This window comes from Mytilus edulis, chromosome 7, assembly GCF_963676685.1.
Source record: "Mytilus edulis chromosome 7, xbMytEdul2.2, whole genome shotgun sequence".
In the NCBI taxonomy this organism is placed as follows: domain Eukaryota; kingdom Metazoa; phylum Mollusca; class Bivalvia; order Mytilida; family Mytilidae; genus Mytilus; species Mytilus edulis.
Genome location: NC_092350.1, coordinates 81079536 through 81151624, shown reverse-complemented (window position 1 = coordinate 81151624; position 72089 = coordinate 81079536). Strand labels below are relative to the sequence as shown.

General features: G+C 31.9%; 1 protein-coding gene and 1 long non-coding RNA gene across 2 annotated transcripts in view; both read right to left on the bottom strand.

The window, feature by feature from the left end:
* Positions 1 to 23955: 23955 nt before the first annotated feature.
* On the bottom strand, positions 23956 to 37168 carry LOC139482367 (uncharacterized). Its single transcript, XM_071266226.1, has 3 exons — positions 37073 to 37168; positions 31399 to 31868; positions 23956 to 26447 (listed from the first exon to the last, which is right to left on the bottom strand). The coding sequence occupies exons 2-3, from the start codon at positions 31850 to 31852 to the stop codon at positions 26248 to 26250; spliced, it is 654 nt and encodes a 217-aa protein (XP_071122327.1). The 5' UTR covers positions 31853 to 31868; positions 37073 to 37168; the 3' UTR covers positions 23956 to 26247.
* A 27911-nt stretch (positions 37169 to 65079) lies between these two features.
* Positions 65080 to 72089, bottom strand: part of LOC139482366 (uncharacterized) — a 7391-nt gene continuing 381 nt past the window's right edge. The window contains exons 2-4 of the long non-coding RNA XR_011654840.1: positions 71397 to 71868; positions 65859 to 66322; positions 65080 to 65314 (exon numbers count right to left, since the gene is read on the bottom strand). This is a non-coding gene — a long non-coding RNA (uncharacterized lncRNA). The remainder of the gene's footprint in view (positions 65315 to 65858; positions 66323 to 71396; positions 71869 to 72089) is intronic.

Below are 72089 nucleotides of genomic sequence, written 5' to 3'. Positions count from 1 at the left end.
TATAACTTATAAATATTAATAATTTTGCAAATGTTGATTATTTTTGGTTGTTTTTGTAAAAATTTAAATTAGCATTTTAAGGGGAGGTAACTCTAAAACAGTGCATTTTCTGAAGGTTTCTACATGGAATTTTACTATTTTGTATTTCAGCTGGGAAAAAACGTACGGTGACCCTATCTTTTCTTTTGATATTCTCAAAGCATTGGATAAAAGCTATCTTTTCCTTAAGTATTTAACAATTCTATCATTTTGTTTAGTTTCTAATTACAAAATGTTTTTTCCCTGTATAATCTTTACAAAATGTGTCATTTTGTTACGTCCTGTAGCTTGATAAAATGCGCGGTGACCTATCATTTTTATTATATATTTCAACATATATTAATAGATACTACGTTTTGGCAAAGTATGAGCAAATTCTATCATTTTTATTTTAGACTCCCATACCACCTTAAATATAATTTTAAACGATGTTTGCATGATCATTCCTGGTGATGGTTATTCCATTTAAAACACATGTTGGGTGCAAGAAAATCGATATGTCTCATTTTGTGGCAATCTAATTAAAATACTGATCTCTGATTACGTTATACTACAGAGATCAATATTTTAATTAGATTGCATTTTGTGATAGAAAAGGGGTGCACAAGCCTGCACCCATACATTTTAGTATTTATAGTTTTCTTCGTTATAGGGAAAAAATCAATATCTATGAATGCCTATATTTGTGATCTATTCTAAATTGAAATTCATTTATTTTCAATTTGTAATATATTTCTCGTTTACAAGTATAAAGTTTGATAGAAAATTAGTTTTTGAACTCTAAAATAGTCAAGACAGTAAATAGCGAAGTTATGATATTTGTGGTTTTGAAGTTTGATCATTACTGCTAAATACTAGCTAGCGTAAAATGTTCACTAAAAACTTACTTTTTCAAAAACTATTACCAGTTAGATAGATCGAGGGGACGAACAGTTTTTATTATATTTTAAATAAGTTAATACTTGTCACAAAGAAAATAATAATTACCTGTTTGTTTTGTTTTCTATACATTTGGAAGAAAATAAAAGACAGCGAGTTAATATGTTCTGTAGAACCTTATCTTGGTGGTTGTGATTATCTGGTATTTAACGAACATTCAACTAACTTAACCTCGTAGAAAAAAACTAAAAAAATGTATTGCTATATATGAAATCTAGTATATTTCTCGTTGAAAAGGTAATGTTTCAAAGTAAAATTAAAGTTTTTAAATTAGTTTGTGTTTTAATATAGCAAAGTGAATGTAAAAAACAGAAGATGTGACTTTATAATGTTTGTGGTTTTGAAGTTTGATCATTACCGCAAAATGAACTTCAATTGAAAACAACTGGCCAGAGTAAAATTAACTTCAAAATGGGTCAATTTAGCCCATTACCTGTAGATAGATCTAAGTGAGGGACAGTGATGAGCCTTTTTTTTTTTTAAACATTTTTACCTATTGTATCTGTTTGTTTAGTTCACGCATCGTTGCTAATATAAAAGGAATTTTGATACGACTTTCATACAAATCAGAGATTTAGCTAGCTATTAAACCAGGTTCAATCCACCATTTGCTACATAAGAAAATGTCTGTACCAAGTCAGGAATATGACAGTTGTTATCCGTTCGTTTGATGTGTTTGAGATCTTGATTTTGCCATTTGATTAGGGACTTTCCTTTTTTAATTTTCCTCGGAGTTGTTATTTTTGTGATTTTACTTTTTAAAATAGTTGAAACTTGTACAGAGTCACAGAGAAATAGTTAACTCATTGTGTCATTTTCTATACCTTTGGACAAAAAAAAGACCACCTGCATTTGATTTGATAATATAAACCATTATGCATGTACAGTACGATTAGAAGGAGCACAAGTTTATCAGTTCAGGCACCTTACGAACTTCAATATTTTTTCTTTTAACTTTTTTCGGCACCATCATTTCTGATGAAGATTATTCCATGTAGAAACAAAGACACCATTACATCTCTATTGACGGGGAGGCGTCTACTAGCTCTCTGGGGGTCTCTCTTCCATTCATTTCAATGTTTTGTTTTCTTCAGTATAGAGGTTGAGAGAGAAACTTGTAAATAAACTCATCATAGATACCAGGATTAAAATTCTGTCTTTTCGCCAGCACGTGTTTCGTTTACAAAAGACTCATCAGTGATGGTCGAATAAAAAAAACATTTTGCCAGAGAGGCATTGTAAGGTCGTTTCTTTTTTGTTAACTATGAGATGTTGAAAAAAAGGAAAACATATTTTAAACGTATTCTGCAGAATTGTGTTTAAGCTACAGTATAATTGAAATAATAGTTGGTGTGGCCTTGGTGAATTTCCCTTGCATCCTTTATTTGAAATCTATAGTAAATTGAAATTCCCTTTTTTTCAATTTGTTATAAAAATTATATATTTCTCTTATAAAAAATATTGCAGGCATATTGGAAAATTAAAGTTTTTGAAACGTTAATGGTGGAGTAAGCATATACATCGTGAATGGCAACTTTATAATGTATGCGATTTTGCAGTTTGTTCATTTCTATAAAATTAACTTCAAATCGAATAGCTGACAATGTGTAAAATTAACTTCAAAAAATCAATTTAGCTCTGTAATAGCCTTTCAATACATCGAAGTGACGAACAACCATTACCATATTTTTAAATAATTACTTCTTGTTAGCCACAGAGAAAATAATGTACTATGTGTGTCTCTGTACCTTTGATAAAAGAAAAGGACCACCTGCATTTGATTTGGTAATAGAAACCATTTTGCATGTACAGAGCGATTAAGGAGACACAGGTTGATAATTTTTGTAATTTTTTTTTGTCTTTTTACACGATTTGTGCATAACCTTTCCTGTTTCCCATTCAAAAACACATGTTGAGTGCAAAAAAATCTTTACGTCTCATTTTGTGGTAGAAAAAGGTAGCCTGCACCCATACATTTTAGTATTTATAGTTTTCGTCGGCACAGTGAAAAAATCAATGTCTATGACCGCCTATATCTAAGATCTAAACTAAATTTGAATTCATTTATTGTCAATTTGTCATATATTTATGTTTAAAAAGTAACGTTTTATTGCAAAATCAAAGTTTTTGAAATACGCTGTTGTAGCTATAGACTAAGCATAGGGAATAGAGAATTTATGATACTTGCGGTTCTAATGATTGTTCATTACTGCAAAATTTACATGAAAAGTAGAAAATTTAGATAAGATTATTACCAGATCGAGGTGACGAATATTCTAAAAGAGGGACGAAAGAAAAGAGGTTGGGATAAGTGCATGTAAGCGACATACATTTTATTTTTTTCAATTACACATAAAAAACAAAGCCATCAAAAAAGAAAAAAATGTACAAATGTAAACGGGATACATATATATATTTGCAATATAAAAATAAAAGAAATATTCAAAACATAATCCGCATAACTTTGTTCACGCTATAGTAACATTCAATGAAGTGTGGCCTTGCAAAACAAAATATCAATTTCTATTACCGCCTTTATTTGAAATACAGTAAATTGAAATTCATTTATTTCCAATTTGTAATATGTTTCTCGTTTGAAAAGTAATTTATGATAGCAAAACGAAAGATTTTAAAATCGTTAATGATAGACTAATCATTGTGAATGTGGATATTATTATACTTGTGCTTTTGAAGTTTGTTCATTACTGTAAAATTAACTTAAAATGCAAATGACTGGCCAGTGTGAAATTTACTTCAAAAAGGGTCAATTAAGCTTAGCTTTTTCAAAGATCATTACCAGCTATATATAATATACCAAAGGGACGAACAGTCAGTAGCATTATATTTCAAAAAATTTAATACTTGTAAGATACAGAGAAATGATTTACTATTTTCGTCTTTAATATACCTTTGGACAAAAGAAAAAGACCACCTGCATTTTTGTAATAGAAACCGCATGTATGCTCAGAACGATCAAAATGAGCACAACTTGATCCATTGGACCCCTTTCAGACTCTTTTGTGAAGATCATTCCTAGTTAGGATTATTGGTTGGGAGAGGTTCGTGTATTTATTGTATTTCACTTTAGCCTGGAATCAACGCTTTAACAGAAAAAAGAATTTAAAATTAAATGCAGGATCGTTATATGAAAATGGACATCTATATTTTGTCTGATGAATGAAGATAGGAGAAAAATATTCAAGATATTAATTTGCATAACTTTTTCCACGGTATATTATACTGAACATTCAATTTTGTGTGGTTTTACTGGGAAAAAGTCAATATATTTGGCCTTTTTAACTATTTTGGATTCGAGCGTCACTGATGAGTCTTTAGTAAACGAAACGCTCGTCTGGCGTAAATGCAAAAATGAATCCTGGTATCTATGATGAGTTTATCTATGACCGCCTATTTTAAATATAGTAAATTGAAAAAAAGTATTCTTTTTTTTATTTTCAATTAGTAATATATTTCTCGTTTCAAATGGAATGTTTGATAGCAAACTGAAAGTTTTTTGAAATCGTTAGTGGAAGAGTAAGCATAGTGAATGTTGACATTACCGTATTTGTGATTTTGAAGTTTGTGCATTACTGCAAAATTTACTTAAAATAAAAACAACAGGTCCGCGTAATATAAATTTTAAAGCTCTCATTTTTACAAAGATCATGACAAGTAAAATAGATCGAGGTGACGAACAGTCATTAGCATCTTTTGAAAAAAATTTGAATACTTGTCAGTCATTATGATATTTGTGTTATTAAACATAAGTCACATAGGGTTAAATATTATTTGTGTCTTTTTCTATATGTTTGGACAAACGAAAAAAGACCACCTGCATTTAATTTGGTAATATAAACCAATATGCATGTAAAAAGCAGTGTAAAAGAGGGACGAAAGATACCAAAGGGACAGTCAAACTCATAAATCTAAAACAAACTGACAACGCCATGGCTAAAAATAAAAAAGACAAACAGAAAAACAATAGTACACACGACACAACATAGAAAACTAAAGAATAAACAACACGAACCCCACCAAAAACTAGGGGTGATCTCAGGTGCTCCGGAAGGGTAAGCAGATCCTGCTCCACATGTGGCACCCGTCGTGTTGCTTAAGTGATTACAAATCCGGTAAATAGTCTTATTCGGTAGGTCATATTCATGAAAGGGAAGGGGATTGTAGTTACGACGTAAGGAACATATCCGATATCATTTGTGAAACGGTTATTCCATAACGGTCAACCAACTCGTGATGGCGTCCGTAAAATTTACGAAGGGATGATTTCAACTTCACCATTTGGAACTCTTGGTTTAATAGCTTCCTTGTGAGCAGCAAACCTCTATCAAGAAAATCATGATAGGAAATGCAAGCACGGGAATATCGTATCAATTGGGAGATATATACCCCGTATGCAGGTGCTGCTGGAATGTTGCTACTTAGAAATGGAAAGTTCACAATTGGAAAGCTGAAATCATCTCTTTTGTCGTAAAGTTTTGTTTTCAACCGACCCTCATTGTCAATTTCTAGATGTAAGTCCAGATATGAAGCCGATTAGGAACATGTCTTTATCAATGTGGATCCCTATCAAGCTCTTATATTTTCTTCTTTTCAAACTTTTCTTTCATGATCATCCTGATAAAGATTTTTCAATGGGAAAATGCATGTGGTGCTCAGTAGTCAGACATGATTTAACAAACTTAACTAAAATTGTCGTTTATAAATTTTGAAATTATTAAGAAACTAAGGTTTCAACTCCCTCCGGCAAAGTTGGCTGTTTAGATGAATTTGGCTATTTATTTTAAGTATTTTTGACATATAGCTCTTCAACGGTTTCGGTACTTATAGTTATACATCATCGGATTTCTAATGTTTGGCTTTGAGCGTTCCTGATGAAGGTAAATCCAGAAAAGCGCTTCGGACGCACGAAATTTTTAACGTGTTATTTTCAATATTTGTCTTTAAGGCAACCGTTACATATTCTTTATGGTGGTTTATATTTGTTTTGTTATATTTTAGTTTTTTTCGGGAGGATTATAGAGATATAAGGGCGTTCCACTAGCGTGTATCCATGCATTTCGTACTTAATTTGGCCTTTGTAACTTAATTTGATTCGAACGACATTAATGAGTCTTTTGTAAACGAGACGCGCGTATGGCGAAAATACAAAATTTAAATGTTGTTTCTATTATGAGTTTATATTCGATATTTATTTATTTGCAGTGTAGTTCTTTGGAGAGGCGTAAGCAAGAAAATAGATGCAAAGTTCTTTCAGTACATATACTAATTCGACATCTATATACGAGATTTATATTTGTAATTACACCTTATGTAAGAATCCTGGGTTGAAAGCCAGGGTATTTTACACCAATTTACTGTTATCAAATGAGTATCGTCCATTTTTTAACGCCGCCGGGGTATATGCAAAAAGGATATGCCTTTTTTACCCTCTCTGCCGTGGTATTTGCCAAAAAATACTCTATCCGACTGGACGCTTGTAACGTCATAATCATCAATGCATTTTTGAACGTTAACATTCGGTGTAATTAAACAGATATAGCATGTTCCTGAGGGATATTTGCGAAAAATAGCAGTCTTGAGTATGAATTTCCCTCGCCTTACGGCCCGCGAAATTTAACATTCTCTCGACTGGTATTTTTCGCAAATACCCCTCCTTTATATGATAAATCTGTTCATAATTCATTCAGGACAGAAATCAAGTCGACAGATAATTTTTGAACTTTTTCTAAAGAATGAAGAAAGAAAATTATTAAAATATTTTTTTGAACAGCTTTGTTCCAGCTTTAATATAACGTACTTTCAGGTTGGTATGACCTTAATTGGGAAAATATTATCTATCATAGCCTCTATTTAACATCTAGTAAATTGAAATGTATTTATTTTCAATTTGTAATATATATTCCTCTTTTAAAATAGTACTAATATATAGGAAAAAATCAAAGTTTTTGAAATCGTTGTTTGGGGACTAAGCATAGTTAATGAGGATATTATTATACTTGTGCTTTTGGAATTTGTTCATCACTGTAAAATTAATTTAAAATGCAAATGACTGTCCAACGTAAAATTAACTTAAAAAAGGGTCAATTTAGCTTTTAATTTGGTTATATAGAAATCTGTCTGCATGTACAGAGCGTTTAAAAAATATAGCCCCTTTATAGTTTTAATGCTTGAATCATACATTTTGCATGTTGTATAGTATTTCCGTCCAAACGTTTCTGTCACGGTCATTCCTGATCAAAATTCTTCCATGCAATAACACAATGTATGCACTAGGATATCATTTGGTTTCTGTTTGTTGTTTTTGCATTAGCCTTCATTCATGTACTCCAATACCTTTTTGTTGTATTAGAAGTGGGGATAGGTATAAGCGAGAAGTATGTTATCACTTTTTAGTAATAATATAGGAACACAGTTATAGCAATTAAGAGAAAGGATGGGAAATATACGAGATGTTGATATACCAGCATATGCTATTGGGTTTAACTTTTAAGTATAGAAATTAAGTGGAAATCTACATATTGATATAAAAAAAACAAGATGTGGTATGATTGCCAATGAGACAACTCTCCACAAGAGATCAAATGACACAGACATTAACAACTATAAATCGCGTTTTCTATAGACGGGACGCCCGTCTGGAGTTCAAATTGTTATCCTAGTATATCTATATAATCGCCGTACCGCATAGTCAGCTATAAAAGGCCCCGAAATGAAAAACAATTCAAACGAGAAAACGAACGGCCTTATTTATGTACAAATAATTAACGAAGAACAAATATGTAACACATCAACAAACAACAACCACTGAATTACAGGCTACTGACTTCGGGCATGCACATTCATACCGAATGTGGCGGAGTTAAACATGTTTGCGGGATCCCAATCCTCCCCTAACCTAGGACAGTGGTGTTACAGTACAACATAACTACAAACTATAAAAATCTGTTGGAAAAGGCTTAACTAATCAGAAGGATGCAAAAAGAAATACATCTAACAAAAATACAGAGTGGACGTGGCCGGGTATTTGTATATTCAAACAATTAAAAGACACTTAGTATTGATCATTGAGTACTCGCAGTTACTGACAGCTAGTTCAAAGCTACTAACAACTAAAACAAAAATCATGCATCTAAGACTTAATTATCAATCAGTACACACCTTACATCCAATACATTTAGTGTAAAGACGTCATCAACAGTCAGAGAAAAACATGACCTTGTGCAATACCAAGATACAGGTATCGACAGATTGTAGATCCATGAATGTGTATAGGCCTATTATAGCTGACTATGCGGTATGGGCTTTGCTCATTGTTGAAGGCCGTACGGTGACCTATAGTTGTTAATGTCTGTGTCATTTTGGTCTTTTGTGGATAGTTGTCTCATTGGCAATCATACCACATCTTCTTTTTTTATATAACAATAATATTTAGCTTGCTTTTAATTTACTGATAACATAATCAATATTAATACCCATAAAACAATATTCAATGATCTAATTACAGCGTTGAATTGGTAACCTTTTAGAAAAAGTTTATTTAAAGGATCGATAAGTTTACTAGGATCGTTTCTAAATTTCCGGGCACGGTTAACAAAATTTCCGTAATAATGATGATGTGCTATCCCGTTTGAAATAAGTTTTCTACAGGTACATCGAAACTTCAAAACCAAATCTATATATTGATGGAAGCATTAAGCAAAGTTTTTAATTATTTGTCGTAACGAAACCCTGGCTTAATAATTTACCATCTCTTTTGTCGTTAATTTTAGTGTGGAGTTTTCCGTGTAAATTGAACCGAAATATCTTAAGGAAAGGACAGTTATTACCTTTTAAATTTGATTTGGGTAAATTTCGGCAGCATAAAATTCTCGATTATTTAACGGAATAATATCATCAAGATAACAGTAAGTATTGTTGAATTTATCTTTACTCAGTTTGATCATGAACTGTGATTCGTAACAGTACAAACACAAGTCTGATATTAAAGGGGCGCAATTAGTGCCCATTGGAATACCAACCATGTTGTCAATACACTGTGTTGCCGAAAAGTACACGAATAAAGTATATCTAGCATATTTACCTTTCTCATTAGAGAAGAAATTTTAATTGAATTGCAGCAAATATATTTGCATTCAGATTTATCAAACGACCATTTAATTAAATAGGAAATCTTTTGATTAGTTTGTTTGGAAGTGTAGTACAGAGAGTAGAAAAGTCAAAACTGTCAACTGTATATTATCGTATAGTTTTTTCCTGATATTTTCGTTTAACTTGCAATTCAAAATAAAATCAATTCATCTTTATAACATATATTTCGTTTAAAAAGTTATGGTTTACAACAAAATAAAGTTTGAAATCGTTAATGCATGTAAAAGAGGGACGAAAGATACCAAAGGGACAGTCAAACTCATAAATCTAAAACAAACTGACAACGCCATGGCTAAAAATGAAAAAGACAAACAGAAAAACAATAGTACACATGACACAACATAGAAAACTAAAGAATAAACAACACGAACCCCACCAAAAACTAGGGGTGATCTCAGGTGCTCCGGAAGGGTAAGCAGATCCTGCTCCACATGTGGCACCCGTCGTGTTGCTTATGTGATTAATGGTAGACTTAGCATAGTGAATTATGACATTATCATGAGTATTTTGTGGTTTTGATGTTTGATCATTACTGCAACATTAACTTCAATTGAAAACAACTGGTGAGCGTAAAATTAATTTCAAAAAGGTCAATTAAGCTCTTCTTTTTCAAAGGGTATTACCAGTATAATAGTACGAGGTGACGGATAGGCGTTAGCATATTTTGAAAGTTTATGCTTATAAGTTTAATAATTTAATATTTTTCTCCTTTTCTATATCTTCGGACAATATAAAATGGCCTTTGGTAATAGAAACCTATATGCATGTACAGAGCGATTAAAATGCGCATCGTTTTATACGTTTTGACCCCCATTTGCAGACTTATTTGACACAAACATTCCTGACGAAGAATATTCCATGCAGAAACAAATAGTATTTGCTAGGAAATTGTTGCATCTCATTTTTTGGAGGATATCACTAACTAACCTATATTCATACATTTAGTTTTTTTCACCATTATAATGGTTGTGATTGATGGTTAGTTGATTAACGTTCATTGGCATATATTTAATGCATGTAAAGGACGAGAACCAATTATCAATAAGTACAAACAGTTGGTATACTTTTTTGTAGGTTCTGTAGAAGGAGCCGTCCGGGATGTATATAAGTGAAATTAGACTATTACTGAAAAATGAGGGTGTATTGGATAGGAACAGAAATTTTACCTTGGAACAGGACATATACGGACCACTTGAAGAGTTATAACAATGGTTCTAAACCTGTAAAGAGCGTGGAACTATCTGTACACGAGGCATCAGATTTTGACGTCTCCATTCTGATCGGACATGTCTGGGTACTGGTACAGCCTGCACAGTCAAACAGACGCCTCACTGTTACTGCCGGTCGGAAGAAGACATGTAGTGATTATATTCGTATTCTTTAATCATCATGGGGGAACGAGGTTTGGAGAGGTTTATGTGTAAACTTTTTTTGTATATTATTATACCTAGGAAACGAAGCTATAACAGGATACAAATGTAAAAATGATAACGTGATTATTCAAAACCTCATCAACATAACTATGATCACGCTATTATTAAAAAAGAACATTCAATATGGTGTGGACCTTACTGTAAAATATATCATTGTCTATAACTTCCTTTATTAAATATCTATAGTAAATTTACATTCAATTTGTAATATATTTCCTGTTGAAAACTAATCTTTCTTACCAAAATTAAAGTTTTAATGGAGCAGACATAAGAGAGTGAATGACAACGTTATGATATTTGTGGTCTTGAAGTTTGTTCAACACTGCAAATTTAACTTCAAATGCAAACAACTTGCCACCTTAAAATTAACTTCAAAAAGGGACAAGTCAGCCTTGCACTTTTCAAAGATCATTTCTAGTTAAATTGATCGATGTTACAAACAGTCATTAGCATATTTGAAAATGTTAATACTAGTAAGTCACTGAGAAAAAACATTCTATTTGTGTCTTCTTCTCAATCTAATCAAAATAAAGATATCTTAATTCGTTATACATGTACTATGATATTCTACTCATATGTAGTATATACCAGTATTGAAATTTCATATTTACGCCTGACGCGCGTTTCGTCTACAAAAGGCTCATCAGTACGCTCAAATGAAAAAATGTTAAAAAAAAAGCCAAATAAAGTCCGAAGTTGACATAACTTAGTATAACGAAATCAGAGATCTATATGATAGATGGATTGGTCTTCTTCTATATCGTCTTTTGACACGGAATTAGACCACCGACCTGCATTTGATTTGGAAACAAATGTAGAAGTCAATATGCATGCACAGAGCGATTTAAAGGACTGTTTACTGGTGTTGGTTCCTATCAAGTTTGAATATTTCTATTCTGCGTCCATGCATTTTATTTATTTAATTTCCAGCAATGTTGAGGTTGGGAGAGGTCTAAGCAAGAGGCGTTTTATTATTGTATTTGACTCCCCCCACCCCCACCCCCCAAAAAAAAAAAAAAATAAAAAAATAATAATATAAAGAATGAAAAAGAAAAAAAAATCACACATTATCTGCATAATGTTGTTTAAGCTGTTGTATAATGTACATTCAATTTGGTACAAATAAATGTCGTTGATCGCCTAATTTCATTTGAAAAATTCAATTTGTGATATATTTGAAATTCATTTATTTTCAATTTTCGTATATTCCTCTTTACAAATAGTACTGTTATAGCAAAATAAAAGTTTTCGAAATCGACTAAGGACATTAGGATATTTGTGCTTTTGAAGTTTGTTCATTACTGTACAAATTAATTTAAAATGCAAATGACTGGCCAGTGTGAAATTTACTTCAAAAAGGTTCAATTTAGCTTTGCTTTTTCAAAGATCATTAGAAGTTAAATAGATCTAATTGATGAACAATCATTAGCATATTTTGTAAAAGTTAACACTTGTAAGTCACAGAGAAAATAATTGACTATTTGTGTCTTTTATATACCTTTGGACCAAAGAAAAAGACCACCTGCCCTTTTGGTAATAGAATCACTTTAAAGACACCCTGGTATCTATGACGAGTTTATTTACATCTATCTGGTGACTTTTTTTTTGCACTTTGTGTCCGCGGAATTACTTAGAAAAACACCATAATAACATTATCTATAAAATTTTGTTACAGTTAATGAAACAAATCAAATTGTGTGGAAGCTAAATTGTAGTAAATAATTAATTAAATGGTATTTTTAATATATTTCTCTTTGAAGAAGTATAGGGAAATAACGTTTTGCAATAGTTGGTGGTAGACTGAGCACATTGAAATGTGAGATTTTAATATTTGTGGTTTGAAAACTACTGCTAAATTCAGATTAAATGCAAATGACTGGCCAGCGTAAAATTAACTTTCAAAGGGGTCAATTAACCTCAACCTTTTCAAAGGACAAGTTGAGCCATTAGCATTACCATTTAAGCATATCTCAAAGTGGTTAATATTTGTAAATCACCAGAAAAAATATCAACTTTTTTGCATTTTTATGCCTTTTAGCAAAGGAATGGAACAGCCTAAAGATAGTATCAAAACATACTAAATAAAGACAACAGTAGTATACCGCTGTTCGAAATTCATAATTCGATTGAAAAAAACAAATCCGGGCTACAACATAAAACTGAGGGAAACACATCAAATGTAATAGAACAACGACACCACAGACACACTAAAATGCAACACACAGAGAAACAAACTATAAGAATATATAACAATGGCTAAACGAGTAAAAGAAGCCATACACGTGTATATATATAAATATATGTTATTATTTCGTTTTTATGTCCTTAAAACGTTCATATCTTAGGTTTTCTGAACCATAAGTGTGAGGTAATGTTATATCCATCATTTGTAGTCACCTCGTCTGTTAAGTTTTACACAAATCTTCTGTTTCTGAAATTACTTAGCAAATTGAAATCAAACTTGAGAAAGCATTAACGGTAAAAAACGTGTTAGGCGCTAGATGCGAATTTTGACAATAAATGACTCTTCAGCGGTGCTTGAGGCTAATTTATTTGAAAATCCACATATTATAAGACTATTTTAAGTCATACCATCTTCATTCTTCATGTTTCAAGACGTTTTCAAAAGAAATCCTATGTTTGGGGTTGCAAACAAGAAAGACCAACAATCTATCTACATACCCGGTATGTCAAATGCTGATCTTTGTCAGATGAATAGAATAAAAGTATTCTTTATTCGAAACATATTCTTCATTACAAATGGCGCACGCGAATCGATTTCAACGTCCAATATAAGTTCAAATTAAAGTTTATATTAATTGTTACAATTACATATGAAAATGCATGTACCACGCCTGGTAAACCATCTAATCTCAACCAAATGGTTGAGACGGAAAAAAGTATTCTGGCACTTTCTGTTGAGCTTTTCTTGGTTCAAAATATTGAAAATAAACACAGGGTAGGTCGAATTTTCGTCGATTTACTGAAAATCAATGACTTTTTTGTAAAATCGGAGAATGTCATGCCATAGATAAATCATAATTGTAACTAATATGTCTCTTCTTGGTTTAAAATATTTTAAATTGAAGTCACAATCACTTTTCTCCTACGGATAATAATGTTTACATTCTTTAAATCCGATAGAACTGCTATGATATTAATTACTAGCAAGAAAATATGTCAATTATTTGTGTTTTTTTTAGGCTTTACGATAACCACGTCTGTAAATTGCCCAAATATTTTTTTGTCAAGCCTACTCTGAGCAGAAAAATAAAAAAAATATATAAATGGTTGAGATATAAAGGTATTGGTTGAGTCTTTCTGTCACAATGTTGAGACTTTCTGCTTGCCCTGTACTATTCGAGTTTACCTTTTTTTACGGTTAACCTGATTCATGTTTTCTGTCTGTGGTAAATCTAAATACACTCAGATACAATTTTAAGCATTGCCGATAGAAAAATGCATGCCTTACAAATATAGATAAGATTATTTTACAATGGTTATTTATTAATATGATTTGGATAAATTCGATTCCTAACAGACATCAAAATTTATTTAAAACCGAAAATGCGTTCATTTATAAAGAAATAAAATAGTTAAAAACTAAACAATCGAACAGGACCCCTTTTCTAGGTTTATTTTATCGTACACATTATTTCAGGTAAAAGGTGGTGATAACTTAAACTATGAGTAAAAGATGTCAATTTTGTCATTATAATACTTATCACAAAAAAAAAATATGATTTGATTTTAAAATTGCTTTGTAAGTACTATAAGGGAGCTACCATTTGATTTTTATGGGGGGGGGGGGGGGGGTAAAAAAAAGTCAGGATGAACTAATAAAAAAAAAAGGCAGGACCGTATAGAGTGAAAAATAAAAAGGCAGGACAGAGATTACAACTAAAATAAATGCAGGACAAAATTTTTCATCCTAGCCCCCCCCCCCCCCCCCCCCCTCGCTAAAAATCAAATGGAAGCTCCCTAAGTGACGTCCAACTTAGTGTAATCACAGGTGTTGTATTGAAATAATTAAAACTTAGATGTTTCTTCACAACTGCATTCAGGGCAAATCCTTAATATTTGGTAATATTCAGTAACATTTATATTATAACCCGGGCCCCGTCACACTAGGCCGTGATCGCACTACGATCTCTAAAACTATAATGCTATTGGCGATCGTAGTGCAGTATGGTCGTGTTACGGTCTTGATGAGGTCTTGGTATTCGTGTTGAGAGTAGCCAACTTTTATTAATTTAAACATGTTCAAAACAATCATGATGCGTTCGTGGCGAAATCAGGTCACAGTTCTGTTCTAGTCGTAGATTTATTTAGTCTCGATTACCCAGACGCATATTTAAATATATCTACTTTGAAAAATAAAACGGCTGAATGATCGAGACCAAGATTTTTTTAGCCTTGGAACTGTCAGGATCAGTTCCAGGTTGAACTGTGTAAATCGATTCTAGGTATAGAACTTAATACCAATGACCAAATCAGTTCTTTGTTAAAAGTGTCAGGAGATAGTTCCACATTTGTCCGCTAGAACAGTTCTCCTTCAGATTATGACAGTTAGGGGTAATCTCCATTGTGTACATCTCCTTTGCAATTTTTTTGTTCATTGGATGTTGGATGTGTACGGATTGATAGTTTAGTCTTACCTGCATGATTTTTTTATTAGTTGTTAGTGGCTTTGAACTAGCTGTCAGATAACTGCGAGTACTCTCAGATCTGTTCCTATTGTCTTTTTGTTGTCGGGATGTTCAAGAACCCGGCCACGTCCAATTGTATTTTTGTCCATCTGATGAGTTAAACCTTTTTCAACTGATTTTTATAGTTCGTTCTTATGTTCTTATGTTGTACTGTTATATATACCACTGTCCCAGGTAAAGGGGGGGGGATTCCGCTAACATGTTTAACCCCTCCACATTATTTATGTATGTGTCTGTCCCAAGTCAGGAGCCTGTAATTCAGTGGTTGTCGTTTGTTTATGTGTTAAATATTGAATCATATTTGTTTTTCGTTATATTTTTTTTTTTTATAAATAAGGCCTTTAGTTTTCTCGTTTAAATTGTTTTGCATTGTCATATCGGGGCCGTTTATAGCTGACTATGCGGTATAGGCTTTGCTCATTGTTGAAGGCTGTACGGTGACCTATGGTTGTTAATGTCTGTGTCATGTTGGTCTCTTGTGGACAGTTGTCCCATTGGCAGTCATACCACATCTTCCTTTTTATAGTTCATTCACCAGAAGATCTCAACATTGTTCCAGAATATCTCAACCGATACCAGAAAATCTCAACATGACATACTTTATAACATATTTAGCATAATGAAATTATATTAGTAAAGAAAAAGAACAAACTATAATTTTATGTTTATAATGTTTTAGAAAAATACTAATTTACTAATATATATGCTAGTTTATCAATGATATCACTGTCATTTTGTCAATAGCAGACTGCGCTGGCCATATTTACCTGCTAGAGAAAAGTCATTACGATGTCATTTTAAATTCCATTCATTTGTGTTGTACACGAGACAAACTGTAATTCAAATATCTCTGGCATGACATTCTCCGATTTTACAAAAAACGCATTGATTTTCAGTAAATTGACGAAAAGTCGACCTACCCTGTGTTTATTTTGAATATTTTGAACCAGAATAGCTAAACAGGAAGTGCCAGAATACTTTTTTCCGTCTCAACATTTGGTTGAGATTAGATGGTTTACCAGGCGTGTGTACCAAGTCAGGAATATGACAGTTGTTATCCATTCGTTTGCTGTGTTTGACCTTTTGATTTTGCCATTTGATTAGGGACTTTCCGTTTTTGATTTTCCTGGGATTTCTGGTATTTTTGTTATTTTAAAATAACGTTAAAAAACTTTATGTTAATTTTAAAAATGTGGTGAAATAGATTTGAAAAAAATCACAATGTGTATAAAACTGCTTACATTGAGAGTCTAGTAAATTGAATTTAAATTTCTCTTCTAAAAAGTAACATTTTAAGAAAAAGGTGGTCCAAGAGAGTGAACAAAAACCATTGATTATTGAAAAACACATTGTGAAAAAATGTATATAAAACCACTAATATTGAAAATCTAGTAAATTGAATTTAAATTATATATAATATATTTCTCTTTAAACAGTAATGTGTTTGTCAGAAAAAGAATCGTTTGGCAATTGTTAATGGTGGACTAAGCATAGTGAATCATGGCATTGTAATATGTGTCTCGCTCATTACTGCAAAATTTAGTTAAAAATGCAAATGACCAAGTTAACTTGAAAAAGGGTTAATTTAGCTCAACAGTTTCAAAGGTCATTACCAATGTACAAAGGCGAAGTACAGGCGTTAGCATAATTTAAAATAGTTAATGTTTGCAAATTATAGAAAAATAATTAACTTCGTGGCCTCTTTTTTTTTCTACGTCACGACAAAAAAGAACAGACCACCGTGTAATTTTAAATCATTTACATTTTTGCAAGGGTGGAAGGTCAAAGCAATTTAGAGAAAATTTTAGATATTTGGAAAACGGAAAAAGGTGCACGCAACATTTTATTTTCTTTTTAAAATCGCAACTAAATATACATTAACTAGTAATACTTCGTTTTACGGGATAGGGGAGATATTGATTGGAGGGGCTCTGTATTCTCTAGGAAAAGTCTGTATTATACTTCAATGGGTATGAAACTGCCGCAAAGGAGTAGGTTCAGTAAGACCCCTTTTTGACCCCAAAATATATCAGTTTTACAAAATTGTTATAATGTAAACTTTTAGTTATTTATTGGAAATTATAATACTTCTTCTACATAAATATGGGCTGTTTTTGACAATACAATACACATATACCGGGTGCTAGCACCATTAAGACATGCTAAATAACAATTTTAGCATTTGAGTTAAATTTTGGACGGTTTTCGTCTTAAATGGAAGTGGCCGCATTCGTGTTCATTCTTAATATTTAAATGTAAGTTGTATTTGATGATAATACATAACATATATAAAGGTTGATGATGAACACGGATGCGGCCACTTTCATTTTTTACAAAAACTAACTGAAAAGTGTCATATTATGGCATATTTTCTCGATATTTCATATTTAAGCTTGAATATGAGCGTCTGAAATAACTAAATCAGATCAAATCTTTCACACAAACTAATTGAATCGACTGAAGTAGACACTTAAGTGTTTAAAAAGTGTACAAAATCTTAAAACAGATGAACCTGAAATTTGAGGCCTACTCCTTTTATATGGCATTATGAATAATAAATAATAGTTTACATGACTAATATTCCAACCAATGCTGTAGTTTGCATTCACACCTAATCATATACAATTATTCATATGATTAGTTAAATGATATATGTCGTCGACAAGAGGGATTTTATACAACCTTGACCGTGCACGGTCGGTTATAATATGAACCTGCGATTACTGATATACTAACCTTGTCTCAGGTCAAACACCATAAATTAATCTCCTCGAACGTGAACTCTAACCCTCTGAATTATCAATGTAACTCCTCCAAACACATTTATACTTATACAACATTTTTTTATAAATCTTTTTTTTATTTCTTTATGGGTGACACTTTTGATTTTAGATAATATCCATCGCAAAACGCTAGAAATTTTATATAGTATGCATTTTGAAACATGTCAAAAAATTAATAAGTTATTCCTGTTCATTCAAACCCTTACCCCCTTTTTGTTGTGATTATTTCTATTTTCTATATAAAAAAAAAAATCTTTCTATTTTGACACCTCGCATGTCCACCTTTTAATCATTCAAATTCTTCAGAGGACAGTTCAATGCATTTGTTTATATTTATAATCTATCCATTTTTTAAACTTAGTAAAATACATAATTTATGCTAAAAACTTCCTTAAAGTTAAATATTTCTTACATTTTTTTTTTATCTAAATATGAAAAGTAATTCATTTCCAATAGATTAATTTTTCACTTCCTTTTTTGCAGAATAACTAAATTGGCGCAGGCGTGCATCAAATTCGTCTGCTCTTGCGTAAAATTGGCTTAGGCAGCAACCATTTGATTTTGACAAGTCGAAAACGATTTTTTTCTTTCAATTTTAGCATTACATATAGTGGCAGCTGAGGGTGAAACAAACAATTTTTTTTTTCTCAGAATCAAAAACAAATTATTTTTTTCTCCAAAAACTGGAAACAAACTTTTTTTTCCAAAAAAAACCATAACCCCCCCAGAAAATCAAATGGTTGCTGCCTTAAATTTAAATTTAATGGTTGACAAGTGTAAAATTATAAGTTAATATTAGCAAAGAACAAATAGTTAAGCTTATAAAAAAATCGTTGATCATTCAAAGTCATGATTTGTTCATTTGTAGATAAACAAGTCACACTTTTGGAATTTTAATTTCTCTACAAAATTTCAAAAGTAATATTAAGATAATTGAATACTAGTAAACACGCGGAAATGGGACTTGAAGCGGGAGAAAGCCATGCTGATCAGCAATCGTCCACTAAAAATGTGTAAGGTCTCAGTACGGCTAAGTTCAAGGAAACAGGGCAATTTACCTCTCTTTCACCTAATTTGAGTTAAATTTCAAACCCGAAAAAAAATATATACAATTTGCTTGTTTGATCTTGCGTGAGCTATAATTCCAGTGGCGGATCCAGGGGGAGGGGGTCCGGGGGTTGGAACCCCCCTTTTTTTGGACGATCAATGCATTTGAATGGGGACGAATGTGGTTGGGACCCCCTTTGTCCTGGGTTGGGATCCCCTTTTGAAATGGGTGGATCCGCCCCTGAATTCCATATAATGAAATTTCAAATATTGGTCATTAAGGAGGATCGCAGGTATAAGATTTTCAGAAAACAAAATAAACTGTAATTTTTCATCACAAATTTTATTTATTACCTTTAGCAGTTGTTACTTCATCATATGGTACAAAAATCATTCCAAAAAATCAATTCGTGTTGGACCCGCGAGCCCCCTTAATAAGCTTTTATTAAACAATTTAGGATAAATGAGTTAAATAACTATTACCATCTATTTTCCCAATTTAGTATCTTGTGATCATTGCCATTTTCGTTTTAAAATTTTCTATTTTGACATTGAACAAGAAAAATGTATCCGGTAACGTTATAAAAATAACTTTATCATTTGCATATTTTGCCCATATATATATGTCATGTAAAAACAAATTAATGAAAGATCAATATCACAATTTTCTAAGTAAAGAATCATATGCAAGCACCTCCCAAACATGCTTAAAGTAAACAAAAAACATGTGTCAGTGCATATACGAGTCATTCTTTCCACAGGACAATAAACCCCACTTTCAACGCATGCATACAAGATATTAAACTTTTTTCAAATTTGCAAGTGCATATATCATTCTTTCCAAAAGGACAAATAACCCCCACCTTCAACGAACGCATACAAGATATTAAACTTTTTCAAATTGAATTTTTATCAACATTTCGTAATATCCTACAGCGTAAGTTTTTAAATATTCTAATTTCTCATTGTTATCTAAACTATTAAAATTTTGTAGCCTTAAGCATTAAATTTTGCAACAATAAATACAGTTTTACTAATATTTTTAAATAATAAAAATGTCATCACATCCGATTATTCAATCATTAAATAGTAACTTTTTAAATCCAAAATTTTTGAATAAAAATTTTCTTTCAAATATTTTGACAGCCTAAAGACAAACATTTGGTATAATCCGACTAAAATCGGTAGTTTTGAATAAAGAGAATGAAATAATTTAATCAACGTACATCAAAAGAATGAAGGAAAAATGAAGGGATTTTCTCCCCATAACATTACAATGACATAGTAATCCAGGAAGCATTGTCGGACCTTCTTCCGGATTAAGACCCTTTGCGGCATTGTTCAATGTTGCAAAAGATTTTTTTGTTAAAAAGGGATAAGAAAAGATTTTTAGTTGACTAGGACAGGTGCGTCAGTGAACTGCACCCAGAAATCTCATTTTTAGATAATAGGGTGGCTTCCTTTTGAGAGCAATTAAAATTCTTGTGAAAAAAAGAAAGATTTATGTTTTTAATAAATAGAGCAAATCGTGGAATGTTTAGATTTTTGATGAATGATAGGAAAGATAAAAAAGATAAAAAATCTTTTTTAAAAAAATCAGTTATTTGTGTAAAATATAATATTTTACCGGAGAGAACAATTCAAAATAATCTTATTAGTAATCCATCAAATTCGATATTTATTTTTAAGTTTTATTGGAGAACTAAATTTTACATAAAAGAAATCAAAAATAAACGATACTCGATGGTTATAATTAATAAGATATAAGTAATTTAGCCTTAATAATTAAGATTTAACTAAGTTTGAAAATCAAATATCTAAAGTATCCTGTAAAAATTATCAATGTTCAAACTATTTGATTTTCGAATTTATAGGAGTTATACATTCTGCGTAAAATTGGAAATTCAACACTGACTGTGAGTTTCTGACTGCACCAGAAATGCTTCTCATTATAGGAGATAGTTAAAGCGTTAGGGCTATAAGAACCACCATAATATTAAAGGTATAATTTTCAACGAGACGGATACTCCACCGAGACGAAAAGAGAATTCAGAAAATTTCCTAATTTCACAGTTTTCTGTAGTTCACCCTTTTATTATCTATTTGATAAATCTCATCCATACCCTTATTCTGTGTAGTGCTCTTGATAGTCTTAAACTTTCAAGTTGGTCGGCACGTTTTTAGAAACATTAAGATATAAGATTGTATCCACATTTCTGTTTTAATTTGTTCAAAAATTATCTAGATTTAGGACGATTTAAATCTCAATATATTGCATAAAGACCTGTCTGGTTTTTCGAAGACTGCATGTATGTAGGCTTTCGTTTTTTCATTAGATTACCGCCTCGTTTACATACACTCTACATCCTCTATATATATTGTGAAGTTAGCAATGATGAAATATTTCGCGTGGGCGCCCTTTGTTCAAATGTTAAACAGTTACAGAAAACATTCTTTCTAATTTTAACAAGACATTTTATATATAATTAGAAAGCCTTGCATCTGAATCGCACCTCTGGCAACAAACACCGATTTTTCTTTATACATCTATACATATTTAAGTATACATTTGATCGCTTGCTTGAACGAGGTCAGGACTTTCAACCGAGTTAATTTGTTTTGTTAATGTGGAAAGGTATACAGATTGTCTCCTTTTACATTTATAATACAAAACCCATTTATTATTGCATGAAGAATACTTTATCACGTGTGAAATTAAACGAAACAGGCTGTGCAATGCCATGATATTAGAAGCCCTAAGGTCGGGGTGTCTACAAAAAAGATTTAACGTAAAAAAATGATGTTTGGACCAAGTTCGATATGACGAGGACTGGGATAATATTACACAAATACATATACGTCTAAATATATGTGACTATTTTAGATTTGAAGGTCTATTTCGTCAGATTTATCACAACAATGTTAGATCTGCAAATTTGGGAAGGCAATTTTGTCCTTTCCTGAGCAGGATTTGAATCCTTACATATGTGATATCTAACAACTCCCCCTGCGAGGTTTTCCATTGCCCTCGACCAGCTATATTATACAGAAATGATGCTTTCGTTAGTCGAGTCAAGCCTTTCAGATTCAGATGCAAGGTTTTCTAGCTAGATGAGTTATTAAAATCAGAAAGAATGTCTGTTACAGTTGCTGTTTCATTTCATCATCGAAATATCTTGGGTTGTACAACAGTCATCTTGTATATAAGAGACTAGTTAAATATTCTTGTTTATTTGTATTTTTATATATAACACCCATTTCTATTGTCTGAAGACTGATTTATCATGTGTAAAAAATACTAAAAATTAACTTTCGGAAGTAAAAAGCTGACTGCATGCATGAAGGTCCTCAAACTGCAAATTATTGAAATACAACCTTTTATTTCCAAAGGTTCAAAATACTTTGGCATACTTGGAGGGATAAAAACATATAAATGTGTACTATTATTTCTTATTTTCCACTATGTATAATACATTGTTGAGTGGCCATCTGAAGCCTGCCTCTGGTGCTGGATTTTCTCGCTGTGAGGAAGACCCATTGCCGGCCTTCGGCTGTTTCCGGCACTTAGTTTTTTTTTTTTGTCTCTTTGACACACATTCCCCCATTTCAATTCTCAATATTAATATGTGTACGTGTGTGTACATAAACGTTCTACATTTCGGGGTCTTTCAAAGCTTATGGTATACAGGTTAACCGTTTTGCTCTTTGGTACGGTAACATATACTTAGTTTACTGCTATGTCAGTTGGTCTCTGGTGGAGCGATGTCTCATTGGCATATATACCAAATATGCTTATTTCTATAGATTTTCATTTATTCTTTTTTTAAGTAATAGTGACTGTTGACCCTAGAATGGATTGAATTCTTCCCTTTCAAGCAAGGAATACAGAAGCTATTACTAGTACATCGAAAACATTCTTGCAAACACTTTATAGTCTTATAATTAGTGATATTGACCTTGACATATTGACCCCAAAATCAACAAGCTTCTTCGCTTTTTCTCTACCTTTCATCTGTATAAGTAAAGTTATCATTCGGAAACAATTTTTTTTCTGGTCTATTTTCTATTTTTTCTTAACCGTCATCCTAAAGACCAATAGGCGTCTTCATCTTCCCAACTATGATAAATATCTTTCATCTCAATACGTATTCAAATCAAGCAAGAGAAACTCAATGTACCATTCGGCCACTAGTTTGCCTGTTTTTCAGTAGAGGTGACATTGACCTTTGGACCCTTAAATCAATCAGGAGTCTTTTCCTCCTTCCCTATAACTTGCATAAATATACAGTTCATGTCTATACTCAAGATGCCAACCGGAAATCCATGTGTTTCGGATACACGGACAGAGCTATAACTATGAACCGCCAAAAAGTGTACGGGAACCATATTGATAATACGGGTTGGAATTACTTTAAAATAGTTATCGCATTGAGGGGAAGATTTATACAAGAATTACTAAGGGTTTCAATCAAAGTAAAATTACGACAAAAGCGGATGTTTTGACTAAGTCCAATATGGCGAAAGTGTATTACACTTATAATTACCATCTTAGCTTTGGTAGTTCAGCATGTCAGAAACAATAAGTTCTGGTTAGATATGGAAAATTTGTCTATATCAAACATTTGGAAATCATCAAACAAATCTAAATGAAATATGAAGGACTCAGCAACTATGATCGGAAAAGAAATATTTTACCTGGTTCCATTTTTAGAATAAACTAAGTTGATTGAAATGTTTTCTATTTGTTTTAAATATGACAAAGATAAGAAGTTATATAATATCCTGTATGAACAAACGAGGTGTAGGCGGTAATATAAAATGACAGTTATAACACAAAAAATATTTTCAATTTTAATTTCAATAAATTATAAAAAAAAAAAACATATTTGATAGTTTATGTACAAGAACATAATCTTACATTTATATCACAGATCATAACAAGTAACAATGAAAAATCAATAGGTCGTGACCTTTTCAAGGTCGCTTGACTTTCACCTTGAACACTTTAAAGACAGACAGAATATTAATGAACACATAGGACAGAAGGTTTTGAAAAAGTAAAAATAAACAACTCAACTAATATGTTGGCTCCCAACATTTCTATAGTAAATAAAATAACTAAACATAAAATAAATGAACACATGATATTAGCAGTTGGAAATTTTCATTTTAGGTTTTGTATGGCCTTGACAAATAGACATTTGAATTGATAGATACAGTATTAAACAAAGTCCTCGTTGAGAGCCAATTGAAAATATTACACATCATTTCAAATATTTAATCTCAACGTTAATTTGATAGAAATAAAAACAAAAATCCAGAATTTAAGAAAGATACGAGTATATTCTTGAGTACATAGAATATATTTTTTCGAAATTACATGTTTCGCACACAATGCATTATGAAATTGTCCAGTAAAACGTTTTTGAAAAAAAGTGCTTTGTCAATTAATTTTTAGAATATTTTTTATTCAAAATGTTTTCTGGATGTATTATCGGTTAATATAAGTGAAGCTTACTTATTTTAAGAACACTTTCTGTGGTTACATTAAGAACACTGTTAAAATACTATGAACACATTTTATCTAATGACCTTTGATTAATGGGAGAAAAAACTAAAGTAATGTGGTGAATATGATGTGCACGTGGGAGTATGGATAACTTATGAAGATGCATAATGTCATTTGACTAAACTCGTATAATTTACGACTTCAAATGAACACTAACAGGGCTAAAACAAACACTAACATCTGGAATTATTCATTCTATGTCATTTTTTCAGCTTCAAAGAACATCTTTCAAATGACATTTCACATCAATGAAAATTTATCTTGACATTCAATTTTATGTAACAAAAGATAAAACAAATAAACAAATATAGCACACCTTTCAAATATTTGCAAAACTACTTAAAATGTTAAAAAACGAACTATAATTAGTTTGGATCATTTTAACAACCTGTTCATTTTGCCATCAATAAAAATAAAAATAAATGAACAATCTTAAATAATAGAAAAGATTTTTACGATAAGGCTTAATGCAAAATGTTTCTGACATACGAGCAAATTTAATGTGAAAATGTCCAGACTTTGAATAGGGCAAAACATGAGATGTGCTAAAAACATGCAAAATAAAGATGCATCAAATTCGCTAATAAAATCGATTTAAATTTTATGAATGAACAAAAATTTGAATGATCTGAACTCAACAAAAAACGGTCAAACTTTTGTTGGGCTAATATACAATTGAGGTCATCATTGAATTAAAATCTTTTGCTCGAGTCCCGCCATTCACTGCACATCTGATTTGTAAGATTGTGTTTCGGACTAACAATGAATTTATTCCGGACAGGAATTGAATGTATACAGTGCGTGTTAAGGACCCATATCCGTTCGATGAAAACAAAACTATAGCAGCCTTTTCATATGTTTTTATGATAAACTGCTGACCCTGGGAAAACGGGTCACGGTGTTGTTTTGGCACACTGGTCAATTTTCCAATAAACCATTGTTACGCTTTGGTGTCCGACGCGTTTCTCGTCCCGCCCCTTAAGTGAAAATGCATTTTAATGAACAAGTTAAACCCATCGAGAAAATTTTCACCTTTCACAATGATAAAATGAGTTAAAAGGGATAAAGTTCATGACTCTCTTGTGTTATTCATTTCACTTCCGGTGGTTGTATTATAATCTATTTTAATGCCATGCTTGCCATTATCTGCAAAAAGTACACCCATGGCGATCAGAAAATAATGGCTTAGTTCTTCAATGTAACGTAACTAGGGTTCCAAAATCGGTATTAAATCGAAACGCATCAGAACGTACCATTACACAAACGACTGAAAAATTGTACAGAATTCTATGCAAAGTACAAAAAAAATCATGTTTACAACAGTACAGCTGATGTAAAAAAAAAACTTGGCATTAATAAATGTTCATGACTTATTTGTTCAAATCAATAACAAGCAATGCAATTTATAAGCAGCATACTGATTATGTCGAAACCTGCCAATACTCGGAGTGGATTTTTTCTTATCATAGCATTGTCAAGCTTAGTTCCATGATGGCAGGAAAAACCCGCGCTTGAAAGATATATCATTCAAACTTTCAGTTATATGTTTATGAGAATAAGTTTCACACATTCGGTGGTTCAGCCGTTTTGAAGTACACATAATGTGATGACGTCGATGAAACTGTCTGATTACTGTTATCAGCATCGTAGTCCTCGTCCAGCGTGTAAGTGTTCCTATGCGTCTTGAGACGGTCCCTGGAAGGAACTGTCGAGGACTGCACCAGTCTGGATCTTTGGTTGGCTCCCGCTGTCGTGCACAATTCTGAAAGAAAAACGAAAATTTAATATACCATCAAAGTTCTTCAATTTCCTTCCATCACTTTGACCAAAACATGTCAGGTACAAGTTGCAATTTGAAATTGAACTATAACAAATGACCAGAATATGAAAAGCACTCAATTTATTCAGATTAGCTAATTCTTACTACAGTACTACCCCCCATTATATTGCCAAGTTATATCAAGAAAGTTTGTTTATATATATATATAAGTGTGCTAGTCGTTGGACGTCACCCCCAGTTATGAAGACTGTTTCATCCGAGTTATGTAAACAACCGTGTTAATTATTATTCATATTTAATTACAAATGCATAGTCAATCAAATGTAAATCATGTATGCAAATTTTTATAGTTTTCTGAATCATTGGTGACATTTGAATTATTAAGTCAGTCGAAGACCTAGAACTTGAAGTTCAAATCATAAAATAAAGGTTTATTAATATCTCTGTATTTAGAAATGACGTTGTCGTTAAACGGGCAACTAAATTCCAAGTTAAACGGTTGGATTTTTGGCTTGAAACACATTAACTGAAAACCTATGAAAAATGTACCTAAAGTACATTTAACCTCGTAGAAAATGACATTTCTGAGATATATCCAGTGATAGTTATTAGCTTAATGTACTGGAAAATAAGCATATCTAGAACGATTTTCTACCAGGGTGAAAAAAATCTTTAAGGGCTTTTCTCTTAATTCATTAGTCTGAAAGAATCGAAAAACCGAAATTGAAATAATCCTACTAAATAAGGTGGGGCTATTCAATAACTCTTGACAGCTTAAATAAATGCATACACGCTAAAAATAACATAAAAACTGACATCTCAAATATATGCATACAAGCTTAAAATAACCTTAACAACTATCAATCAATAGTCGATATGCATACATGTCATTTCGTTATGATCAAAAAGATATATATGTTGTATATCAATTTGTACTTCTGTGACCGTGTATTGTTACTTAAGGATGGTGAAAATATGGATTATGAAACATCTGCCAATAGTTATAATATTTCCTATCAGACGAAACGAATTGATGCAACATGTTGTAAGTTAAGTCGAGACAATGCATGCAGCTGTTTTTATGAATGAACCATTCATATACTTCAACATTCTTTCAGTTCGGATGGTCGTGACCCGTTACTTGACCTGGTGAATGGTTTCTTTGTGGGAGTTCAGACAGACCGAAACCCATACCTTTAAACGAGGCTTGTGTTTCCATCTTCCGGTTAGAAATTTCCGCAATAATTGCTAAAATTTATCCAACCGTGTAGAAAAATGAGATAATTAAGAAGAAATAGTTAAAGACTAAATGGGTGTGTTCGTTTCTAAAAGAATGAAAATATATTCTTTTTTTTTCTTCAAAAATGTGTGGGAGCAAACAAATTCAATGACTTTACAGCAGTAAATCAAATTTTTCATCTGGTTGAAACACAATACTAGTATTCTTTTACTCGAGTTTAGCATGAAGGTTATTCAACGGGAAGAAATGAAGATCAAATTTGGGCAAAATTTAATTCTACAAATAATCGTTTCTGGACAAACTTCAGGAAAACCTGCAGTTACCATATCAGTGCGTACAGAAGACGTATAGTGTCATTTCTTTTAAAGTTATTTATATTACAGTAATTGATATTTCTTTGGTATGAAACGACCACCCAATTACAGTGGATAGGATCCGAGACTACTATAAAATAACATTATAATAGTCTCTGATTGGATCAATACTCCTCTAAAAGACCAAATCAAAACTAGCCACAAAATAATTCTATCCATTCTAACCTCCAAAATGAGCATAAGCAACACTGTACTATGCGTTTAAAAGTACCATTAAAAGATATTTTAAATGTATCTTATAAAAGGCCAAATAAACCGAAAATGGGGACGGGTTTCTACTGTTTGATACGAAATTGTGGTAAAACATGTTAAATAAGAATCCTTATCGATCCAACAAATAAAAAAACCTCGTTTGATATCAATTGTGAAGACGTTCGTACAATCACATGGTTATCGGTCCGTATGTCCGTTCATCGTTGCAATATAAGGTATCGATTTTGGTTTCAGGTAGGTCCAAGTTCTGATTCAACCTTTATTTTAAGGTTGACATAAAAATTTAATACTGTAATATGAGCAGATAATCGTGTCCCATGAACACAAATTGGTTAATCTGAAATCATTTTTTTTTCAAATGGTATTTTTAAACGCTGTATAAAGGGTTCCATTTCACTGGTTCCTCTACAAGCTACTGCTATATAATTACATTAGATGTATGTTTCATTATAATACTTTATTCTGATTAGCTAACAGCACATCACGTGTTATTCCGTAAGCAATTGTATCACTCAATAAAACTGTTCATTCATGATAACACGTGGTCCCACAATAAAGTGCATGCACAGGTGAATTAAATAAAAACAATATTAAATTCGTTTTTTCTTGATCACAGCTAAAAAATGTAATTATAAGTATTGAATGCTTCTTTTTGTAACTTCATAGGGGTGTAAAAGCGTTGACCGTGCGCACATTTTGAGAATGAAGCGCTTCCGCGCTTCATACAAAATGTACTTCGGTCAACGCTTTTACACCCCAATGAATTTACAAAAAGAAGCATTCAATTCTTAAATAAATTAAAATTTGGGTAAATATCACGATGAAAAGTCATATTTTAATCTTTGACCAGGAAATATTTTTTTAACATCTAGTTTAGTAATAGCTGAAAAAAAGGCAAATGCACGCATGAACACAACAATAGATTGATTGAAAGCATACAACATGAAGATATGAGTTTAATTGGAGGTACATTTTGGGGACTCTTTTCTCAAATGAAAGAATCATAGTAATAAATAACATAAACCATTTTCAAAACAAACTACAATTAAGTGTCAATAATTAGGTCTTAAATTTACTTTTTATGACCAAGAAAGTCGTTTACTTTAACTATAAACAACTCGAGGATATGTCAAAGATCAAGGAAGCGAAGTTGTTACATTACAAATATGCTTAATTAGTCATGGTTACTTCTCGTCCTATAATTTCAATGCATTGTTTTTATTTTGATAATGAATGTCACAAATTGTTTACACGACATTTGAATAAATTCTACAAAGGCTAAACAAAATATATCTGTTTTACGTGAAGGTAGGCAGGGTTGTTTTGCTCTTTCTTTCCCTTCAGTATATGGGTGCCACCAGGGTTTCCCCCGAGTCAATTTTTTTTTTCGCCACATCTTTCGCCAAAACAATATATTTTCCGCCACTTTATTATTTTTTTCGACAAGTTACTTAAATATATTTTTCGTTATTTTTTTCCTTTTTTCTACCCCCTAAATGAGATGAGTTTGCTCGGCATTGTTGTCTATGATTATGCTCTCAAACTTATCTTAAGAGTCTACCGTGCCACCTTCAATTTTGTAACGTTTCATTTTTATTACGAATGACAATAATGGTATGTTTGCATTTTTAGGTATGAACAATATAGGTCCTTAGATGCTAAGGTAGCAAAACCGATACATCAAGAATGTGTAAACCGTGTAATGTATTGGCAGCCTAACTGTCAGATGAAGCGTCAACTCATATTGCTCATTGCCGAAACTCGTGTGATTTGGCCACTCGTGCTTTAGAACATTTAGTATATAAAATATATTTTAAAGTATATATTGAATATAGATTATTTTGCTTTGGAAAAAAACGTAGCAAGCTGCTATTTTTAAATGAAACAAAAGAATTTATATACTTGGAAAGGTTTCAAACAGATGCTCCAAAATACGTTTACATAACTGTATCATTACATTAATTGCATTCCATGAGTGTACAAAACTCATGAAGTGGTGCCATAGGATTGAAACGAGAAACCCAAGGTCACCCAAGGTCAAGTTTTATTAAACGAAGTCATCATAATAACCAACTATGTGGAATGTGCCGAGGTCTGAAAGGTCGATGTTCTCAAGAATATATTCACTTGGCTTACGACAATGTACGAACATGCAGTATTAAATTTATTTTGCACCTTATCTCGAATTACTTACACATGTGTACACGTGTTACTAAATGACTTACATGGCTAAGATTAATATAAACTGAAAACTATTTATATCGATTTATTTTTTTTAAAAATCAAATAATATGATTTGTAAGAGATCTCGACACAGGATACCAGAGATTGACAGCTTCTTTTGAAACGCAAAATTAAATTTTGAAATATCAAACTGCTATCTTCTTAATTTTCAAACTACTTTTCCATGTATTCTTAATTTCAATTGTTTTCTCATTTTCATTATTTGCTTCAAACACGTTTAAAAGATCTTTTATGATAAACATGATAAAGATAAGAATTTATTCAACAACGAACTGTCAGAAGGGTGGGAAAGTTAATAAATCGTCCTTTAGATTGTAAAGTTGATTTTGTACGTGTACAAGTGTCTGATTGGATACTCTAACAATACACTTGTACATGTACCAACATTTTTGTGGAAAAAATATCATTCATCATGCATTTTCATGCATCCTAAGAGTTTTGGAGTAATCATATACATTAAATACTATTGATGATTCAGTTATTTTCGTGTGTACCAATGTTCGCGAGTACCCATTTTCGTGAATTAAGGAAAACTTTTTAGGCGTGGATATTTGATTTCGTGGTTTTGCCAAAGTCTGCATACAGGCTTATATAAAATTTATCATGTGTTGAACATTTTAATTCGCGATTTATCTGTTCCCTCGAAACAAACGAAAATTGGTATCCAACGAAATATAATGAATCCACAATAGTAAATACAAACATCAATTGAATTTGGATGTTAATTTTTAACAGTCAGGATACAAAAGTCCAATTCGATTCATACCGAAATACTAGATAGGAATCTTGATTGTTGTTCTTCATGTTGAAGATGGGGCATAATCCAATTATTTATATACATATTGAGCAGATGAATTCTTACCTGGGTCACAGATGATTTCCTTTTCTCGTCTTCGCCTCTTGCAAACAAAACACACAGCTATAATGTATATCCCAACAGCAAGTGAAATGAAAGACAATACTCCCAGGAGCGCCATAGCTAGAGTATACCATTTCTTATCCTGATCCACTGTTGTTGGAAAGTTCGTATGCTGATTATCCTCAATTGTCTTGTCAAACCATTCATATGTCTGATTTGGCTTTACGTTATCAATGGGACTTTGATGGAATTTGTCAAACTCGACAAACGGTCCACAGATAGTGTTCTGATCACCACCACAAGGGGCTCTGATAATAAGATTTGCTCCTTCACATTCAGAACATTGAACACACTCGACTTCGCCTCGGTTGTAATAAAATCCATCCTCACAAAAAGGGATATCTTCTGCCAGTAAACAACTGCTTAAACTAACAAATATAACTACTGTCGAATACATATTGATATATTTTGATCTGAAAAAGATAAAAAAAAAAAAAACTCGTCAGTTTCATTGATTAGTTTAATTGTGAAAATAATTGTATTTGATTTCTAAGGTCAACACATGTTAGGCACGTGTAACATTTATCTACATGTACGAAAGAAGATGATAACAGAAAAGAATTGCATTTAATGCACATAATTGCAAATAATCAAAACATCATCTTTACCACGTGTTCGATAATTACACGTGCATATATGTGGGAGTGGATAATATGCATATGAAATGTTGGGCATATGTGTTATGCATTATCATGATTATGTAATCCATACAAGGATAATGATCTGTATTACCAGAACATTTTTTTTAAAACTGAATTCTTTATGAATGAATAGTTCCAATAATATACTAAAAGACAATTATCCGAGAATATAATTGAAACTTTCAATAACTTCTACTAAAAATATTCTGTTCAATTACAAAATAACTCACAGTATTTTTTTTTACGATTTCCTTTAAAACGAAATGAACCTATAATTTATTAGGGAACAATTTTCCTTTAAAATGAAATTAACGTTAGCAATTTTCCTGTAAGATTTGAAATAATAAACAAATGAAGACAATAATACGGAACTACTCACCAGAATATTATACGGAAATTATTTTATATTCCCCCGATTTGATGTGGTACGAATGGCAATAAAAAAAAGTAATGAATCCGTCCCTGAATAGAATTTGTCATATATTTATATATTTCAACACCATACAAATTATATATAATTCTAAATCTCATTTGCTAATTATGCTATCCAATAAATTTAATAATCGAATTGCAATTTTTAATAATGAAAAGTGAAACGTTTTACTTCACTTTTTATTGAAATGACTCAACTTTTGTCATAAAAACTGCAAACCGATTCTCTTTAAAGTTAAAAATGCCATGTTTTGAACATGTAATTTGTAATTTAATTTGACATTTACAACTCTACGGGACAATTAAGTTTCTAATTTATTAATTTTACGCATCATAAATGGTTTGACTTTACCGATTGTCATATTTCAGTATAATAAAGTTATTAACTTATTACATGTTCATTGCAAGCATGCATATTTCCGGAGTTTTTTGTGCATTTCGTGGTAATGTAAATCATAAACGTGTTATTACAGCGTGCAATTTAACACAATCAGAATGCATGTTTTTATTTTAATAATTGTATGGAATGTTTTATACAGAACATGGTATAATATAACAAACTTAAAGAGGAAAGCAAGAAAAATAATATTTTTTATTTGTATCTGAGAAAATACACGAGGCATTTTGAAACCGTATTTTAATTTACATACGTTACAACGTACAGAAAATACCACGAGATCGCGGCTTTGGTATGTGAGAGAGTGACAATTGTCTCCGTTTAAATTTCTTAAATTGATAAAATGTTTATTTATCGAACTTTAATCCTATAATCTTATTTAAACTTTCAAAATGTCCTTTAAAATATTTCAAATTTTACTTCATTTCAAAATCGTAGATAATACTAATATTCTGATTCAAATTTTAACTAAATTGACAATATATGCTTACCTTTCTAGAAAATAATATACTCTGAAACTAACACTAACAATTTTAACCGTGGGAAATATGTAGACTTACCACAATGAAATAAAATCCAGCTTTAAAGCCACATTCTTTCTGTTCATATAAATTGAATGAGTCAGCTTCGAAATTAGAAATGTAAGTCTCCGCCTCCTTTTGAATTTTAAACCAATCATATGTGGGAAATTTCAATACCATGTGCTTCCCATTCATAAAATATCCAGTCGAGCGTAAATTAATTACAAATTTTGAGATTTTTAAATCGTTTGGGTTGCAAATTTTTCTTATCCAGGTAAAACGCAGGTAAACGTTTCACTAAAGATAAATAGCTGTTGCAACATCCCTTTCTACTTATTGCACAAGATCTAAATATAAAAGGTGTTTTCCACGGTTTATTTTTAGTTTTATGTGGGTGGGCCTGGCTGTTATAATAAATAATTACCATGATAATAATAATAACAATAATCATAATGAAAATAGTATGTCTAATTTATTTATGGTAGAAATAAAAAAAAAAACCAAACACCAAGTTATGTTATTGAACATTACATTGATTGATTGATTATTCTTTCCATACGTCCAGTTGCAAATATTTCATGCATTTTCACAATGAAGGTAAATCCCGAAAAGAGCTACGGACGCGCGACATTTAGTGTTATTAGAATAAATAAACGATAAACCATAAAACCCGCAAAGTAATCTATAGAGACTAAGAGTTGCAGTAATTTATTTCCGTATGAATATAAGGCAGAGGCGGATTTAAGGGGGGGGGGGGATTGGCCTGCCCTCTTTTTGGGAAAAAAATTGGTTGCTTATATAGGGAATCATTGAAGCGTGACTGGAGCGGGCCACTCTTAGGTCAGTCAGTTGATCCCCACTTATGAACATTTCTGGATCCGCCACTGTAAGGGAGCTACCATTTGATTTTTATGGGGGGGGGGAGGGTAGAGGGGGGGCTAGGATGAAATTTGAAAAAAATAGGCAGGACAGGAGTTTTGAGTAAAAAAAAAGGCAGGATGAGACACTTGCAAAAAAAAAAAGTCGGGATGACAATTTATGTAAAAAAAGTCAAGATAAACTAAAAAAAAAAATGCAGGACCGAATAGAGTGAAAAATAAAAAGGCAGGACAGAGATTACAACTAAAAAAAATGCAGGACAAAATTTTTCATCCTAGCCCCCCATAAAAATCAAATGGTAGCTCCCTAAGTTTTGTGGATTGTTTAATATGATCTAATATGTCACCTACGAACTGGCTGTAAAAACAGTCATTGTAGATATTTCTTGGAGTGAGGGAACGTTCACTTGATTTTCTGATTGGAGATGGGCAGGAGGATTTTGAAAATGAATATCCTGGCCCGTTTAGGGCTGAAAAAAAATCCGTACTAATACATCCTCTAAAGCCAAACGGACGCCCCTCTTTAACATGAGTCCTAAAGAATAAAGAATAATGCGCCCCTCTCCACAAAAATACAGAAAAGAGAAAATAAAAAATATAGAAACATGATAATAGAGAAGCATGGTGTCCAAATTAAAGATTACACAAATAGTTACATCCAGACCCTCGCCAATATAAAAAAAAGAAACCAGTTTTCATGCGACTAAGTTCAGTATCTTTTTTGTTCTGTTGTGAAAAGTTGTCTAACTGTCAATCATACACCGTCTTCTTAATATGCCCCACCTACGACAGAAGAGGGGAATTATGTTTTCTGGTCTGTGCGTCCGTCCGTCCGTTTGTTTTTTTCGTCCATCCGTCCCGTTTCAGCTTAAAGTTTTTGGTCAAGGTAATTTTAGATGAAGTTGAAGTCCGATCAATTTGAAACTTAATACACATGTTCACTATGATATGATCTTTCTAATTTTAATGCCAAATTAAAATTTTTACCCCAATTTCATATTCCACAAAACTTAAAAAATAATCAGTGCGAGTGGGGCATCCGTGTACTATGGACACATTCTTGTTGTTGTATTAAATATAGAACAAGAGTTGATTGTTGTAAAATTATGCATAATAGAAAAGAAAGGACATATAGTATCACACCTCAAGACGGTCAATGGTACTGTGTGGGTGGACTGATTTGCTTTGTGTCAATCACGTGGCATATGTGCATTAGAGAACACAGCTGCAGTGTAATGAAAAGTAATAAATAATCGGACAAAGGCAAGCATATTTTTTTGCATTTTGTCACAAGCTGTTCCATGCTTTCAACTTATAACATTACAGATTATTTACATGTTAGTTTAAGTTGTATGTGTTATGTATTATTTATGTATCCATATTTCTTAATAACAATTGTCAATGAATAAATATTTTATATTTTTTTTATTCATAATTATTCTATATTTAAAATTAATTTTTATGCAGTCCGCATCAGTTCGATTCATAAATGATCATAAATGTTTTTACCTGCGGCATCATGGCTGAAAGATTAATAAATATATTTCCAAGTCCCATTGCCGCTTAGCAAGTAAACTGATGATAAGGGACAGGGTACAGAGGAGACAGGGGAGCAACTAATTCCATCTGTCTAAGATGTTATTTTAGTATCTAATATAAGGGAAATAACCTTGATTTAAATATACGAAGATTATTTGAGTTAATTCCCTTTTGCCAAGTGACATTGAAAGCAAATTATTTCATTGAAAATCACTATGGAATTAAAATACTAATTCTTGGTGCTAGATTAATATTTATGCAATAGCACTAATAACTACTTGAATAAGAATTATCTTGAATTAATATTTTATAGATTACACCAAATTTCAAATTCCATAGAAGTACATAAATGAGGAAACAAAAAATTCTTTAGCACATCGGATGCTGATAAACCCAATATGGGATCATTTTAAAGTATATCGTAGTATTTCTGAAAGCGTTTTTATTCTCACGGGGTACAACGAAATCCTTATAATGACTTTATATATCTCCATATAACTTCAAAATTTGCAAATGTAAAGATTTTATCTAAAATTGCAGAAAAATAGTTTCGACTTGATTAGAAATGTGTATCATAACCGAAAAATAGACGGCATGTAATACATCATATCATACATAGTTTGCAAGCAATATTCAAGGAAATACAAGGAGTTTAGTTATCAGGTAAAGTTCGCAGGAGAGGATCGAAGATTTTTATTGGGGGGGGGGGCATAATTGAATAGCACGGATTATAGACCCCCTTACGAGGAGAGATGGGGGAAAATTGTACGATTATATGCCATAAAATCTTTTAAAACTTCAAAAGCATGATATAAATTGTATTTTGGTGAGATCAAAGGGCGGACTATGCCTCTTGGACCCGCCACTGGTCCAAAAAAAGTTTCATCATTTACTCGTACGTTTATACCTACTTTTATCAATGCGCTTTTTGTTAGGGTGGATTTTAGGGTGTAATTAATGAACTCTTGTTTTCCTATTTAAAAAAAAAAACGGTCGCTTATATTACTAAATATAATGTTGGTGCTTTAGCTGGAACAAAGAAAAAACAATTTAACAATAATTGAAATAAAAAGTTGTTGAATTTAATTTATATAAAATTAGCTGAAATACGGATTAGTAAAAATACTAAACTGGTCTTTACTTCAGTTAATCTACTAAAAAGTGGAAATGGGGTACCAAATTTTTCTAAAGTTTGACCTTGCGACATACCTAAATAAAGAATGTTCATTTCCAGACGATCGCTGTCTGTTTTGAATGAAATTGTAACACACTTCACTGAAAATCAAGAACCGTTTCTCTCTTCCGTTCTTGAGTCAGCAGATAGACATTTTCAGTGGGTGGGATTACATCAGAAGAATGCTTCAAGGTCAATTGAAGCCTAACATTATGTAACAGATAACAACACGCGGTAATTCTCAATTGAGTAAAAAAAACTGTCAATTTATTGAGAAAAGAGGGGTGTAATTATTTTAAAAGACCCATTTTATGTTTCGCTTTGGAAATACTTTGAAATTTGACCAGCCTTACAGATGTGAGATGTTCGCCCTTAACTTTTATTATTTAATTTTGAGTAGAGGATAGGTGTACTCTTCTGAGAACATTTCAAAATTTGCAATGTAAATAATAATTGATAAAAGAAAAAAGTCCTTTTAGGGGACGACCATTTGATATTCTGGGGGGGGGGGGGGGGGGGGGGGGGCAGGAGGATTTGTTTTTGATCGGTTATTTATTTTTGTAAACTAAGAGGACAGATTATTGATTTTCTGCACTATTGAAGCAAGATGTTTCATTTTCATTAAAGCAAGCTTAAGGACTGATTATTCATTTTCACAACTATATTTATGATATTCGAAAACATACAATTCTTAAATGATTTGTTTATTATAAATAACGCATGTGATAGTCTAGTCATTATGTACCATTTTAATCAGAATTAATCATCATCCTCTGCAGAAATGAATCTTTTATATTCCCAACTGCATATACATGTATTGCATACATACATAGTATTAAAGTTTGGTTGTAACGCCTTTTTTAAAAGTATTGGCAAACACATTTCGCCGAGCGGAGCGAGACAAATTTTTATTAAAGGGTTTTGGAGCCACTGAAGGCACAAGAAGCTATAAAACAAATGATGCAAAATCATGCTTTCTGAGTGTTCCGAAGACCCTTTCATAATCTGAAAATGCAAGTTTTGTATTAATTATTTTTTGACAATATTTTGGTCTCAAAGCAAAATGTATAAATTCAGTGTAAGACTTAAGTTTCTAGGGACAACATCAAAAGATCGATGTGCATGATAAAGTAAAAATGGATTTCACATAGTTAAGTCTGTGGCTGCTGGATATTTAAAAAATCGTGATCAAGTTCATAACAAAATTACAAGATTACAAAAGGAATGCAACACTAACAGAATACAGAAGTGCAATCAATGAACAAAAGACAAATAAATAAGAAATATTGATCCCGAAAAATCAGGGCTACGTCTGAGGAAAAACAGATTTTGCTTCTTGCAAGGCACTCGCTGTGAACACAATTTGATATGGAGACAAGCGTTTAGTTTTGAAATTTCCTACATGAAGCATTTAAAATATGTTAAAATAAAAGTGAGGTACCAGGTTTCCTGAGACAAGATACCTCAAGTTAAATAAAACCAATTTTCAGACATATCAAGTATATTTAAATAATATTTATACTTTTATTATTAAAAAAATTGGGGAAGTGTTTCGCGATTTTTTTTTGGGAAAAGATGAATTTACGAAGAATCTGGTGCCATCTCATACTTTCGATTAGACCTGCTGAGTTATTTATTTTCAATACATTGCCAGTCAGGTAATTTATTTTCAAACTACCACAGAACAAACCATTTATTTTTGTGATTATCATGGTTATCATGGCTGAGTTATCTATTTTCAAAATCCTCCTCCTCCCTAGAATATCAAATGGTCGTCCCCTTAGGTTTATTTTTGTTGGAGGAAATCTGATTAATTTAAATCTTCCTTACTTGGGCATATGTGCAGTTGTCTTTCTGTGTTATTATCGTAATCTTCACTTCATTCCCATTTTTGGTATTATTACTTTCTTATTTTGACGAAAAGAAAACTTAATTGTTGTTTCAATAATTTTGTATTAAAAAATAATAGATTTTAAAATTATTTTAAGTAATGTATTATATTTTTCTAATTTCACTCCATGTTTTCAAAAATGCCTCGTGTAAATTTAAGGCCACATCCTCTCTTTTTCAAGTAATCCACTTCCATTGTAACTATCGATTTAATTTCTTGTGGTTAAGGAGGCAATTGTTCAGATTATATAACGGAAATTATTGCTGAAAAGATGTTTAAACTTACCGTGGTTTTAAACGAGGAGAGTGAAATTTCGTGGGTGTGTTTGCTCAAACACTTGCGCCATTTCTATAAATAGTTTCTAAAGAAATGATATAGTTCGGTGATCTTTAAGAATTATTATTTAAAACTGATGAAATTCTAAGTAATCGTCTAAACGGTACATCCTTCCTTTTATCCAATTATGAAAATCTTATTTCAATGCATGTTCAGTACTAATCAAGACGATCTCATTCAAATTATATTTTCAATGATTTCAGGATGGACGGTGATTTGAGATATTTCTATATATTATAGATTAGGGGGGGGGGGGGTGCTTGTTTGTGATTTCCGAATCATTAATTAATTAAGTAGTGATGTTCCTTATATATTGCCTTCTGATTCGCTTTAGCTAATGTTGTATATATTTTGTTTTTATAATTAATTATGTAATAATTATGTCATATTGAAATTATCACAATTTGAAAGATGAATCTTTCTTCTTTCTTTTGGTACCTCATTTATAATATATAAAGAAGGATTAAATGAATTACATCAGTTTAAAGTTGTCTGATTGGGAGTGAACAAATCTTTGTATTGTGCTACCTTAAGACGTTGAGAATATTTGCCTGTTAATAATAGATATATATTGTTATGCATTTTTTTTATGTGGTTTAACATCTAAGAATTGAAATAGTTATATTATATTTAAGAATTATGTCAACCACATTGTAACAATCACAAAAATCATCAATAAAAAAATTTACTTTGCTCTTCATGGGCCCTTGTCTAGGTGTTTACGTACTCGCAATTGGTCAAACGTTGTTTTTCAAAACTTCAACATGTTACTAACAAATTTACCTCGTTGTCCCCCCAAAAAATCGATTATATTTTCATGAAACAAGTTTAGAGACAATAATAATAATTTTTATTTGCAAAAATACACCCATATGGGTCAAGCAAACACAAATACAACATTTAATACAGACAGTGAAGAATTACAAATATAAACATAAAAAAAAAACATAGTTATAAATGGTAATTAATGTAGCCTTTGATGGACATGGACCTCATTTTCGCAATTCTAATGATTGCTTTATAAAGTCACCAATTTCTGTCAAAAGCTCAGATTTAGGAATTAAAAGTTGTTTTAGCTTTAAAAGTGGTTGATAATTTGTAAAATCAGGATTTAAATTATTAATCTTTAAAAATAAGCAATCTCTTAAAGTTGAGTTTAGTTTGCAGTATAGTAAAAAATGGTATTCATCATCAATTTTATTACAAAGTTTACATAACCTTTGATCTCTGGGTACATTTTTATATCTTCCCATTTCAACTTCTAGGTTATGGTCACTAACCCTTAATTTAGAAATTAATTGTCTGGTTTTAAAATTTGATTCTTTTAATAAATAATTTTCAATTTTTATCTCAGTTTTTATTTGACCATATAGAAATAATTTCGAACTGTCTGTTATAGAAGAAAGTTTATTCAAGACTTTTTTTGTATAAAATTCATGTGATACCTGTTTAAACTTCATCTTTAAGGAATATTTAATTTTATTGTATGGTTTATCACAAGTTTCAAAATCTTTAGCATTTAATCCAGTCTCTTTAAAAATATTTAGAGCAAATGTATACCAACTATGAAAACCATCATTATGCAGGGACTTATTTAATTCATAGGCTTCTTTTAACAGAGGATTAATATCATGGGTATGAAATCTACAGAAATATAGCATAACTTGTGGTTTAATAAATGAAGCCATAGAAAATCTGCCCAGTTCTGTTTTGGCTGAAATATTACATGCAGTTTTCCTAAGCCCTAGGACAGATTTACAGTATTTATTATGAATCATTTCATAGCAAAATTTATCTTCTAACGACAAAGTATCACAAACAGAACCATGTTGTTCTGAACGTTTCAAAGATTTAAACATGGATAAATAATCTTCCATAAACCATACCTCACTATTATATAATAAAACAGGTCTTATTAAGACATCAAAAAGTTTGCATGATAAATTAACAGGGATGGATTGAAAGTTAGAAAATCTACTTTTTAAAGCAAATAGGACCTTCAATCCCTTTTTTGATAGTTCTTGGATAGCATTTTTAAAATTACCCTTATAGTTAATAATGTTTCCTAAAAAATTGTATTCTTTAGTCTCATTTAATTGGATGTTTTTATAGCATACCACAGGGGTGGGAGAAAATTTATTCTGAAACGTCATAACTTTAGTTTTTTTAGTATTAACTGTTAATTGCCAGTCATAGCAGTACTTCTCTAGTTTATTTATTGCATTCTGCAGTCCTATATGTGAACTTGACATTATTACCAAATCGTCTGCAAAACTTAAGCTGGACAATTCAGATTTTTGAAGGACTAAAGGTTTACAAGTATTGTCAAAAATCTGATGTATATCATTAATAAAACAATTAAAAATAGTAGGGCTTAAACTATCCCCTTGCTTAACACCTCTTTCCAATATGAAGGATTTAGAAATTTTATTATCAATTTTAATAGAAGATTCTGTTAAGTTATACATATCACTAATTACCTCATAAAATTTTTTCCCTAGCCCATTTTTTATGAGTTTGTATCGTAACCCATTATGCCACAAAGTGTCAAATGCTCTGCGTAAATCAACAAAGCAGGCAAATATCTTTTCTTTCTTTTTATTTACATATTTTGAAATTAAAGATTTTAATATAAACAAACTATCTGCGGTTCTATGATTGACTCTAAATCCAAACTGTTGATTTGCAAAAATGTTTTCATAATGTAATGTTAGTCTATTATTTAATGCAGAGCTAAAGAGTTTTGCAATACAATTTTGGAGAGATATACCCCTATAATTATTAAGATCAGTACAGTCTCCAGATTTAAAAATTAATATTGTGTATGACTTTCTCCATTGAATCGGATATTTACCTGTTTCTAAAATTAAATTAAAAAGTTTAGTTATGGATTTACATGTAACATAACTGCTATATTTAATGACTTCATTTGCAATTCTATCTGGTCCTGCACTTTTCCCCATTTTTAATTTGTTTATACACTTTTTAACTTCTGTTATAGTGAAAGGTGCATCTGTCAATACATTTTCCTTTAAAATATTTTTATAATCTTTAACATATGCATCTATTTTATCCATAAAAGGTACATTTATATGTTCAGGTTTCCCCTGGGACTGAAAATGTTGACTTAAATTTCCCATATTAATAAGTTTACTTAAGTTTGAAGAACTACTATCATCATTTTTAAGTGAATTTAAATGCTGCCAGTACTGTTTTGGATCAGTTTCTTTCCAATTTAAAAGTTTATCATAAATATTTTTCTTAAATAGATATTTCTTCCTTTTTATCATCTTTTTAATATAATGAAGAATATCGTTCATATATTCACGCGTAGAGAGAGAGAGAGCAGCAAAGGAGTCTGGCATAGGAAATAATGAATGAAACTATATTTTCCCTCCCCCTCTTTGGCAAAACAAAAATTATTGAGAGAAAAAAAGAAAAGAAAGAGGACACTGACTTACTTCTGGACTATATTTCAGACTTTATTTTATTGTCACTTTCAAAGTGTACCCATCATTAAATTTCAATCTATTTAAACGTTTATTTATATTTTAATAATTTGTTTGGTTGCAATTAAATATTCATATAAGTCCTCGATTTTTTTTCTACTTTTTCACGATTTTTGGTTCTTGGTGTTTTTAAAGAATTTTGAGTTCTTGGTGTTTTTAAAAATGATTATAGTTTAATTGGTCCACATTGCTTTCTACTTTTTCACGATTTTTTTATTGGCTTATATTGTAAAGATTTTTGTATTAGCCACTAACGCTTCAATGTATGGCTTTTGTCGGTTAAGAGTGAAAACCTAATTCGATGAAATTTTGCTGGCATTGTTAATGAGATTTTCGGAGTTACCCATCTAGATATTTTATTCATAAGAGTTATCTTTCTTTATCTATACACAATAAATTTATTTGAAACAAACACCAACACGATAAAACAGAAGACTTCCTTAGACTCTAACTATAACAGTATATCATGCGTATGAGGACAAGGGACCAGTCACGAGTTTAAATCTTTTTTTGGGGAAAGGGGGGGGGGGATTGAACGAGAAAAACGATTTTTTTTAAGATAAAATAGAACAAACATAATGGGTTTCAAAAGTATTCGAAGATACCGTGGAAAATAAAAGAATGATAAATAAGAGATTTAGCGGTTTTATTGAATATTTATACATAATTTGCAATATCAATTACAGAAATGTACTGAACATACATTTTGCTATACAAAGGAGAAATAGGAAAAACCCATACTTCCTTTTGTACAGTATTGCGAAAATCAGTTCTTTCTTGGTGCATGAACAATTTACCACCGGACATTTAGCAACAACCATTCAGCCAATTTCAGCTCACCTTGCAAAAATGACAAGTGTAAACTATTACCAACACCAGGCGTCCGTCGCCGTTCGTCGTCCGTGTTCCATTATTGTTCTTAAAATCTTCTCCTCAGAAACTAATTGTCCAAATGGAACCAGAGTTAACCACAATGATCCTCAGGGTAACTATAGTTCTAAAAGTGTCTGCCTGCCCTGCCTCAGCCTGTCAATCAACCTGGTCCCCAAAGCTAAAAATAAAACACAGGGTTTATAATGCAAATATTGTCCATTATTTTAAGATAGAAAAATATGAGACGGAAATATTCCTCAAAATCCACATCTAAGGTCAACATAGCGTTTCTCTTTTCATATAACAAGTATTTTTAACATATTGTCATAAACCTATTTGAGGTCCGATATTGATGACATTTGTACTTCAAGTATAAGACATAAATATTTCATAATCATGAACAAGAATTAACAGGGCCTTTCTGAGCCGACTATATACGGTATGGTTTTTCCTCATGGTAGAAGGCCGTACGGTTGCCTATAATTGCTTACTTCCACTTTATTCAAAAGGATTTTAGTGGATGGTTATCTCATTGGGATTCATGACCCATCTTCTTCTATTTAATTTTCTATATACATGCATGAATATGTTGAACTTTTCAGTAAAACTTATAGCAGAATGTTCAAATGGTAAGTACTTTTGACTGCATGAACATACAATTTATTTAAATCAAATTGTCAGACAGTTCTTGACAGGAGTTTTGGCAATGAAAAGACGATTTTCGTTATTTTAGTGATTTTGGCTATTATCTTCAAAACTACAATACAAGTAGATAAAGAGAACAGTTGCTGCCAAAATAATCAAATAAATTAACATGGCCACCAGTTGACTCCTTATAAGAGTAAAGTGAATTGAATGAAAACTGACAGGAAAAATAATAAGCAGGACAAGATCTACAACTTATTAACATTTGACTCCTTGTAGGAGTTATTGTCTTTGAAAGACCCCCATTAACAAAAACCGACCAACGGGTGAGACCTATACGAAGGGCATAAACAAAGGGGGTATCTGCACGGAAGAACGCGAAATCAAATTGCAATTTCAAGATGAACGATCAATTAATTATTTTTTAGCACGTTGATCTTTTTACCGATTTCACAAAACACAATGAATAACAAACCTTTTTCACGGCTGCACGTAAAATAAAAATGGCTTTTGATCAGGTAATTATTTCGAATATTCTCAATAGGAAAACTGACAGGTGAGCAATATAGTCTCCTTGAAGCCTCTAGTATAATAGTTTTATCTAATAAGCCCCAGTCACACTGTCACGTTTCAAGAGCTACGCTTTACTACGTTTTGAAAGCGTAGCGAAACGGGAATATCATACGTAACGAAGCGTATCGAAACGTAGTGATCATTTGTTCAAAACTGGACCTGCCCCGTAGGTTTTGAAAATTCAACAACAAACGTACCGAAAATTGAAACGAAATAGAAACCTAGTAGAAACCTAGTAAATACGTATCAAAGCTTAGCGGAACGCAACAAAACGTGCTTACAACGTATTGAAACGTATCAATGCGTGGTGAACACGTGGGTCTGTAGCAAAACGTGATAAGAACGTACCACAACCAAAGTAAAATCTAGTTTTCAAAATAACGGGACATTTTTTGTTCAAAACGTAGTTGAAACGTAGAACTTTAAAACGTAGTAAAACTTGACAGTGTGACTTGGGCTTAACTCGTAAAATGCTGATTTGAATAGGAGGACCAATTTCACGGAAATTTGAAAATCTTCAGGGAACAAGGAAACTCGTTTTTAAAAAATGTTTACATAATTATATCTCTGCACAGATATTTTATCATTATTAAGGAAGAATTACATATCTATATGTATAAGGAAGCGATATATCTAATGAAAATATGTTGAAATTGATAAAACGACGAAAAAAATTTCTGAAAGGAAAGTGTGATAACATTTAAAATTTTCAAATAAAATTTCATAGATAGACAATAAAGGAGTAGGTCCGGTAAGGACCGATTTTGGCCTCAAATTTCAGGTTCATCTAACGAAAGTTTTTGGCCACTTTTTAAACACTTAAGTGTCTATTTCAATTGATTCTATTAGTTAATGTGAAAGATTTTAACTGATTTAGTCCTTAAAAACGCTCTGATTCAAGCGTAAATATCAAAAATGTATCAAATACGCCAAAATACGTCACTTTTTAGATGTTTTTTGTCAAAAATGAAAGTGGCCGCATCCGTGTTCATCCTCAACCTTTATATATGTTGTGTATTATCATTAAATACAACTTACATTTCAATATTATGAATGAAAACGAATGCGGCCACTTTCATTTTAGACGGAAACCGTCTAGAAATTAACCTAAATGTTACAATTTAGAAGATTTCAGTAATTTAGCACGACTTAATGATGCTATAATGCGATATGTGTGCACTGTATTGTCAAAAACAGCTCATATTTATGTAGCAGAAGCATTTTGCTTTCCAAAATATAGATAAAAGATTACATTTTCACAATTTTCTAAAACTGCTATATTTTGGGGCAAAAAAGGGGTCTTACTGAACCTACTCCTTTGTAAACGATAGCCAATTTTTTGAGATCGTATGATTTTGACTTGAAAGAGGGACCAGAAAAACAATAAGTTTTCTAATATTTTGTAAAAAACGCTTATTTCTTGACAACTTTCAATGTTGTTTAGTTTAATGTCAAAAAATTAAAAGATATCTTGGTATTCGTGTATATATATATTTTGTTTAATTTTGGGACCGGTTTTCAAAATGGTCCTCGTTAAGGCTCAAAGTTACCAAAATTTAAAACAAAAACTGAATATAAGGGGGGGGGGGGGGGTTCTTTGATATTCTGAATCAAACATACATTTAGATTTTTGATTTTGGGCTCAGTTATCAAGTTGGTCGAAATTGGGGTCCAGATTTAAACTTTGTCTGAATCTAACTGAGTATGTAGATTTTAGATTGTGGACCCTGTTATCAAATTCGTCCACATTATGGTCCAAAGGGTCGAAATTAAACTTTTTTTCCCTAAATCTATCTTTAAATATTGACGTTGTTAGCAGAATAATGCAGTCGTTACTTTGATACTAGCAGGGAAATATGTTTGCATTGCTTTATCGTTGAATTTGCTGTATTTGGGGGGGGGGGGGGGGGGGAAGGGTCCTGATCCCGAAATCCCGGGCTTAAAAACCCGCGGTCCCGAATTTAAATATATTATATCCTGTCATCCCAAAATTCTAAAAAAGAATTCCCGGATCCCGAAAGGGTCTATTACGGGCTTAAAAACACCCGATCCCTGAGTCCCGATAAAGGTCCTATCCCTCCTCTGTATTGATATTAAGAAAACTTTTTTTAATTAAAGGAATTGTCCCCCTTTGTGCATAGCTGAATTCCTGCATGATTTTGGACGTATTAGATTTTCGATATTATCTTAGGTCTCGATTATTACAGAAACGACATTAATTTTCAAATTAAGCATCGGGTGCATTAAATTAGGTATCGTCAACGTTTTTGATATTCTTTTCAGTACGATCAGTTATTAAAAAGGCCATTGGCCGATAGAGGACGCAGCATAATTCCTCACAACGGTTTTATTTTTTTATATCTCTTTGTATTTTCATGTACACTTCTAATTCTATAGCTTTTAAGTTTTCAAACGTTTAAAAATGTGTGAATATATCCCATTAATGTTGGAAAAAGCTTCAATTTGTATCCACACAGGTGGACATACTAAATGTTGTATATTTCTCACGGAGAGGTGTTTTATTCAGTTTTAAGTATACACATTACAATAGCGTATACATTTCATGAAATTAAAGAAAAGCATAAATTTGAATAAGTAGTGATAGGAATCGTTTTTCAGAAATTCAGGAGAAGAAATAAAATAGAATAAGTATGAATTGTCACACGGATTTATTTCAAATTTAAACTTTATTTAACTTTTAATGTCCTCGGGGTCGCAAAGCTTAATGAGGGAACGCCTAGTTTTTCATTAGCAAAAATGACCGTGCAAAGAAGTGCAATTGTTCACAATATTTTAGGGGTTTAAAATCTTCTAAAACCAGCTATTTACACATCATTATAATTGTAAAGCTGGACATTGATAAAAAGCTAAAAGAAATTAATAACATATTGGTTTCAAAGGTTATAAATTGAGAGAAATTCAATACAAACTTTTACGTGGCTAATTTGTGTGTCTTTTTTCAGTCCGTATACCAATTACGGTCCGGAACATGTCAAACTAAATATAGGTTGTCCGCATGAATTTGATTAAAAACCGCAAATCTTGAAGTGATGTGGAAGACCTATTGTTATTCTTTTTCCCTAAGTAGGTATTCATTTTTAACTGTGTATTGGATTTTGCTAATTTGCATACTATATATACAAGATAAATAGTCCGAACGTGTTCTAGCAGGTGCAAAGATTTTAGGTTGTGAGAGCAAATGTCTGAATATTAATGACCTCTGATTTGAGAGTGTTGTCCCCATTGAAAAAAATAATCTTGCCCAAGTACGAATGTTGTTGATTAATTTGCCGCAAAAAAATAAAAATCATGGAATTATAGTTGTTTAAATGAGGCCTCAGGCTGGTCTAGGGGTCAAAAGGGTTGCTATAACTGATTTGACTTAAACAAAATAATCGGTTGTTCAATTAAGGCCTGTTCGAGTAAACGAAAAGAGCAAGAGGATTGCTATAACTGATTTGTCTGAAACATGAATAATTGTTATATTTCACTTCATTCTTGATAAGGCGAGGCATTGGCGAGAGCTTGAATTGAATTAGTCCATTTCAATTCCATGATACCGTATTAAAAATAGCTTTAAATCGGGAGCACACTTTATAACCTTAAGAAGCGTTTTTTTTAACGAGAATTGCTTTTGGGAATACTGTATTTTTTTAGATTTCATATACGCAAAACGTTTGTGCACACTTTTTGAATCAGCATTACAAATAAGTATTTGAAAGAAGATACAACTTACGCCTGAAGTTCTAAACTTAAAAACTCGTATCTGCTCACAACCATATGTTTTGTCTTGTCTGTAACAGTTGTTTTTCTGTCGAGCCATAGCGAGACCCAACGACCCTTGATACCGTCGTCGGCATCCTCAACATTTATGTTCAGTCTGCGAATAAAGTTTCGTTAAGACATCAATAATTTTGTCAAATTTTCGAAATTTGGATAGAAGTTTGTTTGTGCCCAAACGACAATAGAATAAAATTTTGAAACGGTTTATTTTTATTATTACTTGTAGCTGGACACTTGTTTTTATAGTACTCAAGTGGATAAAGTGTGTTACACATCAATAAAAAAACTATGTCAAATCTTTTAATTCATAAAACTTTGGTAAAATGTTTTTTTTATGATTAAGAGCTAATGTACGATGCAAACTTTTGTATAGATTTTTCATTCATTACCAGTATTTTTCTGATCGATTGATCATACATTAAACTATTTTTACAGATAAAATATATACAAATATTTTTTTTAATTATATTGTAGTGTCACATTATATTATAGTAATCTTTATTGCAAAATTACACCCATAAGGGTCAAGCAATACAATCAAACAATAATTTTATACAATACAATGCAATACAATGAAATACAATCTAATACAATCTAGTACAATGCAATACAGTGAAATTCAATATAATACAATACAATATATAGAATAATAGAACATTAAGATTATAGTGTATACAGACAGTAGAGTTTAAGTATTATTCACATGATAAATTTGTAAACCTTCAATCATAGATTGCTATAAACTTTGGACGGATGCTAATCTTCAAGATCAAGTAATAGCATCCATTGGAAAAGTTTGATTTTGTTTTTAATTTCTACATTTTACTAATAACATGAACTAACTTTATACATTACACCGACAGCTGCATTTGCAAGCGAGACACAGGGACCTTAATTTTTACTGATTGTATTTTTTAAAATAATTTTCGCCTGTTTTTGGTTCTAATTTTACTATAATAAAAATAAATCGCATTTCTTCATCGTCCAATTATTATAACTTAATGTCAGTTTGCTCTGAATATTTAATAAAAAAAATAAAGAAAATTAAATGTAATTTAAATGTTGACACATTTAATTTTCCCTAATTTTCTTTTTCTTTTCTTTATTTCCCATATCTTGTATTAAGTTGAGTAATTTTAGAAATGTATGTATGAAACTAATAAAAGAACGACTTCTTAATGATAAATTTGTCCATTCAAGGTATGAATATAAATATTAAAAGTAAACAAATATTTGTAAAGTCAAATTGTTTCATTTCTTACAACATCTTAATATATAATAGAGTCAATATAGTATCGATACTCTTCAAGTTAGATCGAATTCCAGAGAGTCATTTATACAAAATCCCGTCACTTCATTTAAGATCTCGTTCCTAGTAATTAACTTATTGATCTTTTATCTTCGACACTTATTGAAATCAACATATGGCAAATATGGTTTGATTTCTTAAAACGGCAAAATGTCCCCAGAAATAGATGAAATGTCTCCGAACGGCGTTTGGTGACAGGTGACAAATGCAGTATCCATATTTGATTCCAATCGCGGTTTATTTGATGTGCGCGTATGCTTTACCCTAAGCAGGTGACCGAATACTCGGCAGGTGCAATTTCCCGCGGAAAATAAAAAAAAAGACAAATTTTTGATTCATTGGAGCATAATACAATCGATAAAATATGGATTTAATAAGGTTTGATGGCAGTATTAAAACGAAAAGTTTTATGTTTTAGACGGTTGGTCCTGTAAAATTATATAGCTTTCGATCTACAGATTTCTGTCCATTAAAAGAGTAATTTATTCCATTTTATTTTGGTTTTTTTTTATGAATTCGAGGTAACAACTACTTGTTTAATTGTTCACAATATTATAGAAATAATGAAAAGATGGCATTTATTAGGAGTTTATTGTCGGGTCCGTTTCTGTAGTGTACAAATGATAGCGACCTTTCATTTTAATTTCATTTTTATAACATTCCCACTAAAACATATGAAAATTGTATTTTTGAAAAATGTAGATGATGGTCATTTATGTAAATTTAATTTCTTTCTATAAAATAAAATTAAAGAATTTCATTTTGAATTTGACTAAATTTATATGCTCTTCAAGTCCATTTCAGCTTAATATATCTTTTTGTCATTTTATTTGTTATAGAGTATATATGCAGAATGGGACGAAAATAAGATCAGCAACGCTTCAGTCCCTATCACTTAGGGACATTTGTGTATTTCGCATTATTTTAAAAGCTTATATTGTCATGTTCATCAATTTTGTTTTACTGTCAGCCATGTCCATCACTGGGGGTAAAGGATTATTGCAAAAGAAAACGCGTTTTATTGCTGTATTGTTATCCATATATTGTATCCATGAGGTGGCCAATAATGAGTATATATAAAAGCGTAAAACGCATAAGTTCAAGAAAACAAATTGCTTTAAAGTAAGCAACAGTGTAACTTGATAATGGGGGGGGGGGGGGGGGGCGTGTTCTTTCTCACAGTTAGAAATATATTTTTCTTAGTTTTTCGACGCTATATCAATCTTCCCCCCTCAAAATTCAACACTACAAGGTGTAGGTTATATCTGAATTTAGAATATGCTTTTTTGACATCTGCTTTACCACAATATTTTTTTCATCAAATTTGGAAAAAGACATAACCCCCTCCCACCTTGAGGTTAAATGGTCGTTTCGTTAGAAATTGCCAGTTTTAATGTTTTCGACTATGAAGATATATAAACTCCCGCTTACCCGAGGTCATATCCATAATGTTTAAAGCAAGCGCACTTCATGACGAATTTCGTGAGGGTGATAAAGATTACCAGGACTTCTGTCCGGCATTTAGATTATAGCCGGTCAGTGTTTTTGTTAGATGTATATCTGCTTTGTATCGATATGATGAGTTAATCCCTTTTCAACTATACTTTTTTATAGTTTGTTCTTATGGTGTAATGTCTGCTTCGCTGTCTTTGCAAGCTATATAATGAGAGGGTTGCTGCCTTCAAATTCGTTTAAACCCGCCCCATTCTATATATGCCTGTCTCAATGCTGGAGCTTGCAATTAAGTGGTTGATGTATATCATATATTTCCATGGCAGTGGCTCGTCCGGCTAGCCGGACAAATAGTCAAAAATGGCTATTCAACCGGCAAGCCGGACAAATAGCATTTTTACGGTTTTTCGCTATTTATCCGGCCAAAAATATGATGATGAATATATTACATCGTGTTTTGAAGGTTAATTTCAAATAAAGCACGAGTTGTTATAAAATATATTGTCTAACATCGTTTTATGAAAAAGAACTCATTCTAATAAAAAGAACTATACATTTGATTCAGATTTTTTTAATTCTAATATTCTAAGGGAATTTGGGTATTGGGAGGTGGGGGGGGGGGGACAAAAACGATTCTCTCTTTTGTTGTTCTGCCTATGAATTTCGTGTAAGTTAAATAGTCGGGCCAATCATTATATTCATCTATGATTCCAAAAGATCCTGAATTTATTGTTTCAGTGAAGTTTGGTTAAAGTAAGCCATTAAAGGTCCTCATATGATTATGCACGATTCTTCATTTATTCGGCGATTTTTTATTCATAGGAAATTAGAGAAAAGGGCAGGCACATGAAACCTGTCCCCAAAAGTAAGATTGTGTTTTCGATAAGATTTTTTTAGAAAAAAATGTATATTAGATACACCAGAAAAAGGGGGGACATCCCAACACTGCATGGTGTCTTATTCCCAGTACAGACATATCAGTATGTTCATAGATCTCTGTTGTAGTATAACTTGAGAATAATGCATCCAAGAAAGTTTGATATAGTATTTTTTCCGAATGCGTTTGGCCTCCATAAGGTAAATGGGGGGGGGGGGGGGGGGGGATCATCAATTTCACTTTGATTTCAGGCTTGTTCCTCACCCGGACTAATAGACACTCCCTTTTCCCGTATTTTAATCCACTACTAGTTTCTGTTTTACATATATCAAGCCGCTAGTTTTCTCGTTTGAATTGTTTTACACTTGTCATTTCGAGGTCTCTTAATTCAAGTACTAGTATTTTTCTCTAAATTGTTACCAATGATTCCGAAAAACTTGTACATAATTTATCCTTTTATACGCTTCAGCTGGACTCAATTTTTTTTTTTGTCATTTGTTTGTATCTTAACGAATTAACGAATTAACGCATTTTTCATTTTTTTCTTATTAAACTCGATCCTTTCATTGTTACACGAGAATCATCTCTTCATTTTCGGAATATACACAAAATACCACAACTAAAGAGAATTAAGTATTTAACACAAAACAAGTGTATTGCAAAACTTCTCCTAGAATTATGATTTTTGAATGGATTATTTTTTTACGTCTAGTGGTAAATTTCACATGCCATGCAGTAAGGACAAAAACATGATTATGTATATAAATTATGAACCCTTTTTTTTTTTTATACCAAACGACACACTGAACCGGATTTTTAACGTGTGCTCACAGGGTATTAAACTGTCCACAGGAAGAAATGTTAATCTAACTTCCCAGGGGCTTATCCACCCATTTAAAAAAGGGGTATCCAAACCCATGAAAAAAGGGGGGTCCAAACACATGTTCCCATTAAAATGCATTGATCGTCCAAAAAAAGGGGAGTTCCAACCTCTATCATTTTTTTTCGGAAACCCCCTGGATCCGCCACTGCTTCCAGCCGACTAGGCTTTATAAAAATAAGAAGATGTGGTTTGATTGCTCATGAGACAGCTCTCTTCACCAGACCAAATGACACAGAAGTTAAAACAGCTATAGGTCACTTTACGGCCTTCAACAATTAACAAAACCCAAACCGCAAAATAATCGGCTATAATCATGCATAATTGCTGTGTATTCAGTGAGATTGAAAATAATTTGGGTCTAACAATCACCACAACTGATTGTTTTGATTTAAATGTCGTCAGATAAGAGGCTCCCACAGGGTAGCCCCCCTTAGGTCGCAAGGTCGCTTATAAATTCGTCGAGAGGTCGTTTTTAAGGAAAATGTACAGGTCGCAGGTCGTTTTTCCTAACACAGAGGACGGAAGTTGGTCGGAGGCCGTTTTTTCCCAATTTTACAGGTCGCAGGTCGTTTTTAGAAGGCCCTCAGGTCGGAAGTCGCCTCTAAAAAGCCCAGAGGTCGCAGGTCGTTTTTGACCCTGCGGGAGCCTCAGATAACGAAACTCTCTTGATACTTTCCACCGTTAGTTAAGTCTCGGTCTCTTTTCTGACATGAATTTATAATTAACCTAAGTAATTAACCTAGTCGCGGAAACGATGTGTATAAGTCATTTAATCAATCAACAAGATTATCGATCAAATGTTACCATCAATCAATCAATCAGGCGGTCAGTAAACCTCACCAACCCGGCAATCAATCCCCGCGTCAGTCAATTAACCAAACAATCTATCAACTTTTCTGTCACTCTACCAAATTTAATATGCATTTCCGCCTTTCCACATGCGCCCTTTCATATTAACTGTCGGGTGCACTGTATAAAGTTTCATTGCAGTCAATTAAAGAAACTGTACAATCAGAAGTGTATACCAGACATATTTTTCTTTGGGGGATTAATTAATACTTGGCCGAATATCTAAGATGATTTAAAAAATTCATGATTCTTCTTTTCCACTGAGTTAAATTTCATCGCATTTTTACTGCTATAAAGTTCCTCGATATTTAAATTTAAGTTTCATGTTTTTATTTATTCGGGTCAAACATAAAATTGAACATTCAAAATTCAATCCATTATAATTTTCGAATAATTTGATAATTTCATGTAACGGTTCAGGATTAAAGTAAAATTTAAATTTGATATAACTATACATTTCAAAGTATTAATCTATTATTTACTTTTATTCGTTAACTGCATGGATTGAACGCCATTAGTCTTTACTAGTAATAAAGCATTAAAAACATATTACTTTTTATAAAATATTTCAAAAAGAAATTTACCGACAAATTCCCATGGTGTTATTGTGGGAAAATATTGAATAAGCGATATAATTTTGATTTCTAAACATGTTAGGGGCGTAACAGTGTAATCGGTAAAAAAAATGAAAACAAGCATCCTTCGCATATATATAAACCATACCGATGGAATTCAGAATTCAATGTGAAAGGTCAAAAATATGGTGTAAGGTTTATATAGAGTTTGGTATACGTATGGCATCAACTCCTATCAATAAAGCACCGACGATGCGTTTTTCGGCGAGATGAAAAACTTTGATTGCTTCGATGGAAACCAAGGGCTGGTGCTTATTTATTTTTTTCTTGAAATGCACTTTAAAACAAACCACATAAAGTAAAACTTTATATTAAAATATATACATATAAAATTTTAATACCTGCATACTTTTGGAACATGCAATATGTTCACCTAAAATAAATACCGACCGCAAGCCCCCCCTTTTTTTCTATTTATGAAGTACTGGAACGTATTTCAGTATGAATTTGACCGTAAACCTAACGGTAACGCAGACGGCATTCGTTCAAAATATTGCTGTAAATGATTTAGGTCATTTTTCATTATCTTTTCAATAGGGTTGTCGTTTAGCGATTTGTTAGATTACCACACGATTAAATCTTTTCAACATTTGTTAAAAAGTTGAAAGAGGCTCACTGAGACAACGCGACGGATGTTTATAGCTGGGATGAACGTGAAAACTATGTAGCCACGCGCGCAGGTGAGGACATGAAGAAAAAACATCAAAGAGAAATTCCCGCACTCGCGAGGAAATATTCAGTTCTTTATTGAAACTCTCATGTATATTAATTTATTTTCGTCTTTATGGATGCATTCATCTCATTTGAATAATAGTAGGGTTAAAGGGTAATTTCTTTGTGAAGGAATTATTTTGATTCGGGACAAAGGTAAACACGCGGCCTTTTTGCCTTTTGAATGTTTGCACGCGCCGCAAACGCGACAGCTGTCGTCTGCATTACGGTACATCTGTTGACCAAAACAATAGAGACAGGTGGTGGATAATGAAGTACCGTAACAAAGAACCGTACAAAGTCCCGTTGAATATTCGGAATTGACCCTCAGTCGATAAATTTAAGTGTTGATAAAGATTAAAATAGACTGATCAATGGAAATAGCGGTATTGAAAAAAGAACTTTTATTGAAATTGGACAAAGTGATAATAGTAATTGATATTTGTGAAAGATTTATGAAATGGATTTTAGATTTCATCCGGGAAAATACTTTAAATACTTTATTTTGTTGATTTATCGGTGCATTTTCTTCTCTTTTATATAAATATATATATGGTCTTTTACATTTTTACTTCATGGATTTTTTGTCTAACCTAGTACGTTGGGCCCTAAAGTAATATATGGTCGGGTTGTTGTCTCTTTGGCACATTCCACATTTCCATTCTCAATTTTACCCAATATAAATGATAAATATTCCCGTCGTATATGCAGAAACTTCTTTGAAGTTTATCGAATAGAGTGCTTATTCTCATTTTAAAATCTTAATACGTCACGGTGGCAAGTTATTGATATCAACACGAAATAAAAAATAAGGCTGAAAAATAACATGTTATAATTCACAAAGTACATGACGTACGTCTTCCCTTTAATGAAACTGACAACACTTATCTTTATTTCTAGGCCAAGTTTCGTTAAAAAAAAACGTTCTCGTACGTACGGAAGCCGTTTAGGGCCATGCTAGTCTACTTTTTAAAATTTGATTATCAATTTGATATAACAGATTTTCGATTTTGATATAACACATTATTTATTTGATGTAACAGATAATGCATTTGATGTAACAGATTATATTTATTTGATATAACAATTTATGAATTTGATATAACAAAAAAGGAAATTACTTATGCGCATGCATTAGGGTTATCCCCCTTCTCTATTTGACATAAATGATATATAAGTGAAACGATTAAACTGTTTAGAAATATGACATAAATGTTTTTTTGCAAATCAAATCAAATCAAATATTTTATTATAGTCTCACCTCTCTACATGTACAATACAAACATGAATACAATATATACAACATGTTTTAATTAAAAGTACAAAACAATCTTAAAAACATTCGAGAGCCACTCTCAAAAGAGTTATGAGAGACTTTTACATAAAAAAGGACAGCTCGATAAAAACACAAAACATTTTTTATCTATATAAAACATTCTTCCTTTGAATTAAAATATCATGGCAGATTTTGGCAGAATCAAAGCACAAATTTTCATTTGTAAATAAAAATATAAATTTTTCATCATCATTTAAGTCTAAAAAATCAATATTAAAAGAAACTGCTCTAGTAAAAACCTCTTGTCTTGCATGTGAATATAAAGGGCATTTGAGTAAAACATGTTTCTCATCTTCAATGAGTTTCTGTTGCATACATATGAATCATTAAAACAAAATCTATTTTCACTTAAAACCCCTTCATATCTGCCTGTTTCAATTCTTATTGGCGCCACACCACATCGAAATTTAGCAAAGGCGCTTTTATATTTTCCTGGCATATGAACACTTAAATAATGTTCTTTATAATATTCTTGCATTGTTCATAATCTGAATTTCTTCTTCAATATATACAACGTTGTCAAGGTGCTCAGATTATACTCGTGCGGTCTTTTCAAGAGAAATTGAAAGTTCACCATCTTCAAAATCTCACGCATGTTTTTTTTTATTTTTGATAAAAAAATCCAAATCAAAGATATATGTTGAAACAAATTTATTGAAGACAAATGCAGTGATGAATTGAAGAATGTTTAATAAATCCTTTCATAGACATAGGAAGGTGTGGTATGCGTGCCAATGAAACAACTATTCATCCAAATAACGATTTATAAAAGTAAACCATTATAGACGAAGGTACGGCCTTCAACACAGGGCCTTGGCTCACACCGAACACCAAGCTACAAAGGGCCCCAAAAATTACTAGTGTAAAACCATTCAAACGGGAAAAACAATGGTCTATAGTCTACATAAAAAACCGAGAAACGAGAAACATGTATAAATTTCATAAACAAATGACAACTACTGTACATCAGATTCCTGACTTAGAACAGCAACAAACATTTGCAGCGGGATTAAGCATGTTCTTATTGAAATTATTTAAGCAACATGCCAGGTTATTTTTTAACACACCAACATCTCGAAAGAACTCTTCGTTTCGCTTTGACTTGAAAATATGCAATATAAATTGATCAAATAGACACTCCTTTTCTCTCTTATATTTGTTCGTTCTAAGGCACCAATTCCCATTTTTGTCACTGGAGGTCAGATGAACAATCTATTAATACACGAAATGCGCCAGTTCGGGTTATGCAGCTTTTAAATTAACATTATTATGATAAAATCACACTATTTATAGAGAAATTTTCAATTTATATCAAATAAATAATTTGTTATATCAAACTAATAATTTGTTATGTCAAATTAATATTATAATTTGTAATGTCAAATTAATAATTTGTTATATCAAATAAAAAATCTGTTATATCAAATAAATAATTTGTTATATCAAATATAAAATCTGTTATATCAAATAAATAATTTGTTATATCAATAGCGAATTGGTAAGGGTCGGTCATTTCTGTATTAGTTAATTTTCGACCATTTTCTCTATTGCATGGAACCTCCTTGTTGACGATTTTATCCTGGGTTGGAACCCCAAAATACTCATATGGTCCGGAACACTCATATATCTGTGCAGATATGATGTGACAATGAAAAAATGGCGCCTTTTCTTTACAAAACTTGATCCTGCATCTTAAGAAAGCAACTTTGATCCAGAGGCCGATTTAGAGGGGACCAGGGCCGGGGGCCTTCTTTTGCGGAAAAACTTGGTTGATTATATAGGAAATCACTGAAGCATAACTGGAGTGGGTCCCTTTTAGGCAGTCATTGTGCCCCACATATGAGAATTTCTGGACCCACCACATCAGTAGATATTAGCTATTTTTCCTTTAGGATATGTATGAATCGCCCCTATATTAACAAATCGAAAGTTTTAATAGTATTTTTAAGCATGTACTTTTAAAGTTAAAAAAGAAATTTCAAAGGAATACAACATGAAACGTGTTTTTCCAAAAAACGAGAAACCTTTCTGCATGTGTATGGTGTAAGGTGCTATCATAAGACCCCCCCCCCCAAAAAAAAAAGAAAGAAAGAGAAATGTACATAAAAATGAGATGAAATTTCAACTATAAATTTCGTACAAAATTCAATGCGAAGATATTGTGTATGCGCTTTGATCCTCCTATGATCACCCCTATACTGTAATAAGACATTACATGGATGAAGTAGTTAGATTGTATCGCCTTCCACCAGTATTATTACGTCAAATTGTGTGAAAAAGTGCACGCATGATAATTGTTTAATCTCACTTGTTCATCAGCAAGTTTGTAACAGTTAGGTGGTCTGTGTTTCCTTTTTATTGTGAAACATCTTATTCAACATTTGTAGACAAAAAGAAAGAGTTTAAATAAACATTTCAGCTCTTATATGTATTCAATATTAAAACTAAAACCTACATAGTTCAATAGTCCACGAAGCAGGGGTTATCTTTTTAAACGCTGAGAACGCCCAGCAAATAAAACTTTAAAAATTGTAATTATAGAGTTGAGCACAACTCGAGATTCAAATTTCAATTGAGAGGTGTTTAACTCTGCATGTTTAAGACATAGATTGTAGGATAAATGTATTTCATCTTTGACAGGTTGAAACATGTGCTTGTTAGTCAATAGATAAATTAATGAAAAATCTTTTTCGACCTTTTTTTCCTTCAAAAACCTGACATGACCTGTCTGTGGACCTTCTTGACATGCTTGTTTGTTTATCAAATTGAATTGTCATCTTGTACTTTGCTGAAGGTTTATGTTGACCAGAGAAGTTCATTTATGTGACTACATGTATATGTAAAAACAATGGCAGTGCAGATCCATTAATAGAAAGAAAATTTGGAAAAATAAAAGAGTACTAAACTATATAGTATATAGCTAATGAATGTGGACCACAATGGGGAATAATTTTTAACACCAATGCTACAGCAAACCAAAAAGAAATAACAAACAAAATAATCTGATAGGTCAACAACAGTAAACAAGTGTATATATACTCAATAAAAAATGTGATGTTTGGTCTTCTTAAAAAACTAGCATTTCCTTCCCATTTACACTAAAACGTCTCGCCAACGGTGCATTACTAACAAGAACTATCTTTAAAAAAGACATCCGACGTATTTAAATTTGACTGTATATGTTTAAAACTATCATTTCGATAACCTTCAGAAGCACAAAGATACCATTTAAATAACGTTTTCTCTGTTTGTGTTCAGTATTCTCGGTCCTCGTTTCTTTCTGTTTACATTCACCAAAACCCCGCAGAAATCTCACATGCGTAGGTGCGCTCTAAAAGTCATGTACGTTCGTACAACAAAGTTTACATTAAAAATTATATAATTGTCCCGAATAAACAGCTGTCATGGATGCAAAGAGCTATTGGAGAAACAATTATTTTAATAAAAATATAAATCTTTGTAAGATCTAGTTCAAATATTTATAGTTTTTCACTTGCTTTCCATCACGATATAATTAACGAGACGTTTTTTCAAACACAACCAAATCACCCACCATGACGTCATTTTGTCCAATCACAGAAAGGATTTTCGAGCATGCGTATTCTGTTGCCATAGTTAAGCTTCCTTAAGTTGAAAGGGCACAAACCGAAACTATACCGACTACGTCGGAAAAAAGGTGTTTGGCCTATTTACTCCCCAATAACCCTAAATTGAAAGCCTTGTTCTCTCTCCATCATAGATGAAGTCTATAGCGTTAGATCTCATACATCCAGATTACTGTGAATTCAACCAATTCGTTTGCAAATTGTTCTCCCACAAAGAAAAAGAAAGAAGCACAATACAAAAACAGACTCCCCCTAAAAACAACCCATAATTAGAATACTTGCTAGGATCATTAGTACTTTATATATCAGTAAGTGTTTATTTGTGTGAAAGATGAGAGCATGCTTTTGAACAAATAATCACAAAGTGTATCAAAACACTTAATTCATCATGATCGTTAAAGCATTTATGATCAGTGATAAGAAAAATGAATGCGCTAGGTTTTGTATATTTTTCTTTCTGATAAGATAGAAATTTATCTTTTTTTTTGGTAAAATGATCTTCTTACGAGATAAGATAATTCTGCTAATCGAGTAAACCGTTGCTTCATAAAAGAATTGCCTCCAACAGAGAAGATAGAAACCCATCTCTTTCTAATTTCCCAAAAGTATGGTGTTTCAAGTACGTGAACAAAATTTAATTTTCAAGGCGCGTTCTTATCATTGCGATCTTTAGTAATGGAGGCGAAAAACAAGCAAAAATGACGTCCAAAGCACGTGCTAGTGTAGATATGTCTGATAACCCAAAATATAACTTGCAGTACTCTGCCCTAGTTCCACTCAAGCTTAATAAGTCTTATCAGCGGCAGGTGTTTGTTTATCTTAATCAATTTTATATCTGCAGCATTTGGATAAACTGTTTTTATATCGAGATTTCATCAACGTTCTTTTTGAAATATGGGAAATGTGAACCAGTCGAAATCAGTCATATTCATCGGAGATAACATTCTTTGATAAGTTTTGTCTGATAAAGATGCTAAAAGATAACTCGTTGGCATTTTGTCTGAAAGTGATAAAATATGATTCAAGATTATCAGAGCTTTCTATAACCTTGAAACTTCTTTCTTAAATTATTTTTAGGACAAAACTAACGTTTGATTTTTGTTTGAATTGAAACATTTTCACTGACACCCAATTTACATCAAGTGCATAATGCCATTATATATTTTTATATATTAAGCATTTATAATGTTTTATCTGAAACTTTAAAGTAATATTCCCAAAAGAGCCCCCCCTTTTTTATATCAAAATGATCGAACACGCACAAAATGTTTAACGCTGGACGACGTTATACATTATTTTTCAGTAAAACTATCTGAATGTGAAACGGTAAGATGTGTTTGTATTTATCATAAGTTTTTTCATGTGCCGTATTTATGGTTGCCCCTGTCACCGATCAGATTCGGTATGTCACATTTCAGTGGCAGATCCAGGGGGAGGGGGTGTCTGGAACACCCCTTTTTTTGACCGAACAATGCATTTGAATGGGGACATATAGTTGGAACCCCCACCTTTTATCCTGTGTTGGGAACCCCCTTTTTTAAATGGCTGGATCCGCCCCTGTATTTTATCCAGAAAGAGATTCAGATTCATTATTTTATTTAAATCTGGCTTCTTGTAAAATATTAAACCATATTCATAACCGTCTTTTTGCGCACCTGTTGGTGTCGAAATGAATTCCCAATTAAGCAAACAAGTTCTCAATGATTCTCAATGTAGAAAGCATAAAAAGCTACTTAAATCATATGCGGTCATTAATTATACGCTATTTGTTAATATTTCACCGGTGTGACAGGATATTTAGCAATTCAAATGCATATAAAAGATAATTTATTGTTCAAATATTTATGAAAACAAACTTTTTGAAATTTGGCGTGACTAAATTACTTTTGCTATCAATCTTTTTGGCAGAAATTTGTTTAAGATAGACATTTCAATAACAAAAAAATGCTGTCGTTTGTTTGTATTTCCCATGGTCCTTTTAATTTTACACATTATTTTTTTTTAAACTTTTACCCAAAAGAATTACAAATATCTTTTTTTTTATATTCGGACAGGGCATGACATTTTGAAAGAAAGTTGCGAATGTGTTTAAAAAGTAGTTCTATACGAAGACAGTTCTGTACGAAGACAGGTGTGTTAAAATCATAATGCAAACTTTAGAACGTGATTTTGCTTTTTAAAAAGATGACTTTTATGTTTGTCAATAAAACATTTCCTTTTTGACATTTTTATTAACCATTGTTCAACCTTTAGAACAAAATCAACACATTTTGCTCATTGAAATTCTGTGATAGATTTTTAAAATTCATAGATTTTAAATTTGTTTAAAACCAGTTTTAATTTACCATTTCCTACATAAAATTAGAAAGTGCCTGTACCAAGTGAGGGATATGACAGTCGTTATCCATTTGTTAGATGTGTTTGAGCTTTTTATTTTGCCATTTGATAATGGACTTTCCGTTTTGAATTTTCTTCGGCGTTCGGTATTTTTGTGATTTTACTTTTTCATACATCTCACCTCCAATGCCAAGAATAAAAATATCAGCTTAAATCAGATGTGTTGAGTTTTTTCTATTCATTTCTCTGATATATAAACTTAATTTCAGGCAATAATAAAGAAATTAGTGTTGTTTTGATTTCTATTTCACTTTATTCCAAAGCATAATGTCGGTCAATTGTACACGAGTTGCATAACAGTATATCGTCTACCTTTTGGGATTTTTCAATGTTATTTTTCAGCGCAGTGTTGTACCAAAAGTCCATGAAACAATTATACAGTACATTGATATAAGATGTGGGTGTATAATGACAGGTCTCTACTTTTCAAGATACATTTGTAGATGACATTTTCAAAAAACAAAGCCATAACTGGCCAAACTTTTCCAATTTAATGGCAATTAACTAACAATCCCTCCTTCCTTCTAATTGTTTTGTCCCCAAATTACACAATGTCAATATAAACTTGTGTAGTTATATTTACTAACTGTCACAACAAATGAAGAAACAGGCGTAAATAACATAAACGAGGCCATTATCGTTGTGTCGAAGATAAACTTTTGATTTCTGCCGACTACTAATGGATTTATTACAGGTACGGCCTCAAGGTAGGAACGATAATGAATGATGTTCATTTCAGGTTTTGTTGGTTTGGGTAATTTGTCATTGTCGGATTTTTTTTCATTCTCGTTTCGCGACTAAGATTTCAGTTTTTGCTGGAGTAACTTTTCTTGTAAAGTATAATATTTAACATTTCTGTGAATCCCACAATTAATTCAAGTGCGTGCATGTCATGAACTATGGTTTGGTTTGTTGCATATCTAATACTATTTATATAAGTAAAATATTGCTTGCATATCAGTTTTCATTTTTTTCCCGACAAAATGAGACTATTTTTGGTTACCATTGTCCTCTGTACTTCTGATGCGTTATTTTAAAAAAAATTGATTAGAGGGTTCAGTTTAATGTCTGAAGGAGCATAATGAAGATCCATTAACACATATTCAATATAGCAACATCTCTAGAATTTGATAACGAAAAGCCTCGTTGTCGTACGGTTGATGGAATAGATAAAAATACATTTTTAAAAACTTCTGCTCTCTCAAAATTGATAACTAATCTTTGGTATCAAGAGTGCATTATTTATTCAGATGCGTTGCATGCATACACCGGTCCTGACATTAAAAAAAGAGGGATAAAAGAAGGTCCTTTGATATCAGGTAACACCAGTCTCATTTACGGATGTATATAGCTCTAAAATAAACGAGACACAGATGATGCCCTATATTTGTATATCATATAAAGTTAATAGAGACATTGAAATATCCACAGAAATTTGTACTTGATTTAAGTTTTCTGTTATAACTATTGTGTATAAATTTTAATATTTTCACATGGTTGAAGCAAGCATTCTGGGCCTATTACAGCGGACTGTGTGGTATGGGCTTTGCTCATTGTTGAAGGCCGTACGCGTACGGTGACCTCGTTTGGCCTCTTGTGGAGAGTTATGTCATTGGTTATCATACCACATCTTTTTTATATCATGATTCAGCATTTTTCCATTTGTAAAGGGGCATAACACTAGATCATTAAAAGTGACACTACCAAATGTTTGTTCTTAAAAACATTGTGCACAAGTTGGTTTTGATAGGCAATCTAGTTAGACGTACGAACCTACAGACGGACAGCAGGGGCATAAAAAAGAAAACAGAAACCCGAAAATGGGGTGCCAACAGCATGAAGAACAGTGAATAAAAGACAAGATATATAGAGATAAGAGAAAATGGTTGTTAATAAATGGTGAATGTATCCATCGAAATAAACAGATGATGCCCTCGCTTGTATATAACATTTTAAAGGGAAATAACTCAAGAACGGTTAAAGTGATATAACCAAATTCCTATACTTGATCTGAGTTTCCGGTAATAAGCATTGTGTTTAAGTTTCATATCATTTGGTTGACGCGAACTTAAGTTAGAGAACAGAAACGAAAACTTAACAGTGTTCCATTTGTAAAGAGGCATGATAACTCTAGAACTGGAAAAGACGCCATTCAAATTCAAACTCGATCTGTGTTTTGTGGTAATAAACATTGCATATTAATATTATAGGTATCATATTTTGTTGAGGAAAAAACTAAAGTTGGAGAACGGAAACCAATTTCGGGAAGTAAGGACAAAGGTTAAACTTAATTTAGCGGAGGGGACATAAAAATTAAAGAATACAGAAATGCGGGACCCCAATCCAGTACGTAAAGTCGTAGTCTTTTGAAAATAAAATTTCATTTCATAATTTTATTGATTTACAACAAAATAAACAACAAATAAATACAAATAAATTACTATAAAATAATATCATTATGTCAATATTAAATAAATAAGGAAATAAATCAGACATGAAAGAGAATTTCCATAATGTCAATGTTTGTCTTTCCTGAGTATATATTCTGCACTTCATGGTTACGTAGTCCAAATATCCCTTTTATGCACATTTTCCTTCTCCACTTCAAAAATCCTGAAATCATAAAAAATTTAATCATAAGAAATTGCAAAAAAATCCGACATTGTTCTAGTATAGATGTTTTGCTTAAAATGCACCTTTAAGTTACATTTCCTGTTTTAATCTTATGAATATACATTTGATATAAAGTAATTTGGCCTCGAGCGTATTAAACATAAAATATAGGTTCCTTCAGTAAAAAGTTAAAAATAGATTGTAATGCTTGTAATAACTGCAAACTCTCATAAATTGTAAATAAATGTAAAATGCGAAAGAATTGGTTTCACCTTCGTTCACAACTTTAATCATATTGAGTCACACGTTTTCTATATAACTCGAATAATTCAGTAGTTATATTCCGCTGATCTATACGATTACTTCATTGAGAAGGAGAGATAAATTGCGGGGAGGGACTGAATTATTCGGGTTATACATTTTTATACAAATATTGATGCAAAAAAGCTTCCGTTCTCAGTGAATTTGACAAATCGGTGCGATTTCATTAAAATACCAACACGCAAGTCAACATGAAACAAAGTTACATTATTTAACTCCTTACCTCATTATGCAGAGAAAGGTTGTCAAACGTTCTGTACACAGTGTGCTGTTATTCTTCTTCTTTTTCCTTTTTTATACTGCCTTTAAAGGAATGTATATTCTTTTTTCTTTCCCAGAATCCATTTTTTTCAGACTAGAAAGTTTCTTAGAACGTGCATGAATGCACGTACCATAGTTAAGTTATTATATCACAGATAAAACACGAGTTTGATTCTATTTTTCAGTTTGATTCCAAATAAACATAATCATGTGTATCTTTACTTTTAGTCGTAGGATAATCCATACAGTTCACATATATATTTTCAGAGTTTTGAGACTGAAGAAGAGGCAAGGCGGAAGAGCTTTGGAATGTTGACCAGCTTCCGGTACCAATACGGGACGGAACGTGCTGTTTAAGTCTGTCACGTGAAGATGTCACCATTTCTACATATCGTGGTTCTTCTGGTTGTTGTCTATCTACATACACTAAAAAATAAAGAAAGCGATGATTAAGTTTAAGAGTTTGAGAGTAGCTGGTGCGAATAGGGCTGACAGATGATTATTTTTGTTAAGTTGGAATTTACACCTCCCTTTATTTCAATTTTCTATCGTATCTTTAAACTTGGTGTACATATGAAAGAACGTTTAGAAACTTAAATGGTCTTGTGAACTTATAAGTATGTTCAATGTCTGCAAATTATACTATTGTGCCAAGTTAATTCATTACTCCTTGTATTTGTGATACAAACTATTGGAAAAAATATTTGTCTTTAAATTTTCCATATAACTTTTTCTTTTAGAAACTATGTCCACCAATATAAAGTTTAACGATAAAAAAATAACAATTCACCCATTTCTTTAGGAACGTGCCCTTTTAGATTTATTTTCTTTGAACGGACTTGAATCAAGAGCAGTTGAGGGCATTATCTGATTTTTAATCTGGTTTAAGGCAAAAGAACAACTTTTATTTTCACTGCTAAATGGTAATCAGACAATCTACTTTCAATCTTAAATGGTTTCATTCAGTCTGGTCTGTCTTATTGTAAATGTAAAGGGAAATTTTAAGTGACAATTTATTCTTCAATACCTAAAATAAACCTCACTCATCACAGTAAAAATAGAAGGGGCGAGTTTAATGTCTTCCGATGAAAGACTCAAGTGGTCACCTGCTTCGTACTCATTTTACGCTTGCTGGACAAAGGCTAATTTGAAGAACCCGCTAATAGCGCTAACAGTCGGGCCGAGAGTGTCGATAATTTATGTAAATTTGTATACTTCGAAAGGTAATTTACATTTAAAACCAGTAATCAATTTTGGTCATTTTCTTTAAAAAAATGTTTAACAATGGCACAAAATCTGTTGGAGTTCACACCATATCTACTTAACATAGGTCAAATTTCATCCATTCCTTGTGGCTATTTGAAAAACTGGACACTGGTCTTACACGTAAAACTAGCACGTTTGGCCAATATTGACAAATCTAAGAAGACAAATTTGCTTTACAAATGAGTTTTCGTGTGAAAATTCTCACGTCCTATATTCTAACAACTTTCAATTAAAAAAGGCAAAATCTGTCATTTTTACCAAAAAAAAAAACTATTTTCTGTTTTTATAATGCACTTAAATCAAGCATGTACTTACAGCCAACGTGAGAAAATATCGTTCGTGCATTGATAATATCGTGCTTTACATATATCTTGAATTATATATGCAAAGCTCTCAAGTGTCAATTTACCTTTTCTTTTGACAATTTACTAATCATGCACATGCATAGTTTGAGGAAAAGAATTTCTATATGTTATTTTCTTATGGAGGTTTAATTGCATGTATAATTTTGATAACTTCTTTTTAAATTCCTACGTATAAGTGTTTTTGAATCGTTTGTGAGTATGAGCGGGGACAATATAAAAGCCCTTTGTGTTACAACTTGCAAAGGTATGCGAAATATAAATTGATTTGTTTTACTATTGTAAATGGATATAAAAGGTACATTCATAAAGTTGTAAAATTATAAATAAAAGTCAGAGCTCCAGATAAGCTGCGTATTTGCGTGATCACGCAATACAAATAATAAAAAACCCAATGCAATTGCCCATTGCAGGGTTCAATAACCCAATTAATTCAAAGGAAAACCCAATTATATTCCAAAACCATGAGTTCTCAACCCTTTTATTGGCCCCCATTTGCGTTATTTACCCTTATCTGTTTACAGTCGTCGCGTAAACTATTTATATTTTTTATAATATTTATAATTGGAAATTTCCTTTCGTTCTAAAAATAGATCCCTGCATCAAGTAGCTGAAGAAATGGATCCCTGTTAGAGTTTGCCATTGCTCAATAGGTACACGTGTTTTTGAAAACATTTCGATCTTCCTGGCGTTTATCCAATTAACGTGTGTCATGTTGTCATATTTTTTTTTTGCATTGCTCGGGATTTATCATATTAACATACATTGAATTAAAACGAAAGTGAATGTTCGGTAAAAATATTGAATAGAAGCATGTTTTATGCTTCTTTTGAAAAGCTGAGGAAAAATTATAATGATAACAAGACTCAGCAAGTGTTTTAGGAAGCCGTCGAACACACGGGCGTGTGTGCGTACCTTAACGAGAACATTACTAATAAAAACAGGGTTTCCTCAAAAACGAATTTAGTTGCAAAAAGTGAAAGACCAAACACGTGAGGCCAAATCAATTATGACATGTTAAAGCATCAGAAAGCAAAAGTTCTAATAAAAGACAACTAAACCCAGATTTATGAAAATTGGAATAAAACAAAAACATTCAAGTATGATTAGAGTTTATAAAACTATTTAATTTTTTGTTTGTTTCATTTTACACTGGTCTCAGAATTTATTATATAAAGGTATAAGATGAGTGCCTGTGAATACACATATCCGTTTTTTTACAGTTTATATGTCTTTTTTGAGAAAATACAAAACTGACAGAAGGTTTGAAACGGAACAAAAAGTAAACCTACAATTGCTCCTCAGTGAATAAACTAAATAAAACAGCTAGCAAATAACCCTAACCCTAACCATAAACCAAATAAAACAGCTAGTCAAAGAAAGAAACATATTTAAGATGGAAAAAAATCTGGGGTTGATATTGCCTAAATATTCAATATTGTGTTGATGAAAAAACCCAATACATTAAGGAGCTTGGTGGTGAAAAACCCAATTTGATATTAACATTAGGGGTGAATTGGAATATATAATGCAATTAAAAAACTTTATCACCCAATTATATAAGAAAATGGTGGGTAAAAACCCCAATTTGTGAATTCTTATCTGGAGCTCTGATAAAAGAGTCATTTAAAAATATTTACAAAGAAATTCCACATATTTCAACATTGATTGTTAAAAATTTAAGAAAATATTGACATCGGATTGGATATAAGATCAACAATGTTCCCATTGACATTCGTCTTTGAAGATAGAAAGCTGTACTTTTTCAGTCAAAGAAACCAATTTCTCTCCAGAACAAAGCTTTAAGCCTAAAAAAATAGACTTTATAAATGAGTACACCGTCATATTTTTACGAGTCTGTCCTCAGTCATAAATAAAGTGGTCAACCTATGGAAGTTTGACAATGATAGTGCTGCTGGGATTTACAATTTTTAAATAGGATGGGTTAAGAGGACCATAGAAAAAGGGGGATGGGTAAAAAAATATCTAATTCTGAACCCGCTACTAGTAGTACAAGTAACATTGAAGAATACCTCAACTTTCTCCTAATTCATTTTGTAAATAAAAATTAAGTAAAAGATGACAATTGTTAGCCTCCAGAATCTTCTACATAACCTTCGCAAGGTCATTGACTCAAGGTCATTGATATTTGACTTTGTATCTGAACAAGTAACTTGTATGTAGTAAAAAGTATAAATTCTTCCTTATAAGTAAAACATAGCTTTTCGAAGAAAATTATACTGAAAACAACGTTATTATTCAACACTTTTCAAGCATTAAATTTCAAATTGAAATATACCCGTATGAATTTTTATGAAACCTTCTTAAGTTGAAAATGATATATGCAAAATGCATTAGAATGAATAAATTTCTATAGTATTATCTATACATTTGTATAGATATAACTTTACATAAGAGTTTAAACTTTTATCTCTATACGTAAGTATGTAGGTATAGCAAACGTAATGGTTTTATTTTGCAAAATCATTGGGTGGATCTACAATATGTAGGTAAAATATACATAAACTTGAAACTTTAAAGAAATTAGATGAGGCCATTATAAATTAACATTCTATGATAAGGGGATCCCTGCCTAGTCCTGACATGTCCAAAATATATACGATGAAATTTCAATGTTTCCCTACCTAGTCTTCCTTTTATATCTTAAATATTTACAATTAGTTTGCAATACATATTGCATATCAACCTATGTTTCTTAAGTCAAACTCAAAACATGCTTGTCGGGTCTCGATGTTTTATTGCAGAAAGCGTCAAACGTCATGAACGTACGGTAGAAAAAACACACACATTGAAATGTGAAAAAAAATCCCGTCAAATTCAGAAGTAAACCCACACATCAGAACTATAAGAGGCAAGTGTTCAAATTAATTTACATGCGAAGTATTTGGCCTTGGACCTCATCGAAGAGGCATTTGTCGAAAGCACATAGATGCTGCAAAATGGTACAGTGCATTATAAGATAGTAGGTTCGTGCAACTTAGTATTGGACGATTAACGTCCAGTAGCGAATATTACACATTTATTCCTTTGAATACTTTACACAACAGATGCGTTACGGTAACTTGCAGTCAAACTTCAGTTTAAGTTTTAAACAAAAGAATGTCTGAAACAGGAGAATCGTTTTAGATAAAGATCATTATTATGCAGAACAAAAAAGACTTGTGAGAAATATGACAATTATAAAAATTTAAACAAAAGACGCAATGTAACTACAATGGATAACTGTGTTTTGGTTGAAATGAAATAGCTGAAAGAAAAGTAAAAACGGACAAAGATAGTATATCATATTGAAGGTTTTGGGAACTGAGTACAACGGACAAAGAAAGCATATCATATTGTAGTTTTTAAAAGGAAGAAAGTACAATTGATTTTTATATCGTTTCAAACACAAGTTTCCTCAGTCTGGGTGTAAAACAAAGGAAAATATTTAAAGAATTCATCCAGAGAATAACTATAGATAATTCGATAAGTCACTTAGGGTTAGTACATGTACATAGTTGCGTGACAGTCAATCTTTTTTCAAGCATTATATCTTTGAAATGTTGGTACATTCCCTACTATATTGTACAAGCAAGTGGTGTTGCGAATTGAGTACAAGACGACAAATAAAGACAGAAACCCCAATAAAGATTAAAGAAAAATTATCAGACAGCAAAAGGTTTTAATATTCAACAAAAATGTTCTAAAACGATAGTAGTCCGTCAACGCCTCTTTAAATTTGTTAAAAAAAAATTATGACGTTCTATTCTTTTAACAACATACGTTCATTTCAAATTGATCTGCCCAGCTAGCGCTGTTTTAGCCGGACAATTTTTCATACTTTAATTTTTCAAATTGTTACTTTCTCATACCTGGGTTGTAAATTATTTCTTTGTCTTTTCTTTTCCAAACAAAACAGGCAACAATGACGTAACCAGCAATGCAGACACACAGAAAACAAAGTATTCCTAAAAGAACCATTGCTATGGTAAACCAGTGGTGGCTATCAAAGCTTTCCGTACTTTTGTTGCTTCCTTCAACTTTGGATTCGGTAGACTTTTGTTCTGTTTTGGATTTCTGTTTGAAGTTGAAAGTCCAGTCTTTCCAACGTCCGCATTGGGTGTCCGTATATTTTCCACAAGGTTCAAGTATTATATTGTTAATCGGGCATGCCGTACATTTATTGCACTGTGCTTCATTGACGCTGTAATATTGGTTGAAACTGCAAGATGGTCGTGCACAAGCACATGCAAGTAATGTAAGCACAATTGCAAAGATAGCTTGCAACTTCATGTTGTATTTATCCAAATGAATGAAATATATCCGTTTATATGTTATGTTTACCTGAAAAGTAATTAAAACAGGTGTCAAAATAATTAATTGGTTAATTACCAAATAACGCTAATTCAATTACATCTGTCTGGGTGACAGCTGATTATAAACTGTCAGGATCAGTAGAGATCGCATGTAAAAGTCATCAACATTATTTTACGTAAAATCTTGGACACTTTTACGACCCCTCTTTTACAAATGCATGTGATGCAAGATATTTTTCATCTTTGCAA

Bases quoted from the DNA above. Each gene is read 5' to 3' on its own strand.
- LOC139482367 (XM_071266226.1), bottom strand. From the start codon at position 31,852: ATGTATTCGACAGTAGTTATATTTGTTAGTTTAAGCAGTTGTTTACTG. The intron at 26,448-31,398 runs GTAAGAATTCAT...TTTTTCTTTCAG, and splicing joins GGAAATCATCTGTGACCCAG to AATTGTGCACGACAGCGGGA.